General features: G+C 46.3%; 1 protein-coding gene across 4 annotated transcripts; it reads right to left on the bottom strand.

Moving 5' to 3' along the window:
• Positions 1-17,989: 17,989 nt before the first annotated feature.
• On the bottom strand, positions 17,990-59,463 carry LOC119174688 (uncharacterized). Of its 4 annotated transcripts, none has more exons than XM_075895243.1 (20): positions 59,306-59,463; positions 53,701-53,864; positions 52,312-52,505; positions 50,145-50,298; positions 49,222-49,338; positions 48,180-48,308; positions 47,894-47,998; positions 47,487-47,626; positions 46,476-47,035; positions 45,321-45,487; positions 43,944-44,026; positions 42,821-42,890; positions 36,081-36,126; positions 32,295-32,506; positions 30,464-30,540; positions 29,792-29,860; positions 28,993-29,042; positions 26,799-28,315; positions 24,933-25,350; positions 17,990-23,194 (listed from the first exon to the last, which is right to left on the bottom strand). In XM_075895243.1, exons 1-20 carry the CDS (start codon positions 59,361-59,363, stop codon positions 23,166-23,168), a joined length of 4,359 nt encoding a protein of 1,452 aa, XP_075751358.1. In that variant the 5' UTR covers positions 59,364-59,463; the 3' UTR covers positions 17,990-23,165. The 4 variants fall into 4 exon arrangements, with proteins under 4 accessions (XP_075751358.1, XP_075751359.1, XP_075751360.1 ...); XM_075895244.1 differs by having other exon boundaries at positions 42,821-42,887; XM_075895245.1 differs by having other exon boundaries at positions 50,145-50,274.
• Positions 59,464-72,089: the final 12,626 nt, after the last annotated feature.

The following is a 72,089-nucleotide window of genomic DNA, read 5'->3' as shown; positions in this document are numbered from 1 at the left end:
CTACAGTCCGGCGATTCCCAAAGGGGACGCGGACGAAGTGAAACACGTGCTTACCCGGTGCCGACCAACGGAGAAAGAGGCACGCTCCCTCGGCGCGCGCAGTGGCACGCGCCGTGCCCGCGCGTGGCGCCATCTATCGCCACGGGGTGTTAACAGAGCAGGAAAGCAAAAGGGTGTGGCCGTGTGGCGGAATGCCCGCGAAATGGTCGCGGGCGCGCCTCAGATCCCCACATCCTCCTCTCCTTAATTCACCCTATATACCGGTCTGCAAAGGCAGCCGGTCATTGCCCATACATGCAAAGGCGTCATGCGATGGGCAACAGCTAGCCTCAGCCTCGCTCTGCAACTGCTGCTGAAGAAAAAAAATAAACAACACAAGAATCCACTTGACAAATACAATGGCTCCGCGGAAGAGGGGTAACGGGAGTTCATGATGCTCACGAAAGAGCGCGTCCACGGCTCGGAGGGGCAGCGTCACGTAGCGTCACGTAATGTCTGACTTAGGTGATTGCGTGGATGCAAGAGTTCAAGGGGAGGGTTCTGGTTGAGGCCTTCATGCGAGGAACGGGCTCACCTTCGTCTCGTCGATGTTGACGACAGCCCTGCGAGTCCGACGAACGCCGCCTCGGTGGAGGTTCGGATGGACCTCGCTGCGACAGCCGGCCCTTCTGCTGGAATAATGGTCGCCAAAACCATTGGCTGCGAGGCGTCCTGTGGCGTTGGTCGAGTCGTGCACAGCATCTGCGACAGCTGGCCTCGTGCAGGTCTCCGAACACCTCCAGAGTCCAAAGTGGTGTAGGGGTCGGTGACTTCCTAAGTTGTCGCCACACGCACACACACACGCACACACACCTCCGATGGTCGGGTCTCTCCAAACGCGCACCGCAAGGGAAGCGCAGAGTGTCATTTGTCCCTCTCCCCACGCTAAAGCACCAATTCACAATCCCCTCCTCCAGCGAGAAGAAAAAAAAGAAAACACGGAAAAAAAAACATCCAGTAAACAACAACACTCACATGACAATCAGCAGCAGTAACTGGGCGGAACAGACTTCTTTGCAAGCACTGGCTGTAAAGAAGTTAGCTCACTGAGACTAGAAAGTAAAAATGAGGGCCTTCGGTTGCGGAAATAAGCCCGCCGTCCGGCGCGAAATCACTAAAGTGACCGCTTCCTCAGATTATACCGGTGCGTGGTCCGAATGCGGTCCGCCGCGCCGGGTGTGCGCCGTTGCTTGCGCGAAGAGCCACTGGGCGCTGGCGCAGGCTCGTCAGACCTCGACGCAAAGGCTTTCAGGTCTGCGATATGGGCACGGCTGAGTTTTCCCGAAAGCGGGTCTTTCAGCAAGTACGCGAGTGGAGTCCAAGCTTTCTCCACTCGGTACGGACCAAGCCACTTTGGAGCGAGCGAAGTTGAGAAACCCTTGCTCGCGTCGCTAAGAGCATGGTTGCGCTTCAGGACGAGGTCACCCATCTTAAATGAAAGGTGGCGACGTTTTCGGTCGTACTGGGCCTTTTGCTCGGCCCTGGCCGATGCCAAACTTTGCCTCGCTCTACTGAGAGCTCGACAAAGCCTGTCCCGAAGTGTGGAAGCGTAGGCAGAACAGTCTGCCGGTTCTTCCTCGTCTCCGAGCTGGCATTGCATGACACTGGTCACCGGATTTGCCAACTCCCTTCCGAAATTAAGGAAGGCGGGAGAGAAACCAGTAGAGCGACTCTCGGAGGTTCGGATTGCAAACGCGAGTTCACTCAAATGGTCTGCCCAGTCCCTTTGACTTTCGGCAAAGGCCGCCAACATCGGTTTGAGCGTACGATTGGTTCGCTCCGTCAAATTGGACTGGGGATGGTAGGGTGAAGTGGTGCAGTGATCTATTCCTAGGGAACGGCACGTATCACCAAACACCCGAGCGGTGAAATACGACGCATTGTCCGTGATCAATCTTTTCGGAAAGCCGAACCGACAAAACACTTCCTGTAGCCTCTCTAGCACCGCTCGCGCTGTCACTTTCCGCAGCGGAAACAGCTCCACCCATTTGGAAAAATGATCAACAACTACCATCAGATGTATGAACCCCTGCTTACTCCTGGGGAACGGCCCCATTAGATCGCAGGTGGCTACTTGCCACGGACGCTCACTGACAATCGGTTTCATCAAGCCGGGCGGCTTGCCACCCCTTGGTTTCACCGTTTGACAGACGTGGCAGGAACGGCAATAGCGAAAAATGTCACGCTTCATGCCAAGCCAAGTCACAACCTTGCTCAGTTTCGCAAAAACTTTAGAGCCACTCAGGTGACCGGCAATGGGCTCATCGTGAGAGGCTCGCAACAGTGCGCCTCTCAGACTTTTGGGTACAACCACCTTAAACGGGTCCACTGACTCCTCATTGGTGGCTATGTATTTCAGCAGGAGTCCATCATGGTCCAGCAAGTATGTATCCGCGGGGGACCCAGCGACACACGCCGGTTCCCGTCCCCCTGCGCCCGCCGCACTACCAGCAGCGTCTCGGCGCTCCGTCTCCCTGAGACCGTCGCTCAACTCGCGACAAAACGGATCATCTTGCTGGGCCTTCAGTAACTCTTGTCTGCTGAAAGCGATTCCCATTCTCCCAAAGGGGAGCTTGGTATCGTTCCCACTCAGGACTGCAGCCATCGCCTCCGCTCACATTGGCGTTATGGGTTCGCTTCCCTTTCGCTCCCCCTCTCGCCCGCTTCGCGGCACGCTGCTTGCCTGGCCCGTGGAAAGGGTTTGCTTGTCGCCGCACTCACCCTTTTCTCCACTCGGCGGCTCCGCCGCCGTTTCGCCCGCGCCGCTTGCTTGCGCAAAGGCACCGCTAGCGGTTGTCGCACCGGGATCCAGGCTCCTGGTCGACACTGGGGCACGAGATAGCGCGTCAGCTACCACGTTAGTGCTCCCCTTCCGATACTGCACTGAAAAGTCATAATGCTGTATTAGGAGAGCCCAGCGCGCTAGCCTGCCTGCAGGCTCACGGAGCCGCATCAGCCAGCTAAGCGCGCTGTGATCTGTTTGCACCACAAATTTCGTCCCATCAAGGTAGACATCAAACTTCCGCAGTGCAAACACGATGGCGAGACACTCCCTTTCTGTTACGGAATAATTTCTTTCCGCGGGTATCAACGAGCGGCTGGCAAAGGCCAGCGGCTGCAACACACCATTGTATTCCTGTAGGAGAACTGCTCCTAATCCCAGATCGCTTGCGTCAGTCTGGACAATAAACGGTCTGGTCAGGTCGGGGAGCTTGAGCTGCGCTGTCTCCGCAATGGCGCTAGACAGACGGCAAAACGCCTCTTGCTGCTCAGGTCCCCATCGCCACTCAGCTGACTTACCCAAGAGCTTGGTCAAGGGCGCCTGCACTCGGGCACAGGACGGAATGAACGACCGGTAAAAATTGGCCATTCCGAGAAAGCGGCGCAGGCCGCGTACGTCCTTGGGCGCGGGGAAATCGAGGATTGTTCGAAGTTTCTCCCGATCCGGCTCAATGGAGCCTTCGCCCAGCGTGAAGCCAAGTAACTGAACTCGGGTTTGCGCTAGTTGAGCCTTTGCGGGATTTAACGTCATCCCGGCGGCTCTCACCCTCTCGAGCACATCGGCAATGTGGGCCAAATGCTCTTCGAAGGTTCGTGAATAAATCACGATGTCGTCGAGGTAGCACATGCAGTAAGACCACTTTGCTTCCCCGAGGACGCGGTCCATGAGTCTCTGAAAAGTCGCAGGAGCATTGCAAAGACCAAAGGGCATACGAGTGAACTCAAATAACCCTCTGTGGGACGTGAACGCGGTCTTGCACCGGTCACGCTCATCCATCCGGACCTGTAGGTAACCTTTGGAGGCATCTAATGTGGTAAAATACCGCGCAGTGCCGAGGTTTCCTACGATGTAGCTAATCGTGGGGAGCGGATAGGCATCCTTACGAGTCACTCCGTTGAGACGGCGATAGTCTACGCACAGGCGATGACTGCCATCTTTCTTAGGCACTAACACAATTGGAGACGCCCAGGCGCTGGACGAACGGCGAACAATGCCAGATGAGAGCATCTCGTCCAGCAAGCCGTCAATTACCTGCCTTTTGGCCTGGCTGACGGGCCTGGGGTTACACTTCAAAGGAAGCGCGTCGCCAGTTTCGATCGAATGGCTCACCAAATCGGTACAGCCGGGTTGATCGGTGAAGAGCTCATCGTATTCGCGCAACAGTGCCGACAAACGAGCCTTCTGTGTATCATTCAGTTGAGTCGCACAGGCGATCAAAGGATGCGGAGCCTCTTCGTGTCGTGCCGCTCGATCCCGATGGGGATTTTGAGCCGACGAGTGCATAGCGCAGGGGCCTGCCCCCGAAGTTTGCACGTGACACGGCTTCGACGCTTCAACTGCACTGGCAACAGAAAGCGCCGGAGGGCTGATGAACGGCTTTAGCTCGGAAAAAGGTCCGTCGCGATAGCCTCCATTCGCAATGTCCACTACGATACCGGTTTTTAGGAGAAAGTCCCGACCGAGAATCACAGGAACACTGAGCCCGGGAAGATGAACGAAACGCGCGCGTCTCATTCGGCCTCCCCATCTGACAGTCAACCTCGCGGCGCCCGCCGACTGGGCCACGCCTTTCGCGAGGGTGAATGTCGTTCGGCTGTCCCGCAAGCGCACCGAGCGCTTCTGCAAGTGGGACAACACCTGTTCGCCAAACAACGAAGCGCTTGCGCCCGTGTCCAGCAACGCCGAGAATTTGCGACCGACAATGGTGACCGAAATAAACGGCGCGTGCGCACCAGAAAGACTGCTTGCCCGATACGCAGAGGGGAGAAGCAAGGGTTCGGCCGCTCGTGCCTTCACGAACGGCCCGCGCTCCCGTTTCCCTGCCTCACAGGAGGCACAAACGCGGAGCACTCCCTCGCTATGTGCTGTTGCGCCTTTGGGTAGCGTGGTGCGGACTCGGGCCATCCGAGTCCCCGGAGAGGACGAGTAGAGAAGCCGGAGAAGGAGAAAAAATGTTTATATACAGTATTTACATGGTAGCGTGGTACAACATGAAAAGAGAATCACCCACGAGCGCCTCTGCGTTTTTATACATCGTCCGCCTTCCCAAGATCCCTTGCAAAGAAAATTATGCGCAGGATACTCCAATGAGATCGTCGTCTTCCTCTCCGTCCCCGAAGAGGGAAAGCCAAACACCGCCTCCCTCTGAACCTAGGAAAGGGGCAAGGCATGCCCAGTTCGCTGTTTGGTGAGGGAGACCCCACGCGCCAGCGTGGCACCACAGTGAGATGACGTGGAATCCCATGCGCAAAGTCGCTCCTTGATGCCGCCAGGTTGACTCAAGCAATGCAGAATACCCCGTACAGCTGCTGGGTCGACGCTGCTTCGGAGTGTTGCTCTCGGCTGCTGACAAAAGCTTGGCCAACGACTTTTGTGTCAAGAGGAGCCGGCGACGTGGTTTTTCCCGATTGTCCGCGTCCGTCGCCGTCCCGGTGCAGGGTTGACTCATCAACAGCTGCCAGGTGCCAGCAGGCCGCGAAGACCACGTGGAACTTGGGCGAGGCACAACAGCACCCCCGCCGCCAGATGATACATCGGGAGGTCGAGTTGTTCCATGCAGCTCGGCCGGATCGATGTCGGCGACGTTCCGGCAAGGCTCTTGCTTTCTCGAAGGGCCTGGTCAAACTGGAATGCTCCAAGAGCTGGCCTCTGCGCACCGCTTCGGTGAAAAGTGGGTGACAAGCTCCAAGAAACGACCTTTGTCAGCCACACACAATGCGACAAGCACCGCGTGCACGCCACTCTCATCGCCAGGCCTCAGATTTTACAAAGCAAACATCTTATCTTAATAACTTAAGCTCAAGGAAACAATGTGCATACCAATCGGGACAAGTGTCCAGTAACTCTTTCATACGTAATTCCATTTGGAATCGAGATAACATTATAATCAAGCTAAACAAGCAAACTGTAGAGCTCGGGACAACGAGGGAGTCAGTGAAAATTTCTCTACGCCCTCACTGTAACACATTGGAATAAAAAAAAAGTACACATAAACTAGGTAAAGGTAAACAAAAAATCAAACAAACCTTCCGCGTCTTTTGACGAGTCAAAACGCTCGACTTAGGGCGTCTGCATTTGTATGAAGGCCACCTCTCTTGTAGCGCACCTCGAAATTGTGCTGCTGCAGTGCTATGCTCCATCTGAGCAAACGACCATTCTTAGGTGACATTTGGTGTAACCAGGTTAGTGGAGAGTGATCAGTTTCTATAATAAACTTAGAGCCAGCAACATAGCAGCCTAGTTTTTGTACGGCCCAAACAATGCAAGCACATTCTTTTTCCGAAGTGCTATAAGCCTCTTCCCTGCTGCTCAATTTGCGACTCAAATACAAAACCGGCCGCTCCTCTCCACTCTGGTCCGTCTGACATAGCACTGCTCCTAAACCGCGTTCGCTTGCATCACACTGAATAGTGAAAGGTTTTGCAAAATCCGGTGCCCTCAAGACGGGTTTCTCACTCAATGCGTGCTTCAGCTTCTGAAAAGCGTCTTCCTTCTTAGAGTCCCATTGAATGTTCACAGGTTCGGTCTTGCGTAAACTATCTGTCAAAGGGCTGGCAATCTCGGAGTAATTCGGGACGTAATGCTGATAGTAACCTGTGAGGCCGAGGAATGCTCTCATCTCGGTCTTAGTGCTGGGACGACGATAACCGACCACCGCGGCTACCTTGAGTTCGGACGGTCGACGACGCCCATTTCCTACAATGTGCCCTAAATAGCTTACTTCAGCACAGCCCAAATGACATTTCTCTCTCTTTACCGTAAGACCTGCATTTTTGATCCGTTCCAAAACCATCCGAAGGTGTTCAACATGGTCTTCCCATTTGTCCGAAAATATCGCCACATCGTCTAGGTAAGGCAGCGCAAATTTCTCGAGCCCGTGGAGAACCTTATCCATCAGGCGGCTGAAACAATACGGCGCGTTCTTGAGCCCAAAGCTCATCATCAAAGGACGAAAAGTGCCCAGGGGTGAGATAAAAGCAGCGTATCGACTCGCGCGCTCTGTCAAAGGGACCTGCCAATACCCCCTAACAAGGTCTAACGTAGAAATGTATTTCGCCTTAGACACTGTCTCTACCCTCTCTTCAATGTTAGGAATAGGGTAAGTCTGGTCGACTGTTACAGAGTTCAAGCGGCGATAGTCCACGCATGGCCTTGGATCACGGCCCAGAATCTCAACCAAAATCAAAGGCGAGGTGAAATCACTGTCTGCTTCGATGATAACACCTAGGTCGATCATGCGGCGAATTTCGGCCTCTAGTATCTCTCTCTGTCTAGGTGACACCCGATACGGCTTACAGCTGATCGGCTTGTTAACCGTCAGCTCAATGTCGTGCTTAATCACATCCGTTTTGCCTGGCTTCTCGGAGAAAACGGTAGCGAATTCCTGTACTAAAAGCTCTAAATCTTCCTTTTGAGCCTTACTTAGGGTGTTCCCTGTGTCTACCCTATCTGACAATGTGCTGCTGACCGTGCCATCGGAAAGACAAAGGATTTCCGCGCCCTCATCCTCAGGAACATTGAGTGCAAGGTTTACTACTGCTTTTCGTCGCATGTAGGGTTTCATTAGGTTACTGTGATACACTTTGGGGCATTTCCGGCCCCACTTTACCTCGTAGTTGGTGTCTGAAAGCACTGACATCACTGTCGCTGGTCCCTCCCATTGTACGTCCAGCTTGTTTTTTCTTGAAGGGCACAACAGCATCACCTCATCGCCCACTCTAAAGACTCGCTTTCGAGCTGACTTATCGTAACGGGCCTTGGAAAGCGCCTGTGCTGCGCGCATGTTGCTCTCCACCACTTCGCGTGTAGTCCCCAGTCGCCCCAATAAATCCAGTACATAGGAAACCACATTAGGGTCCTCCCCATATCCAGTCCATGACTCTCGTATCAAGTGCAGCGGACCTCTCAAGTTCCTGCCGTAGACAAGTTCAGCCGGGCTAAAACCCGTACTCTCGTGTGGGGCCGACCTCAGAGAAAACATCGCAGCTGGTATACACCCCTCCCAGTCACTTTTATGCTCAAAGCACAAAGCTCGCAAAACGCGTTTCATGACCGAGTGCATGCGTTCCACAGGGTTCGACTGTGGATGGTGAATAGAGCTATGCGCTATTTTTATCCCGCAGCGTTCTAGGAATGTAGTCGTAAGGCAGCTTGTGAACACACTTCCGTTGTCACACTGTATCTCCGAGGGAAAACCCACCCGAGAAAAAATAGACAACAATGCGTCCACCACGCATACTGAACTCAACTCTTTCAGTGCGATTGCCTCCGGGAACTTGGTGGCAACGCACAGCGCGGTCAGGACGTACCGATATCCTGATTTAGATGGAGGCAGAGGCCCCACGATGTCAATCACGAGCCGACGGAAGGGTTCTGTGATTATTGGCACTAGTTTCATTGGTGCCTTCCATTTGTCTGTTGATTTTCCTATCCGCTGACAAGTGTCGCATTCACGGACAAACATCTCTACATCCTTCCAGCACCCGGGCCAGTAGAACTCCTGAGCCAGCTTAGCTTTCGTTTTCTTTATACCTAAGTGGCCCGCCCATGCGTTGCTGTGGGCCAGGTCGAGAATGTTCCGCCGGTATTTTAGTGGAACTACCACTTGGTTGTAGACCCGCCCTTTAGCGTTCTCATACCTGCGATGCCACACCTCGTTTTGGGTGTAGAACGAAACGTTCTTCCTAGAGTTACCTTCCTTATGTATGGCATCTAGCAGCATAGAGAGTGCGAGATCCGCCTTTTGATCGACCACTAGCGTTGCACGGTCGGTTCTGGCTAGCTGACACCAACTAGTGGACGCGGGTGTTAACACCGAGCCTGTCACCAAGTCCTCGTTTTCGGGCGTTAGAGATATTTCCTCGCTGTTGTCGACCATAGCCCCAGTTTCCGTCTCGACAACTCGCATGGCAGACTCATTTTCCGTCGCAACTACCTCAGGTTTTCCTACACTGCCCCCGGACGTCTGCTCCCCAGAGGGTGAGCTGCTCAGCTGTTGCGTCAGCTCGCGCGCCTTCGAACGGGTAAGGGCCATGCAAGCTATTTCGGTGGCAAATGATTTTCCACGTGTTTTTAACATTTCCTCAGACTTATTTGAAAATAGGTAAGGGAAGTGCTCCGGAAGGTTGGCTGAAATTGCTGCTTCCGTACACAATTGGCCGAAAGGGCCCTCGATTACAACCCTCGCTATCGGTAGGCAGACGCTTTGTTTTTCTGCCACTTGCCGAATCCAGGCACACTCTCCTATATAGTCTTCGGAAGATACGCAACTTGGATGCGCTACATCCATTGTGGCCGCCGAGTCCCTCAATACCCTACACATTCGGCCGTTCACTGAGAGTGTCCTCATGTAAGGCTTCAACAGCTTTAAGCTATCCTCTGACTCCTGAATTGTGGCAAATGCCATGTGCTTCTTACAGCTCCTGGCCATGTGGCCCTTTTCTCCGCAGCTGTAGCAAACAACTGGCTTCCGCGCTTCTAACGCATGCGCTATGTCACCAGGCGCCTTTGAACCTGATGAAGGTGCCGCCTTAGTCCCCTCACTGTCCTTTCCCTGCTGACTGTCTAATAACTTGGAATTCTCGGGTTTCCAGTTATTTCTTGCAAACCTCTTGCGTCCCTGGTTTCCCGACCAGCTTTCTACCTTTTCACTTTTTTCCGAAGTTCGTGGTGTACTGCGGAGACTACGGCGTGAGCAGTAATCTTCGGCGAGTTCTGCTGCCCTGTTCATGTCTACGTCTTTCATCCTATCCTGCACCCAAAGCCTTACCTCCTCGGGAATTCCCCGGTAAAACTGCTCAAGTACCATCAACTCAATGACCTTGTCAGGGTTGCCATAGACTTGCGCGCTTTTGAGCCACTCTTCAAAGTTGGCTCTAATTTGGTAGGCATAGTCTGAATGAGATTCGTTGCCCCTCTTAGAGTGCCTGAACCGCAGGCGGAAAGCCTCTGTCGATAGGCGATATTTTCGTAGCAATGCAGCCTTTACCCTGTCATACACCTCGGAGTCCTCTTTATTCATTCTTGCGATAACATCGGATACTTCGCCTGGTAGTACGCATATCAGTTTTTGTGGCCAAGTCTCCCTACTAAACCCTGCATTTTCACATGCTCGCTCAAAATGCACGAGGTATAATGCAATGTCGTCACCCGCCTTGAAGGTGTGGATTAGATCCTTTATCTTTGATTCTCCACCCCCTGAATTTCGATTTCCCACGGACATACGAAGCTCAAGTTCTTTCAGACGGATTTCATGTTCTTTATTCTCGCGATCCCTCCTTATTTCCTCCTCTCTCTGTTCACGGGCTAAGCGCTCACGCTCCTCTTTCTTTGCCAAAATGGTTTCTCTGGCCTCAATGGCCTCTTCTAAACTCACTTCCTCTTTTCCCAAGTGCTCCAAAATTTGTTGTTTTCTTTTAACCGAGCCGACCGAAATATTCAGCTCCTGACAAATTTCGAGGAGTTCTTGGACCTTAAACTTCTCCATCTTAGATATGCACACCGTTTCTCTTCTAAGGTAATTTTGCCCACGAGCCACCCAATTCTTGGTCTGTGAATCAAAATTTACCAAAATCACCCTACCACGTTACCGACCATCTGCGCTAACGAGTCTGGCGAAAAGAAGAGCAAACACGCGGCACTCACCACTTCGATGCAGCCGACGCAGGCGAATCCCATAAGCTGCCAGCCACTGTTGCGCCTTTGGGTAGCGTGGTGCGGACTCGGGCCATCCGAGTCCCCGGAGAGGACGAGTAGAGAAGCCGGAGAAGGAGAAAAAATGTTTATATACAGTATTTACATGGTAGCGTGGTACAACATGAAAAGAGAATCACCCACGAGCGCCTCTGCGTTTTTATACATCGTCCGCCTTCCCAAGATCCCTTGCAAAGAAAATTATGCGCAGGATACTCCAATGAGATCGTCGTCTTCCTCTCCGTCCCCGAAGAGGGAAAGCCAAACACCGCCTCCCTCTGAACCTAGGAAAGGGGCAAGGCATGCCCAGTTCGCTGTTTGGTGAGGGAGACCCCACGCGCCAGCGTGGCACCACAGTGAGATGACGTGGAATCCCATGCGCAAAGTCGCTCCTTGATGCCGCCAGGTTGACTCAAGCAATGCAGAATACCCCGTACAGCTGCTGGGTCGACGCTGCTTCGGAGTGTTGCTCTCGGCTGCTGACAAAAGCTTGGCCAACGACTTTTGTGTCAAGAGGAGCCGGCGACGTGGTTTTTCCCGATTGTCCGCGTCCGTCGCCGTCCCGGTGCAGGGTTGACTCATCAACAGCTGCCAGGTGCCAGCAGGCCGCGAAGACCACGTGGAACTTGGGCGAGGCACAACAGTGCCCTCGTTGACGGCAGCGGAAACAGCGCACTCCATCGCGGTCCCTTTCCCGCGACGGAGCAGCTTCGAACTGCCGGGGTGGGTTCGCCGCGTGATCAAAGGAACCGCTCTGACGACCGTTACCACCGGTAATGCGCTGGGTCGGATTTCGTCCCGGCTCGCGCGCGTCGAGTTGCGATGCAGCACCAGCTGCCCGCCTCCCGTACGTGTATGGGTCTAAAGCTCGATCGCTTATCTCCCACGCGCGCCCAGCTGTAGGGGTAGCCGCAAAGGCGGCTCCGGCGGGCTGTTGCCGCTGAGAAAGGGTCATGGCCCCTCCCCACGCGCAGCGCGGTTCGAGGGCCTCGCTGGCTGGTGGTGGCGGGTGATAGGAACGCGCGGCGAGAATGTCGCCTTGGATGCGCTTTGCTTCGACGGCCAATTGCTCCAAATCACGGAAGCGACTGCCGCGCAGGTACGCCGAAAAAGTCGGGTGTGCCTGCCTAATCACCCGTTCGACGCGCTCCTCGTTCGAGGCTCTGGGCTCAGCGATAGAAAAAAGGTCTTCCATCGCGCGTACGTACTCCTGAAGCGACTCATCAGGAGCTTGTGTGCGGAGCTCGAGCTCGCGCCGCATCCTACTCTCGTAGTCAGCGGGTAAGAATTCGCGCAGGAAGGCCGCGCGGAACTCATCGAGGGTTGCTGCTCGGTGGCCGGAAAGCCGATGCCACCTGGCCGCCGTGTCAGTCAGTGCAGCCGGGACGACGCGTCCGAGCACTTCCTGCTCGTCTAGACCCATGGCTCTCTGATAACGTGCGAGGGAGTCCAGGTAATCTCTTGCACTTTGCAGATCACCATACCCGCTGTAGGTCGGAACGGCCAACAATACAGCGGGATGAGGGCGATTCGGAACGGCCGAAAGCGCTTGGACTGCCCCCGTGAGTGCCTGAATCATTTGGGCGGCATTTTGCAGCAGCGCCTGTGCGCCCGCTTCAAAGGAAGCTGTCGGTGCATTAGCGGCGCGGGCGAGCGATGGGGAACTGTCTCCGAGCTCGATAAGTGGCGCGGTTTCAAAATGGATACCGGCCGTCGCGACTCTGGGGTGCGCCTGTTTTTCACAGCTGACTCTTGGGGCAGCTTCACGTGAAAATGCTAGGCCGCTTGCGGCTAGCGGTGCAGGCGCGTGCTCGAAATGAGCTTGGCTGCTAGGTTGCGTAGCAGCCAGCGGGCAAAATTCGGCAACGGCTGAGGCCGCGGTGCCGATCTGCGCCCCGGAAGCTCCACTGAGAGCCGTTGCGGAGCGCTGTGACATGGAACTACCATGCATTCCAAAGGGAGCAGTAGTAGTCCAATTTGCCCTTGGCATGCACTGTTCGGGTTGGGCTATGGCCCCGGACCCAAAACACGCTACCTCTCCAGTGGGAGCTGATACGTAGCGCCTCGTGTCATCCCGACTGGGACTTGTGACCAGTGAGGGTGCACGACTGTGATGCTCAAGGGGGGCGCTGGCCCTGTTCTCGAGCAATGCGGTATCTGCTAAAAGCGTCAGCGGACAGAACTCACGCGGAGCAGACATAACGCGGGTAAACGCGGCGAGCCTGATTCGCAAAGGCGGCTGACTCGGCTAAGACTAATCAAAGGCTTAATGAGCCTTTGATACCGCGTTGGGCGCCAGTATGGTGACCCGCTCCTAACTGCAGCGGACGATCACCGCGGGTTCACGCTTAGCGAGCCACAGGGCCGCTACTCCGTTCACTCGCGTGTAGCGCACCGCTCCGCGCGCGCTCCACTGATAAGGCGTTTAGCGCGGCGCGGCAAACAGACAGTGTTCTAATGCAAAACACAACACTTTATTGCCTCTGGCGGCACCCCGAACAACAGTACAACGTCCGCTCCCGGGAGGCGGGTAGCAAAGGCACCCGCACGCGGACGTTCACAATAAGGGGAAAACCGCGAGCACGTCGCAGCTGGCAATGGCGAGCTTTGACACGCCGGTCGGGAAAAGGTCCCTCGCGGCTATGCTGCGCACTCTCACGATGGCCACTGGGCCTGGTCGCGAGTGTTAGGGCAAACCTCGTACGCGTAGGCCTACGGCAAGTGCGGCTCGTTGTGGTACGACCACTTCAAGCACTAGGCACCGCTGTGGACTTAGCGTACGCTACCGAAGCTAGCACTCAAGTAAACACGCCTGCCGAGGTGCCCCAAGGCCACCCCAGGCAGGCTACAGTCCGGCGATTCCCAAAGGGGACGCGGACGAAGGGAAACACGTGCTTACCCGGTGCCGACCAACGGTGGGCGCCAGTATGGTGACCCGCTCCTAACTGCAGCGGACGATCACCGCGGGTTCACGCTTAGCGAGCCACAGGGCCGCTACTCCGTTCACTCGCGTGTAGCGCACCGCTCCGCGCGCGCTCCACTGATAAGGCGTTTAGCGCGGCGCGGCAAACAGACAGTGTTCTAATGTAAAAGTACACAACACTTTATTGCCTCTGGCGGCACCCCGAACAAACAGTACAACGTCCGCTCCCGGGACGCGGGTAGCAAAGGCACCCGCACGCGGACGTTCACAATAAGGGGAAAACCGCGAGCACGTCGCAGCTGGCAATGGCGAGCTTTGACACGCCGGTCGGGAAAAGGTCCCTCGCGGCTATGCTGCGCACTCTCACGATGGCCACTGGGCCTGGTCGCGAGTGTTAGGGCAAACCTCGTACGCGTAGGCCTACGGCAAGTGCGGCTCGTTGTGGTACGACCACTTCAAGCACTAGGCACCGCTGTGGACTTAGCGTACGCTACCGAAGCTAGCACTCAAGTAAACACGCCTGCCGAGGTGCCCCAAGGCCACCCCAGGCAGGCTACAGTCCGGCGATTCCCAAAGGGGACGCGGACGAAGGGAAACACGTGCTTACCCGGTGCCGACCAACGGTGGGCGCCAGTATGGTGACCCGCTCCTAACTGCAGCGGACGATCACCGCGGGTTCACGCTTAGCGAGCCACAGGGCCGCTACTCCGTTCACTCGCGTGTAGCGCACCGCTCCGCGCGCGCTCCACTGATAAGGCGTTTAGCGCGGCGCGGCAAACAGACAGTGTTCTAATGTAAAAGTACACAACACTTTATTGCCTCTGGCGGCACCCCGAACAAACAGTACAACGTCCGCTCCCGGGACGCGGGTAGCAAAGGCACCCGCACGCGGACGTTCACAATAAGGGGAAAACCGCGAGCACGTCGCAGCTGGCAATGGCGAGCTTTGACACGCCGGTCGGGAAAAGGTCCCTCGCGGCTATGCTGCGCACTCTCACGATGGCCACTGGGCCTGGTCGCGAGTGTTAGGGCAAACCTCGTACGCGTAGGCCTACGGCAAGTGCGGCTCGTTGTGGTACGACCACTTCAAGCACTAGGCACCGCTGTGGACTTAGCGTACGCTACCGAAGCTAGAACTCAAGTAAACACGCCTGCCGAGGTGCCCCAAGGCCACCCCAGGCAGGCTACAGTCCGGCGATTCCCAAAGGGGACGCGGACGAAGTGAAACACGTGCTTACCCGGTGCCGACCAACGGAGAAAGAGGCACGCTCCCTCGGCGCGCGCAGTGGCACGCGCCGTGCCCGCGCGTGGCGCCATCTATCGCCACGGGGTGTTAACAGAGCAGGAAAGCAAAAGGGTGTGGCCGTGTGGCGGAATGCCCGCGAAATGGTCGCGGGCGCGCCTCAGATCCCCACAAGGTCAAGTGTTATACCTATTTCGGGTATGTGCCACTGGTGGTTACATACGAGGGACGCCCAAGCCACGCAATAAGGAGCTTCGCCCCTAAAAGAATGTGGCCTTTTCTTGGGGAAGAGACCAAGAACATTCCTTCGCGTCGCTAATTACCGCCCTCACATAACCACCTGTGTTGGCTCATTTTGATCCAGCGGCTCGAACAGAGCATCGCACCGATGCAAGCGGCCATGGCATTGGTGCTATACTAGCTCAGATACAGAATGGCACCAACCGTGTGATAGCCTACGCTATAGCCGCCTTTTGTCGCAAGCGGAACAAAATTATTCCATCACTGAGCGGGAATGCTTAGCCCTCGTTTAGGCTATTGCGAAATTGCGTCCGTACTTATACGGACGTCCGTTCGCAGACATCACGGACCATCATGCGCTTTGCTGGCTGTCGACGCTTAAGGACCCTACAGGAAGACTCGGCCGATGGGCACTTCGATTACAGGAGTACACGTTCTCGGTTGTTTACAAATCTGGAAAGCTGCACAGCGATGCTGACTGCTTATCCCGGCACCCCGTTGATCCACCGAGCTCCACTGATTTGGAATCCGATGCCCGCGTTTTAGCCGTCACCGACTTTCTGAACGTGGCTGACGAACAGCGCCGAGATCCATCGCTGCTCACCATCATTGACCACCTTCAATCGCGTTATGCTGACCCTTCTCTTAGCAGATACCTGCTTCAAGACAACGTTTTGTACCGCCGCAACGTGGACATCTAGGAGTCTCCAGAACTTACGACCGCATTCGACGACGAGTATTCTGGAAGGGTCTGTACCGCTCTGTTCGCCGTTGCGTCGCATCTTGTGACCTCTGCCAGCACCGAAAGAAGCCTACGACTCCCCCTGCCGGTCTACTTCAACCTATCGAAGTTCCAGCCGAGCCATTTTATCGAGTGGGGTTGGACTTGCTAGGTCCTTTTCCTACTTCTACAACTGGAACTAAATGGATTGCAGTGGCCACAGACTATGCCACTCGGTATGCAATCACTCGAGCGCTACCAACCAGCTGCGCAACCGACGTTGCCGACTTCCTGCTGTACGATATTATTCTCCAGCATGGCACTCCGACTCACCTGCTCACAGACTGTGGTCGCTACTTTCTATCTCGTGTGGTTGATGATCTACTCCGATCTTGTGCTACCCGTCACAACTTCACCACATCTTACCACTCTCAGACTAACGGCCTTACGGAGCGCCTAAACCGCACATTGACGGACATGCTTTCCATGTACGTATCTACCGACCACACTGATTGGGACATAGCTCTTCCGTTCGTAACCTTTGCCTATAACTCGTCGCGTCATGAAACAGCGGGCTACTCCCCTTTTTATCTACTCTTCGGACGTCATCCCTTACTGCCCTTCGACACACTGCTTTCATCAGACCACCCATCCTCCACCTCGTACGCTCAGGATGCAATCACCCATGCCCTCACGGCACGCGCGTGCTCGGTTATCGTCGTCGCAGACAGCACAGTCTCTTTATGACCGTCGACATAGAGATGCCGTTTTTTCTGCGGGATCTCTTGTTCTCCTATGGCTCCCATCTCGACGAGTTGGCCTCTGCGAGAAACTACTATCGCGATACGCTGGGCCCTACCGAGTCATTCGTCAGGTCACACTTGTGACCTACGAGATTGCCGCTACCACAAACTCATCAGCTGCTGCACCCAGAACGGAAATAGTCCAGGTTTCTCGTCTCAAGCCCTACAACGCCGACTCGCTCATTTAACAGGCACCGAGACGGTGCCTTACGGGCCGGGGTGATGATACGTGTATGGAACTGTCGCCCCGACACAGCTGAATTGGCACCCAAATGAAGAAGACGACAACGTGGTTGTTGTGGGTTGGACTCTCGAGCTTCTCCCGTTGGCCTGCATGACTGTGCGCTCTTTAAGACGTTAGCAAGACCAGCTCTCGGTGAATAAATCTTCTCCGTAACAATATCGCAATCATTTCTTCGCCCTTGTGATGAGCCTGTGATATCTTTCAACACTGCTTGCTACTCGAAAAATAATCGTTCCTCCTAATATGCAGCATTCAATACTGCGGCCGAGTCGAATCAAACGCTTTTCGTTATCAGAAGCTTTCGAAAAACGTTCGTGCACGATACTTTACACAGTGTGACCAGGTTCACCATCGTTCAGTGAGGCAGGCTATGGGGCCACGCAGGTTTTAACGGTAAAAGTGTTGTAGCTAGCCGTAGTTTATGAGGTGTCGCAAGAAACCACAGGTGTATGCGCAACAGGAGTTGGACAAACCTCACTACTCAGTACAGCAGGTGCGCGCGTTAGACCAGAGCCTCGATTTTTTTTCAATGTCAGCCAGATGCGCCCGATCCAGCCATAGTCCTTTCCTGGGGGGGGGGAGTGATTTTAAATGCCAAGACCATCATACAAGACATACATAATTCAACAACGTGGTATGGGAACCAAGCTCAGTCACTTGGATTCAAGACCACTGACAGTAAAAAAGATCCTAGGACCTTGGTATACGGTCTTGTAGATCCACAAGGCCATGAAAGCTCTCTTGTGCTTCTTCCGGATTACTGGACATCACGAGCGTTTGTGAACGAACAGCGCAAAACCGTGTTCTGTAGTTTCAAGCTGACTGTTTATCCCTCTCTTTCTTCTGCTTTGTTCTCTATCCTTTCCTTTCTATTATTCCCCATTTGCCCAACCATAAGTGTAGGGTAGCCAACCGAGCTAAAGCTTGGTTAACCTCCCTGCCTCTCCTCTCTATTTCTCTGTCTCTCTTTTTGCTTAGTGTTTTGAAGACCGAGCACTTATATCTGGCAACAAATTGCACAACTTTCACAAACACGTAAGCCACCAAATTAGATTGTGACAATAATGAGGCAAAACACACTGCTTGTTATGAAGCGTAACACTGAATAAAATATTTTAATATATGCACCTTGTGTATACAATTATATGTACAATATGGAGACAAAAATATACATTTGTACAAGACTGTTGCGTTGAGAAGGAAAACACGAACAGCTCCTTCGTTTAAAAGAAGTAATTCCCTTCAAACCTATGCTAACTCTTCTAGACACTTAGACACTTTCTTTTTCTAAACTTAACAACGTTTTCCATTTCAAGCTACTCCAAAATCATCTGCTCTTAACAGCAAGTTACAGAGCTTACCAACGATGGTGCACCGATGTTAGTGGTGCGCACTAGCACTACCGTACAAAAAGCTTATATAGCTCAGACAATGTGAACAAACAACTGGTGTGAAGGTTTAACCGTTTAGAACATCCTTGAGCAGATCACTAAGAGAAATTCATGTCAGCAAGACAAGTCATGTGAAAAAAGAATGCTTTGGCTACATTTTTCACAGACCTGAAAATGTCAAGACATCAAGGCTGATACTGATTCTCTCTCTCTCTTAGCTAGTACAAGTTTCTGTATCATGAACTCAGGGCTGAACTGGCAGAATTTTGCACAATGCTCGATTAGACCACTTTCCATTAGAAAACTGCTGAATAGATGTGATGTTGGTCAGTGACTATACAGCACAATTATGGTGTTTTGTGTGCCAAAATTATACATGATATGCTTGCCAAACAAGTTATCACTAATGCCTACATACGGTCTAGCTCTGTCAAGATCTTGTACAAGGGTGAATGTACCATTTCAGAAAAAGAATGCATGTTGCCATGTATTACATGTGCCTCCTCTACACTTCATAACACTATATATAGGCAGACACTTAACTGTGAGCTTGAAAATTACTGTGTCTTGCATCCCAGAACAATGCTTTTGCTATAAACAATACTTTAATAGAAAACACCGGAAGAATACCATTCACCGGAATCGCCATAGTCTATAATGCCTCTACGTCTCAACATATCCAGATCTCGCCTCACAGATTATGGCAATCAAAGGAACAAAAAGTTAAGCCATTTGACTGCAACAACCTCATTCAAAAGAGGAGTAATTCAAGTTTTACGTACCCCCCTCCCACTAGTTTCTTACAAAAAACATGCCATCAATCATGTGCTGAACGTTTCTTTCATTCCCTTATCTTCACATCATGAAGTTACCTCGTTATCCCAGTATACAGAAATGCAACTTAACCTCAGGCATTACGTGGCTTAAAACCCGGTGTCATCGTAACGCCTCTTAAAAATGCGCTTACAAAAACGTAATCAGCAACTGTTGCATGTTCATGTCAGGCGTCACCTTATTCAGACTGAACCAGTCTTGTTCTCGATTTAGGTCAAGATATTTCAGAAAACTAGATTATCCTCTCCATCCTCTCCACATATGCCCCAAAAATGACATTTGGCACTGCCACTGATGGCGCATTAAACTGGTGACTTTCAGCAATATAAAGTGATTTCGTTGAGGAATTTGCAATCGACTGTCTGCAAAAAACGCACACAGAAGAAATTTGTACAGTTCGCTCACAGAATCAAACTTGCAAACAATAACATAAAAGTTGATTGATTGATTTATTTATACGTGGGGTTTAACGTCCCGAAACCACCATATGATTATGAGAGATGCCGTAGTGGAGGGCTCCGGAGATTTGGACCATCTGGGGTTCTTTAACGTGCACCCAAATCTGAGCACACGGGCCTACATTTCCGCCTCCATCGGAAATGCAGCCGACGCAGCCAGGATTCGATCCCACGACCTGCGGGTCAGCAGCCAAGTACCTTAGCCACTAGACCACCGCGGCGGGGCATGAACATAAAAGCGTGGTCTCGCTTTCGATCAATAAGTGCAATTTAGATCTGATAAAATTCAACCGGTGTCTCCGTCAACTCTGAGAGCACAGATGAACCCTCAGCTCAGGTGTGACTTCTCTGGCTACTATCTTGAAAATTCTCCAAATCGTTGTAAACAGACCTGATGCATGACATGAACCAGTTCATGTGCCACATTGTCCTCGAATGTGAACTGAATTATGCACCAGGGTACAGAAACCAGAGAAAGTGACAGAACACTTATTCAAAGCAGATCAGCGACATTAGAAGCAACTGCATACATTGCCACCTTACTCATGACCATACTAACATCGACCCTATTGTGTTCAGTGCAATCAATCTATCTGCAAGGCTGTCGAGAAAACACTGTTCTCAATGCAATCAATATAAGGTAGAAGCCAAAAGAGAGTGGATTCAATATGCTCAAGGATGTCCTATAACAGTGGGACCTTGAACATATGTAATCGAGCCTATCTGAGTAGTGATACATATCAATACTTTTTGTTTTCTTCTTTAAGAAGGCCTTTTTAGCATTTCACTCCATAACAGACCTACATACAATGACAGCAGGTAACGTGCAGACATCCGATAATGTTCATCAAGATTTAAGTGATGCCCATGATTTAAAGGCACCCCTCTTTCGTCAACAAGATTCTCTTGCAGTCAATGCCCATAACAAACAGCCGTTCATGACAACTTCCATGCATCACTAGCGAAACACACAAATGAAGCTGGCACTGAAAAAGGCTGCTCGCCTCAATGAGTTGGGGCAAGTTAATACAAGTCAAAGCAAAACATTGTCAAGCTTGATTAGATGCTTCAAGTTGGCCCCTGAGTAAAAAATGATGACGAAACCCTCTCCCAGCTGTACCCCAAAGAACAACACTCTCCCACACAAATCTAGAAATCAAACAATTATCTCAAATAAGATGTAGACTAAACTGATGTGAATCATTCAATCTATTCACAAGATTTCATTCCACCTATGCTGGGCTAACTATTGTAAACGCTAAGTCCAACAGTGAACAACCTTCTCTACAATAGTAGAGCAACTCAAAACAGACGGCGGACAGAGAGTGACAGAGACCAGAGGATGTTTATTTAAACACCGTAAAACCTCGTTAATGCATCCGATTCAATATGGCTTCACGTTTGTACATTCTCAGCAGGAAACTCTGAAACTCATTTCATATTATACAAACATAATCCTGAGTTCTCCTTTACATGCCGTTTTTGTCACCCCCCTTATTCGAATGCATCAACACGGTTGAACAGTAGTTATTATATGCAGCACTGGCCTTTCTCCCTCCATCCCACATATTTGTCACATGTACCTCCGACACACACAACCACATTCGGCGTACCGTTGCCCGTCTATGGGCTTCACAGTGGACTTCCATCACAATGGCCTGGCTGCAATCGCAAAGCTCATCTAAGACGCCTTTACTAACACACAACTGACAAATGACATAGCCTGTGCAGCAAGAGCACAACCCTGGTATTTTTTTTCTTGCGTAGATGATTTGCAGTAAGGGACACCATCAGATGGCAAGTTGCGTGTCAAAAAACAGGAACTTTCTACAAAGAGCAGCAAGAGTGAAAAAGTTTGTTCATGAACACTTCTAAGGGTCCAGTCCCGTGAGAGATACGGCGGCTGGCTCTTCGTTACACACTGTGACAAAGCGCAAGAATACAGCTTAGAATGAAGCCATAAAAGAGCGTAGAAACTGTAGACAGCTCTAAAGACAGCTTGGCTCAAATGCGCTACTCTCTCAAAAAAGCATCAAGCTACAGAATGAACCACCGCAAGACAGCAAAACACACAGTCCCACGCTCGCATGCAGTTACAACAGCAGATTTTAAAAAATGAGTGGCTCAAGTTCAGTAAGAGTTAGTGAATAATACAGTTTTCATACTACTACAGACTTCGAAGGTGGCGTATCGAAGACAGGTTATGCTAAACTAAATAAAAAGTCCTATTGCAGGTCTGTCACTCACAAATACATTATAAGAGAGGAAACACTTTACAGCTCACAATACATGGCAGCTCGCTAGGAGCATATAAAAACCATGCTCACTGCAAACATGGTCAACACCCTTAGGCTTTATAGAATGTTGGAACACAAAAACGTTCCTCACTCTTCCAATGGCAAGGCGCATCAAAAACATTTGAAACAATCACGAAAGTGCCACCCGCATCGTACAAAATGCCTCGAGGACAGTCAGGAACCAAGAAAAAGATGGCACTGAATTACTAGCGCGATGCTTTCCCGTCAAACTGGCCTAAATATTGCGTGGCACACAAGACATCATTGTGTCCAAACACTACAACCTTGCTTTAGTCAGCACCTTTGAATGAGCATTGCGTGTGTACCTTGTGATATCTAGTTTGCTACAGAAAATTTAAAGCTGTCGTCGAAGTCTGTCAGCAGCTGCTGTAAGAGCACGCAGTCTAATCAATGCAAAAAGAAACAGCAGCAATAAAATTTGATGGGAATGTGCCGAAATTTGCACGTTGAAAAAACATGCGGGAAATCATGATGTCATAATGTAGCCGACTGTCTGAACAGCCGCCGCTTTAAACAGACATTCGACAAAGCTCAACCCTCCTTCTCCTGAATGAGTACGAGTCACCAGAGACTACCAGTTGCCTTAATGCCTCGTAGAAATGTACAGGCACAGGGAATTATAGTCAACAGTTTTTTTTCTAGAAGTCAGTGCCTAGAAATCTCAGAAATACCGACGGAAAATCACCATTGGTTTCCTTCGTTGGTTATTCTTTTCATTTTGATCCCAGGGCTGCTGCCAGAAAGTTATGATTAGTACCAGCGATGATTTATCAGACCCTGCAAATGTTGACTAATAAAATTCTATCACTTCAGTGGCGCAACATTGTGCCTGAATCAATGTTATGCATTTATCACCAAAATGGTGATCATCATGTATACGAGGCACTCTTAGTATAGCTGTATCGCGTAGTACCTCATCAAATGAAAACGGCTAATTGGCCCTGAACGATTCGCCAACTTTTTCCTTGAAAGACAACACTAGAACTGGCAGTAATAGTAGGACAGCTAATCTCACTGACGGGTAGGTGAAAGAAGACCTCAGCAGCAGCACAGGTTACTCGTAGGAGAGCCGAGAATTCCAACAGGCGAGAAGCAACAAAACATAACAAGAATAAGGTTCCCGTCTTTCAATATCCCGTATACGTGGGGTGCACCTCAAGCGTGTGGAAATGCCTAACCACACAGAATACTAGTCACTGTTTTGGTTTGATGCAGGCCGCCTTCCATCCTTAATTGCCACTATGATCCCACGGAGTCGTCACTCCCTCTCGGATCCACTCCCTAAAACTGAAACAGAAAAGGCAGGGCCATGCCGAAAAGACATAGTCAGAAAAAGCAGCGTAATCTGGATCGACAGGCTGATCCTAGTCCAGTTCATTCGAGAAACAGGTCATCAGCAAGAGTAGACCAACGTCTAACATCACAGGATTTAAGATTAAATGGAACTATTTATCACATGAATAAGCAAGCACAGTATGCAGTACATTGACGTGGCTGCACTTTTCTAATGAAAGTTATGAAGAATGAGCATATGCCACGTCATTACAGTTATCGTAGTGCAACACCAACACCTCATGGTGATGATATGATACAAGAAATTTCACAATAGCACACTTGCTCAAACTAAAACACGAGTGCGCAATACTGCAGTAACAAGCAAAACTAATACCCTTGCGGACAAGGTTGTCAAATCAGGAATGGCTGCAGGTTTATGACATCCCCCACTCCCCCTGAGTTACCACTGTAACAACATACTGTTCCGCACAACTTACATACGTGTCATGCGAATACGTGAAAATATGTAACCTTTACGCGAGCGATGTGTTTGATTAACGCATAAAATGAGTCAATATTCTATAATGGCCACTGTTACTTTTGCAAGGGCTCTCCTGAAAAATAACTCGCAGGTGAAGCCCGCAAAATCTCTGAGGTAATGTTTTTCTGATGCTTTCCTGATGAGACATATGCAAAGAGAATTACAATAATTAGCTCACAGAACAGTAGTTAGTCAATTTAAAAATAAAACAAGTAAAGAGCTAGATTTAGCACCAAGCTGCAAACCTTACACACCTCACTCGGATCTGAGCAATTGAAGTCAATAACATGAGCTAAATACGGACGCGTAGTGGAATGGCTTATACACGTATACCACTAATGGTGCTACGGAAATGACACAGTTATGCTATGGTTGTATCAACAGCATACCTCAAACACAAAAATAAATTCTTTATGAACAAGCATCTCTGTTATTGTTCCTAGGCATAACATATTTGTATTGCAGTGATGCAAAAATGAGTAAAAAAGGGAACACTACATATATTGCATTGTTGGACAAGTCTAGATGTCAATTTCAGAGCAATGTTTGCAAAGTTTCAGACTGTCAAGCACAAAATGCAGAAGAGCCCAAAGAATGCCGAAAACAGTGGGTATCCACTGGAGATGAGCACCACCAAAAATTTTATGTAGAGGACGAACAATAACACCCAATAACACGACCACTATGCACAAAACAAAGGAAAGATTGATTAAGGGTTCTTTCTTTTATTAGACCCAGCCGAATTAAAGCAACATGCAAACCTCATGGCACTGGCTAACACTACCAGGATTACACAAATACTCCAATGGAAGGGAGAGCCACAGCCACGCCAGCTCAATTGGTAAAGCATTGGATGCATTATCTGAAGGTTGTAGGATTGGTTTCTACCTCCGGCAGGCTGATTTTTCATCCACTTTAATTCCTTTCCATTCATGTCATAATACAGCCGAACCCCTTGATAAGAGGCACTGATGTAACAGACGATTGGGTATAAGAGACGCCAGCATGCCCAAGTTAAAATAGTGTGTTGATAAGAAAATGCACACATGATACCCTGCTTATTGCTGCCAGACGTGTGTGTCTCATAAAGAGGTTTGACACGAACTATACTACAGTCGAGACACAGAAGTAATGTCCTCTACACCTTCCATAGCTTCATAGCCTGTCAGTTTCATTAGACTCGTGCGCTTCATCCATGTTACTACTCACCACTTTCAGGGCTCCCATCCACACCGTGCCCAAACTGGAAGGCATCGCCCCCTCCAGGTGACGTCTCCTCACCGAAGACACTGCCATCATCCCGAGACCACGGTGCTCCACTGCCACTCCCTCCAGCAGACGACGCGAACGAGCAGGGCGAAAAGGAGCGCTCTTCGGATCCCGCGGCACTCGATGAAGTGCGTCGCTTGCCCCGAAGCATGGACACTCCCATCGTTGGCCGCGCACGGGGCGTCTCCGGCGTCTCGGGCCGTGCCAAAGGTGCCGACCCGGGTGGTGCAAACACTTCGGCGTAGCAGTGCGACGATGACGACGACGTGACAAAGCTACCCGCCGAAGTGCTGCTGTTGAGGCTGCTGCTGCTACCACTCTTGTGCGTCAAAGGCGATGGCGATGACTCCTCGGGGACCTGCCAATATTGGCATGTGCAATAACAGAAACATGAAATGGTTATGAAAATGACCAAACAAAAGTTCAGCTTTAAAAAAAAGTGCACACAAAAATTGCAAAATACACATGAGGTGATAACACCAACACCAACTGAAAAGTGACAGTTTTCTTAATGAAACCAGCCAAAATATTTCAGCTACTTCCATGCCATGAAATCCGTTTGACAGCGAAGCTGTAGACATGCCAGTGTATGTAAGGGCAGACTAAGACAACTTATTCTCACTTTGAGTATCATTATTGTTTGTTTCATAACCATGCCATTACTTTCTTAATTCATTAACTCCTCTACAGACAGTGAAAAAAGTAATTCACCTGTGGTGAGACTACTACTACTACTACTACTACTACTACTACTACTACTACTACTACTACTACTACTACTACTACTACTACTGTTACTACTACTTTTACTACTATGCTATTACTACTGCTACTACTACAACTCCTACTACTGCAACGGCACAGAGCAGACAAGGGCAGTTTCCTCTAAATATGCAGTCAAGCTTAATCATATGAGCCATGTTCACTGAGGGTAAAGCATTACTCGACAAGCCTTCCTTTGAGGCAACACACTTTCGATATTTCACATGCTACACAAAAATACCCCAAAATATAGTGGGGGAACGACTGCCACTGCAGTGCAACTGGTACACGCATGAAATACATTGCATGAAGATGATGGGTTTGATCCCCAGAGGCAGAAAGTTGCCTTTTCATCCATGTGCACTATACTTTACACCACAATTGAATTGCATTTCAATCGAAAGCTACAGATGACAGCTCTGATGCTTTTCTTAGTTTGATCTCCTGTTGGCATCGTGGGATTGTGCCGAACGAACAAAAAGAATTTCATTTACAATTAGGATACTGCCTAATGTGAATTATGTGCACAGCTTTGTGGTGCGGCAAGGCCAACTTGAAGTTTTGGCTTTCGACAAGGTACCGACTGCACCATAAACCATAACTTTTGTGTTGTGGGACAGCAACCACTGTGCCATCATTTGTCTTTCTGCAGATAAGCGAAGTATCGCTACCCGTCTGTAAAGCATTATGTGCCTTTTGTTGACACTGCATGTGGCTGATGACCACGAAGAATTATGGCTAAGCACTTCGCAGTGGGTGGGAAGCCTTCTACAACACACTCGTTACGCAATTAGCATTGTGATTACTAACTTTATTTAACTCTTACGCCGCACGCTATCAGTGTCAGACAGCTGGTTAAAATTCCATTTGATCCCGGTCATTTTTTTCTCACATTACATTTTTTATGTCACCACCGATGGCAACAGCAACGACGATGCCACCCAATTCAAGAACAAGCACGTAACAGCTACACTCTAAAATGGCCGCTTCAATCATTTTCTTTGCGAACACACTCAAGGATTTAAAGTGATCAACAGTACTCACCTCTGCAGGTGATGATGACACCGCAGAAGCAGACGCTGACGACTTGAGTAATCGGACGCCAGAAGAGCGACTAAGCTTGGGAGACCCGTACATGTCCCTTTCAGCACTCAGCTTCTTTCTCTCAAGCCGCGGCGAACGCAACATGTTGGACAAGCCCTCCCGTGTCGAGGAAGCAAACTTTTTGAGGAACTTCGGTGAGTGAAAGAAACGGCTTGATGTCTTGGTTGGGGTGGGAGAAGGCGCTGCCTGACAACAAGCCGATGCAGGCGCAGAACCCACCCTAAGGAAAGATGATGACGACAACTTCTCACCTCTGAGTACTCGTTCGACACCTTGAGATGGACTCGAGGTGCCACGAGAAACCCATGGATCGGTGCCTTCCTCCTCTGGATGAGACGGTCTGCACCGACCCTGGTGGTATTGGGATGGAATGACGTCCGGCCTTTGCGACGGGTAATCGGGTGATGAGTAGTCCCGAAAACTGTAGTCCGGTGACTGCACACACCCTTCTAGAGGAGAGCCAAGGTCACTGCTGCCCACCGATGAAAGTGGAATCATCAACTCCTGCTGGGAGCCCCTCCACGAGTTTCGGCGATTCGTGTAGAGGTCCTTAATCTCCTGGCTCGTGGCACAGCGCGGCATCAGAGAATTAGTAAGCACTGGCAGTGGTACCGGGGACGGGGCTGGGCTATCCGAGAGAGCAGCAGGATCTGGGGAGGACGACGCCGATGGCGATTTCTTAAACACCCTGTTGTACTCTCGGTCGAGCAGCGTTTCGCCCTTCGGCGTCTGCATCTGGGGAAAGTTGTCTGCGGTCCTGCTCCGCGACAACTTGGCGGAGTCTGATGGGCGCCGCTGCACTGCGCGAGACGGCACTGGGGACGGAGGTGCCAAGGTCGGTAATCTGGCCGAATTGCCAGTTTTGGCTCCGAGAATCACTTCACTTGGTGGGGGCAAGCTCGCACCCGCTGGAATGGACGGCTCCTTGACGCTACTGTTGTGCTTGAAGGAAACATTCATGTAAAGGCCTGATGGAGGCTTTGACTTGGCACTACTAAAATCTCGCTTTGCTGGCTGTACTACAACACCCAGCGCATCGCTATATTTGTCCCAGGCACCCGACAACCTCTGCTTTGCAGTTAGGCTGCACGAAGAGCCATCACTGCACTCTGAAGACTGCTCCAATGATGAAGGGCACGGTCCTGCTGGCGGGGAGTTGGATGACTCACGATTTCTGGGCAGTGAGGAAACTGAAGCACTCGTCGTAGGTGGCTCCCCGGTGGTCCGTCGAGGCGAAAGAGTGGCTGATCTGTCTGTGAACAGTGGAGGAGCCACAGTCGAGCGGAGAAATATAGTTCTGGGCATTGGCTTTGGAGATGGCTGTCTTGGCCTATCCAAAGGTGACGGCACTATGCTGATCTTGTGACTGGAAAACGATGATGACGACGATGCTGACTTGAACAATGCGCTGTCCAGCACTGCATCTTCATCGCTATCACTTGCCCAGATGCATGGACCTGACATTGAAAGTGGAAAAGAAAGAGAAGGTAAATCATCATGTATCATATCAATAAATAAAATGCAAGACGACAGTTTTCCCTGATCACTTGTGTCCTGTTGTCACTGCTGTGAATAATTATCTAATTCTGAGGTCTCTCTTTCTGAAACCAGGATACTATTATGAGACATGCCATAGTCTGAAGATCCCATTATTTTTACAAACTGGGATGCTTTGACATGCACCTACATGTATAAGCACATGGGTGTTTTTGCGTTCCAACCCCCCTGAAATGCGACCACCACAGCCGAAAATAGAGCCAGCTTCGAAGCATGACACCTCCACTCCTATACCATAGCCAATATCGTAAATCACCAGACCTCGCCACTCTTACAAAATATACTGTGTCATGCTGACTCTGTATCCATTTGCTCAATATCCGTCCTCCTAAAAATCCTCATTCTAAACAATATGCCTTACATTTCATGCTGAATCACTTTTTAGAGTAGTATTTGTCTTTATGATACACGTCTGATAAAAATGACAAAAAAGCATCCTCCCCCACAGCTTTTGCCAAGATTGCTCCGAGAGGACTAAACACTAGTCATCAATTAAAGTCAAGGCAAAATGTTGTTGCAGTCTACTTTTATTGAATATTTCAAAGCAAGCAGAAGCAAAGAAGTATTGTCTATTTACCTGCGGAATTGGGGAAAAGTTTGGCCGCCTGCTGAAGCTTGGTTAACCATCTGAAAGACAAGAGTGGGTAACCAGAAGTGTTAAATAGTGCAATCTTACAAGCTTCACTACTTTTTCTTTCTTTTTTCCCCCTCGCACTCTTATACATATTCTCTCCAGGCAACCTGAGTTAAGCATACACTTATTTGGCAACCATGTCCAAAGTGCTCAAGATGAGAAAAGAGCGCTGCTAGCAGTTCTCAAAAAGAATAAAATGATACTTGCATCACTTCAGCGATGTTAATTACATTTCAAGCTTCCAGGAACGAGAATAAAGAGCAGCTGATGCCGATCCCTGTTATTCCGCACTGCGTACACACATATCTGGGTAAGGCCCTCGATGCCAGCATGACTCGCAGCACGGGCAGCATTTATATTTGTTCTAGTTTTTTAATGTTTCGAACAAATACAACTGAATTTCACCTACAATTCCTTTTTTATGGGATTTTTCATGCCACAGTAAATCACAACTGCCAGTAAATGAAGCAACATTACCTTGCTGAAATGTGGTTTAGGGATGAAAACGATAACAGCAAGGGCTGCACTAAAACCGTAGCTACAGATTTCAAAAAAGGATTCATACCAGAGAACATACCCAGCACATTGGGTTTTAAAACTGCCAGTTCAATAAAAAAATACCTCAAAAATTGTTTAAAGCTATTTACAAGGAAATCTTTCATCAGCCAGAAATATCAAGAACAGATGAACACAGGCATTTCATGAAGCAGATAAAGTGTAGCTGTAAGAATACCCAACTTACCTTGATGTATCTGCCGTGGACTCTGTTGCAAAATAAAAAGTGTTTTTGGAGTTGGAGAGCTTGAAGGCACTACAGGAAAAAGGAAAAAAAGATATTGCTTTTCAGAAGCAGGAAGAATACAAGAAGCAAATAATTGGCATGTTACGAACCCCTGATAGAAAGCTTTAATCTAGGTCTACCTGGCAAAGCTTCCCAAGATGAGTTGTCCTGATGTAATAAATTTAATCAACATTTCACCTTAGAACCTTGCAGTAACTTGTCATCCATCATGAGACAGCATGATGGAGCAGTCACTTTCTCTTCAAAAAAGGTGCCAGCAGTTTTAGCAGCATAGGCTGTAACTGGCACTTCATTTTTGAGAAAAGATGAGGAAGCACTGTCTGACGATGGACGCTGTTGCCGTAATTGCAATGCAAACAGAACACTCACTGGGTGCATAAATCAGACTTTACAGGACGACAGCAGGAATTTCCCAAAATTTTCACGCGAGAGACGCCATTCGGGCCTGTGACACCATACATGGCTCCAACAAACGTTAACGACTAAGACCTTAGGTTAGCCCTTCCCAACTCCTGCAATAAACAAAAAAGCAACAAACAGCCACAGCACAGGATGCCCGATATGTCATTATAATGAAACTATTAATATTATCATTGTTAGCCAGGTTCTTACCAGTTTTTAGATTTACAGTCGGGCGCAAGGGACACCACAAAACCAGGCACATACAGCAGGCATTCTGCTTTCTGGTCCTGAAAGCAAATCGGAAACATTAAAGCGATCGGCACACTGCCAAGAAAGAAGGAGGAAAGTACACAGGTTGCTTCAACAAACGTTCAGCCAAGTTTTCTTGCCACACATGTTTCTTGATGGCATTGTCGTTAGCAAGTAAAGCTGAGCTATGGAGAACACTGTTATGTATACGACATTATATGTTTGCATGTTTGTCCCCACTGGAATGCCATCACAATGGCTCATCGTTAAGCGAACATTCATTGTATACTAGTTCGTTTACTTTTTTAAAGACGATAGTCTTTCTTGGGGACCTTCGACGCAAAAACTTTGGTCTGTCTGTCTGTCTGTCTGTACATTTGTCTGTTTGTCTACCGTTACTACGAACCGGGTACCTTAAACAGCACCAGCCAATACCCCGAACGGCCGACCCCATCCGCAGCGACCACCAATGTTGCTCAAGGAACAGCGTTTATACGTGTGTGATTGTCAATTAAAAAGCAATTATCGTGCATATCTAAGGCACCATAACAATACGTATATACTTTTACTAGAAAAGGCACACATAAGTAATTCTAAGGACCGTAGCGCTTATCACGCTGCGCTGACCATGCAACACTTGCACGGAAAGGCGAGTGTTTCCAACGCTTTGATAAGAAGACACGATGGTGGCCCCTACCCGTCACCTTGCGTTCTACACCTTATCACCACTGAGACCGGCGCACACGCTTTGTTTCCAAAAAAAAAAAACTGACAGATGGCACTCATGTCTCACGTGTGACGTGACTTGATGCGCTTGTTCGCCTCCGCTGCACGCTCGAGGCACTCTAGCGCAGCGCCTCCGGAATACCATTCACCGATTTTCTTGCGCAGAACATCAAAGAAATGCTTTGTGCACTCTCTCCACACGCAAGACTATCGTCTTTCCATGACATTTGCAGATTACATGCACATACAGGGCCAATTTTTTTTTATTCAGCTTTTTGTTGACATTGAAGATGCACCGACTAGCCCAACATTAAATACTGCTGGGTATGAATGTGATGCATGTTTGTATGATAATGGTTGTACTACTTGCTTTGGAGTGCTCATGCATTGTGAACTGTATGACACAAGAACAATATCTGCTCGGTCATTAAGCACCAAACAGTACAACCTGTGAAAGTGGTAAAAGATGGTGACACGGCAATAAAAGAATACAAGTGATAATGAAATTTTTCTTTTTTTTTTTTTGAAGTGTGATACAATGATGTTGGAATATCCATTTTACTAAGATGGCAACACACAGCACACATACCATCAAACCTCTGTAATTATTTAATGAGGTATCAGTCCAGAGTAGTGACCGCATCAACCAGATTTACTGAATATAATTAGTAAAGAGCAGCTTTTTAGCATTCCGGAAACCTTTTCTCAGCATTACGGAGACTTTTCACTACAATATCCTTACCATAAACTTGCCTCTGAAAGAATACTGTCTACTTGATTTTCGTTTCAATTGTTTTTCAAAGGAAGTAATCTTTTTAATAATCCTTTATAATGTCTATGCAAGCATGTTTCTTTCTTGTGAGGAGGAAAGTCATGTGCAATATATTATGTGTGCATTTCATTTTTCTGTTCTCTGTTCGTTACCACCATTTACACTGCAATACGTGCGGCCAGGACATCCTCAAGCTGATTTTTTAGCTTTTTCCCCCTGGTCTCCCACAACAATTTGTTGTAAATAAATCAATTGACGAATAATGAAAAAAACGTAGAGAAATGAAATGCGTACCTGGGGAGTGGCGTAGAGGAAGAGCTGGGGACCCCGGAGGAGGACCCAGCGGCGGCGCCAGGGAGGAAGGGCTGTCATCGCTGGTGCCGCCGTCCTCCCCGCTGCTAGGAGGGGCGCTGCTTGCTGGTGCTGCTGCCCCCCCCACCGGCGCCGGAGGAGCCACCCTTCGCACTCGGCCACCCCCAGCTCCGGGCACGGCACCCCACGATTCCCTGCAGATAACGGCAGCAGCCGCAGCAGCAACGACAGTCCCAGTTAGACGCAAGGCCTCGCTTCAATAACGCACAGTCTCGCTATAAACACAAGTCTCAGGAGTGGGGGGACGCTCAGAGCACGCTTAAAACTAGAGGCAACAACAACTCGTTTTTGGTTCTGGTAGCATAGCACAAACAATCTCAGCAGCATGTTACCCTTTCTGTGCCACTCTGACCGAAAATGGCAGAATTTTTGTCTTTGAGGCTCTCGCCAAAGTGTTTATACCACACAAAAAAACTGCTTCGTGCTTTCACTGCCCATTGCGATAAGCGTTGCCACCAACTAGAGCGCAGCGAAATACTGAGGCAAAGCCAGGTCATCCATGGCTGAGTTGAACGCCATGTGAGAAATAAAGTTAAAATAATGAAGGAAACCCTTTCCACCTAAAAATACAATGGGTTTCAAGCCGATCACCGAAGTTAAAAAGAAGAAGGAAAACACCCAAAAGCAATTCAGAGCAGAAACCAATTGAGAAAACAAAAACATCTAAGGCAGTGCAAGCAACGGGTAAGTACCGCCGATGAGCTGAGCTATTCCTAGGCCATTCTCACTAGAAATGCGCGTGCAGAGCACAGCTTGTCTATGGCATGGAAGGGGTTAAAGAGGGCAAATTCTTATAGCTGAATTACAAAACCCACACAGAAACACGAGGAACAGGAAACTAAGAATATAATGCTTCAATGACTTGAAGCCTGCTCAAATTCAAAGTTGTTTAAAAAAATTGTAGCATAGGATACTGTCAAAATGATGCCCTGCTCCTTATCGTGCTCTTTCGTGTTTGTGTGCCAATTTATTTTTGTGTGTGTGTAACGACGACCTGCAGAGCTTACCTTGAGATGTGCTCTGCTGATAGCATGTGCGATAACTTAAATTGCATTGAGCAAGAACATACAGAAATGATGGAAAGATACAAGAATAATAAAGCATTGAAGCCCTTACTATGCATATTAAGGGCATATTGAAGCTCTTACTATGCATATTAGAGAAGACTCTCTGATATGCATAAGCACATTAGAGTCTTCTCTAACGAAACGTTTTTTTTTTTTTCCCTCGGTTTTTTTTTTTACCACATGCAAATGCCTTTCAAGAAATTAACAAATGCGGCTTCAAAAGCCCTTGCACCATGCTTGCTAACCTCCTAGCCTCGAAGCAAAGTAAAGACAATGAGGCATCATACTACATTAAGCACCAGTGTGGGCAATGTATGTCATTGGCTACTGACTTGAATGAAATCTTATCATATGGACACGGGGACACAGCCAGTTTCCCTACCCTAAGGCCGCATGTGCGTACTATGATAAAAATGCCTGCTCAGATGTTATTCTACAAAAAGAATAAACAAACAGGAACGAATAGAAGAAATAAACACAATGCCACTTTTCCCATCGCAATTATGTTGCTGATGATAAATTTCATAAAGTCATGCCAGACAGAGAAGCACCAAGTTTAGCATGCACTCATTGTAAATAACTCAAGTTTTGATTACAGAATTAAGTGCAGACCTGGCCTCTCATTGTTGACAAAGTTCACTTAAAATAAGTACAACTCAGAATAAGGATAACAAAAACGCACTTCTGCCTATTTTGAAAGGCTCTGATACGACTAAACACTACGTGTTAAATTAGCTGAAAATAGAATGTATGGCAGTGACTTCATGACTCTTCAGTAGGCTTGTGCAAATAGTAAATTTTAGGTTCTAACCAAATTCAAAGAGAATGGCAATTTCGACGAATCATTTTGAATCGTCGAATGTCACATACTATGAAGAAATGAACACATCTGTAATGACTCTACCAACCAGCAAAATATATATATTTAAATTTTAAACAAAGTACTAAGAAAATTATAAACTGATGTGAAGGTAACAACATTGAAGAGGGGCTGCACGGCAGTGTGGATTTTGCCTTGGTATGTGTAATCATGGTATAGCATCCCTCCACTGCAGTGAAACCACCTTTACAGGGGGTTACATAGGAACTAGTATTTATACATTTATTCGTTCATTTCAAATACTTCAAAATTTTCATCAAATTGACTCTAAATTGAAGTAATTCAAGTACCACAATATTCGTTGAAATATTTGAAGGGCCCAAATGTTCGCACAAGCCTACTCTTTAGATGTTGAACTTACAAAAAATACACCATTGTAATTTAACAAGACATTGAAATATGAACATCTCAGCGACATCTACTGCTCTGAGATCTTCCCACTAAACACAAAAGTGGGCTAAACTGAGCTAGTTAGAAATTAGCATTGAAATGAGCACTGCTTAAGATGTGACTGGGAGAGCAAGGCAGACAATGAGCTCATTAGCAATCAGACTGTGAGATTAGCTACTTGGTAAAAAAAATGTGCGAGCCTGCCATGATGATGCATGTGATGCGACAATTTCAATGGCAGTACTCTCTGCTTTGCTAGTAGGTATTATGCCAACGTTAAATTCAAAACCACCTGTTCTGAAGTAAATGTCCAGAGGTTACATAAGTATGTGTACAAGAACTGAGACGATATGGCTGATCCTAATCATTGTGGAGACTAGAAGAAAAGTACTGAGCGAGTCGTTTCTGTCGGTGAAGTGCATACAACTGGTAAATGTGCCCTTTTATGTGCCTTTAATGTGCCTCTTTTACATAATCAGTTATTTTCATGAATCTTCAATCATAGCATAGACTGCATAATTTCATTTATTGGTATATTATATACACAACTTTGGTGCATAATGGCATAAGTGGTTTACTTCCAATATTCTAACAGCATGAAGAGAAATATCAGAGCCATATGAGAAGAAACGACGGAATGCACGAACAAGTAGTAAACACACACATTCATTCTTTTCTTCCACGTTGTACTTTTCTGCAGGCTTTTAATTTTTTTGCAGACATTGTTTGCAACTAAATGCAACAAAGTTTCAGCTAATTTATTTGTCGTCTTAACTTTTGTATACATTCCTTTTTTTACACAACCAAAGACAACTTCGAATTCAGAGCTATGCTTTTGCGAAATGCCCATTGCGTGTTTGCTAGAAAAATGAAGACCCACTGCTCTTGTTAATCATCCAAGTACAAAACGCAACATCGAATGACACACCCTGACCAACTCTCACATGTACTTGTGCATGTTCACACACACCACCACAACATTCACGTGTTTATGAAACATACACTGTCTTTTGCCTCATCAAGGACCAACAGCCTGCACGTCATCATAGAGCTAACTTAAAGAAACAAGACGCACATACATACACACTACCATCACATAAGCGAACACAGGGAAACAAATAACAATTAAACGAAGGGTAGTCCCAGAAGGAAGAAAGACGACACTACACTTTATTCACAGAAACATTACACTATTCCTATCATGTGCCTGTAAACATGTCTTTAGGCAAAACTGCTTTGTAAAATAATTTGTTGTTCAAAAATACTCTGGCAAAAATTGGACTCATGCCGTAGCAGCGGCCAAAATTATTTAAAAAGGGGAAGACAAAAAGGTTGAAAAAGTCAGCGCGTACCAACCATCGACACACTCACCTAGTGTGCTCTCTGAACATTGTGTCTTTGTGTTCATGGCTGGAGGCTGTAATGGCAAGTGTAAAAAAAATGCCAAAAGGAAGGAAAAAATGTATGTGAAACAAAACACAAACACGGCGGCCCCAACAGCCAAGAAAGGAGAGCAAAGAAGCATTCAAAGAAAACGGCAAGCAAAACAAAACAAACACAACAAAACACTGAACACAAGTGAGACGAGACGTGCGAAAAGTGCTAGCACACTTGAGAACACACTGCAAAAGAACAAAGGCAAAAGGCCTCACACAAAGCCAGCTGCTTCATGCACCTATGAGGATCGACCACTGGGGTTCAGTTGGTAACAATCTATCTTTAGTAGTACCATTTGGAAGAGATGAGCAAAACAACACAGGACACATAATGTGCCATCATCCATCCATCCATTTAACATAGAACATTCATTTGTCCAAGAGGAGCACCCTAGGATTGCTATCAATGCCTGTGCACTTTTGAGAGTCCCTGTCATAGGTTTTTCTGTTGAATATGGCATGTACCTAGCCTTTCCTAACACACACAAGCACACGTACACACACAATGAGACTGGCAACTTGACCACAAGAAAGCTGAACACAATGGACACATGTGAACAAACATAACAATGATGTGAGTCGCTAGAATAACTGCAAGCTGTCTTACATAACTTCTTGTCTTATTGCGATGGCAATTATATGAACAGTCTCAACGTTTTTTTGCTGGCACCGTCAGCGTCGTGTCGTGTACAAAATCCAAATTGATAAGATACCCCAATGCATCCTACCTTCCACCTGTTTGTACTAGCGCGCCAACATGGCTGAAGCAGCGATCAAACAAGCCAGCCCATCTTCGTCATTCTGAGGTACATGCGTTAAGATCCCCCGCCCCGCCTGCCAGACCAGCCAACCAATGCTCAATCAGAGAGAAAACACCGCCCCCGTCTTTAACGAGCGTGAAAAAACGCAAGGAGGAAGGGTACCTCGAGCAGCAACTGCGACCTTTTGTAGAGTAACGCGAGATTACATCCAAAAGAGTTAGCTACCAGCCTCACTTCCTATAAAATTACAATTTGTCGCCATAGCATAGATTGGTTCACCCTTGCCGTGAAACTGACTTTTCTTCATGTACATTTGTATGCTGATACTGCTATAAATGCCAAATAAACCAATTTGATTTAATATAAGCCAAGGACATTATTGTCACAAACCATCCTCCCCTTTCATGATACAGGGTAACAGAGGCTTCATGGATGTCAAACAAACATGCCTACTGTGCCTATGTTTCATGCCAATGCAATATCTACAAAGCTGAAACAAAAAAGCAAGAAAACACACTAACAACACGCTCTGTTCTCAATCCTAAAATTCATTTCATGGGTTTTGTCAAAGTGAAGCCAAGGCCATTTGGAGCATGAATCTTGCTGAATCGTGGGAGCACTCACATCTTAAGAGAACTTTTGGCACATAGATTTTAAGTGTGTACGTAAAATTCACCTCCAACATTGAAGTTCCGAGTAGCAGCGATGTAACAGTGCATTCACTAAACATACATGAATCAGCTGCAAACACTGAAGCCGTGGCTTCATTTCTTTACAAAAGCTGCACATATACGTGCGTAGATGCATTTGTGTGTGCCTGCGTACAGTTATATAAAGTTCTCTACGAGTGCGAGTTGCATTTACTGCAGTCAGCGTGAACTCAATGCACAAAACTAGTAAAGTTCGTATGCCACAACTGCAACGATGCTTACATTACATTTCTTTCCATCTGTGTGCAAATCGCCACGTCCAAGAACTGTACAAAAGTAATCACAAACCGAAAAAAATCAACTTTCTTTCGTTCCGTCTCGGTTCGTGCTATGAGAGATAAAACAATGTAGCTTATCTGAGCCACAGCCTTCGGCTATCTGACAAATCAACTTCAGACAAATACTGCTACATTGAGGTTTTTCGCTTTGTTGGCCGGTTATCAGGGTGAAAATCTGCATGGGTTCTGATCACTTAAATACAAGATAGCCATAAAAGATGCAAGACAAAAAAAAAACTATCAAGAAACTCTGGTATCGTTTCTTATCTTTCTTTATCTTTAAACTTTATCTTTTCTATTTCTTTATCTTTAAACACTAACAAGCTCTTTACACTGCTAGTTTATTTATCTTTTCTTTCATGTTTGCTTAACTCCACCGGGAGCTGTATAAATGCGTTCACAGAACACAAAAAGCTTACACGCACAACAAGAAAAAGTATCAGGGATAAACTTCAGTTATCAAAATACCCATGAATTGCTAACGAGTTTATGAAGCCATGCAAAGCTATCTGCCTTACGAATTGCTGTTATGACTGGCATATAATGCAAGGCGCAGTTCAAATATAAGAATCAGGAGGATATTCTGTGCACGTTCATTCGTTCCAACTTTTACCCTCCCCTAGTGTTCACATAAATTAAAGTACCAGATTGGAAACTGTTACTGACTTACATAGTACAAAAAACACTCAATAGCAGAGGCAGTTGAACGTAAAGAGCTGAAGAAATGGCAGCAAGCAATATGCACAAACAAAACCATGCTTGCAAGGCACAGTGTACCCAATAGCTCAGTACTGAGCCAACAAATAAATAAAACATGAATAGAGACAGGATTCTGAGCACCACCAATTCGTCCTACACAACTCGTGCAAAGCTATGGAGCACGAACATTAGCTCAATTTTTTCAGGAGTCTCCTTCTCAAATTATTTACAAATCTATGTGACCACTATTTTTTTATGCAAATAGAATGATAGGCATGGTTCTGACGTATGCTACTACTAGATATGACGAAACGCTCTTGCGCATGAGTTTTGCGCACTACATTACTGCTGTTCGATGGGAATGCTCAGCTAACAATGGGTGAGCAAAACATATTAGATAAAGTTTAAGCATAATTTTGAAGAGGGTGCAGCTCAATGACGAAAATGAAAAATTATTTCTAATGAAAGATCAACTGTGCGACATAAAACCAGTTTTTTTATCATATATCACATCCTTGTCTCAACCTAGATATAGTGTGAGGTGCTGTTTTCTTAAACTCAGATTGAGATCAATTATTCATCATACAAAAGCTGCATAAAGTATGATGGAGAGGCCACGGATATCTGCAGATCTCTAGTATCTTTGCACATCTTAACATACTTAATGCCTTTGCTGAAACATGCCTAATGCAAAGGCACAACTGGCACAAATGACATAGTTCTGAGACACAGGTGGAAGGTTGATAAGATCTGCATTAAATACAGCAAAAGTAAGCATCTGCTGTACAATGCAACACTTTTTGAATGACGAAAATCCAGTCTCTACACATGCATGTCACCCATAATCAAACTAAGCCAAGCGAAACCAAACAACGAAACAAACTCAAAAACGCCACAGAGTGCCCACACCAGGGCACTTAAGAGTAAATATTATCGTCCAATGCGCAATCAAGAAGTATGTAAGTGTTGCCTACAAAGGCCACTCAAGGAGAGGCATGCTACAGCCACTTACGCATGCTAGCCACAGGCCACCGGCACTGCGTCGAAGCAAGGAATATTGCACCAAACAAATCACTCAGCTGAACTCTTGTCTTGTGTTAGTGTTGTCGATGATGAATTTTCATGAAGGGAGGGAAGCGCACTTATTGGCCCAACGGAACGCCAAATGAATGCAATGAAGCTAGTCATTATAATGGAAAATATAATGCAAGAGATGCTCTAACAAAAGAGCCCCAAGTTTAAAATTATGTTGGCACCCAAAGTCATCTTTATATTACACAGTGAAACGATTTTGGTGACGTCAGAAAAAAAAAAATTTGCTTCGCAAGATACTCCGAAATTTTCCTGACAGATGTATTCTCTCACCCAGCGATCCAATAAAAGAAATTCCGCCATATCCACGAAGTGAATGATGATGAGTGGGCGAAGCTCCGGAGGTAAACCTGGTAAACCATGAATCCTCTGTACAAGTTGCCCACTCGATTTTATTACATCGCTCCCCCTAGCGTACGTCGCCGCACTAAATCGAACGATTGCCTTCAACCAATGACACGTGCCATATGTGACATCATTCCTATTTTATAAGATCTCGCGTCTTTCATCAACTACAAGTACCGCTTTCTAGTTTATAACATCTTGCATCTTTTCATCATCAGCTACAAGTACCACCATCTAGTAAACACTACAAGAACTAAACGAGAGGTGGCTACATACAGGAGACGGTACCGCCATCTAGTGAACACTGCAAGAACTAAACTAGAGGTGGCTAGATACATGGGGACGGTACCGTCATCTAGTGAACACTGCAAGAACTAAACTAGAGGTGGCTACATACAGGCTACAGGGGACGCACAGCCCACGCCCTAAGGAGCTTCGCCCCTAAAATGCCATTCTGGTGCTATGGTTCTCCATTCACAACACCAACTGACTTATCTTGACAATGTGGGTTGGAAAATGCAGCTAACAAGTGAAAGGCAAGTATTAACGATGGCAATTCGCATTACATTTAGTTATCTCTTGCTAACATCAGTACATTCGATCTCTTAATTAGTATGAATTTCAAAGGATACACAAAGTGCGATTGAAAGAAAGTACTAGAAATGCACAACTTGAATTAATCAGTTTATGCATAGGATAGCAAACATTTGCTCCCGTAAGCACATTCAAGATTTATTTTACATTATTTACCATATTTCATGCTTATTCAAAGCAACGTTCAGGCAAGACAGCCGTATCCATAAAAATTATCTTTCTATACTCCTCCTTATAGAGGATAAAAATAAAGTTCAACACTATTTCTTCAGTTTGAGCCCTATGTGTTTGCTTCACCATTCCTCACTGACCAATCAATGACAGTCCTATGCATTCAAAAACGATAACATGCCCTTATAAGTAAAAAAGACATGGAGTGACAAGTGATCATTCGTAGTAATGCTGAGAGCTCCTACCAAAGTATCAAAGGCCACTCTGTTTTTTTTAGTAACAAGCTGCAAAAAGGCTTTCAAATCAATTCTGTTTATCGAATACTTAGCTTATATACTGTATTTACTCGCATAATAGGAGCACTACATTTTCAAGAAATCGGGCTCTAAATTCGGGGTGCGCCTATTACGCGGGGTAACATTTCCTAAATATTTATTTGCGACCAGTACAGAATACGGATAATGTACACGCAGCCGAACTCGCGAATATCCGCACTACAGCTGAAACAACCTGCTTCATTGGCTACACTAATGCAAAACGTCTTGAGCATGCAGTATCGCTTGTCCGAGAATTGGGGCATGCAGTGCGGTGCTCATTCAAACTTTCAAAAACTACCATCGATACACCCGCGTTGCCAATGGAAAAAAAAACTACGAAAAGAAGACACAATCGTGGGAATTCACCGATTACATTTCAGGTCACCTAGATTATGCACATAGTCATGATCGAAATTTTGGGCGCTGAACTGTACAGACCGTTTGATTTCACGAGCTCTCAGCTCATATACAAGCCATTGAATTTGAATCATGAACTACCATTTGAGTGTCAGAAGTGCCACCTAAGCCCCCTTTCCTTCAAGTGTAGTATAGCCACCGAAAAGAATTGCATGGATTCGCTACAAAACCGTAACTTTGATAGCCTGCGACCACCACAAGCACCAACAGGGATTACCTAGGCAAAGGCTACGATTCGGCGTGTTGTAGCAGGAAGTTCATACAAGACAACATGAAGATTGGGCGTCGAAAAAAATCGCACTCATGCACTGATCCAAGAGAAGCACGTAATAAAACATTTTGGGCTCGTGGCCAGCAAATCAATGGCAACAAAAGTCCGCCGAGCTCGTGCAAGTCCGCACAGTGGCAGCGAAGGCAAAAGCTCGCGTCATAAAGCCGAAAATCTTTCAAATTTGCGAATGAGGTAACGAACGCGATAACGACGACACTTTCCCAACATGAAACTCAATGCGCACTTGACGAGGACGCGATCGTGCGTTTCATGCGGAGTGCGCGCACACAGCCAAAGACACGCCGGCGTTGGTGCAAAGGTTACTACAACAGCCAGGAAACTTCCCTTCTTCCTCACTCGGCGAGCCCACGGAACTGGCGCAACTATGCTATAGTCTTTTTTTTTTTTTTTTCCTCGCTTCAGTCAACGTAAAATGGTGTCGAATTGCAACTTTGAAAATATGGTACAGAACTACTGATCAAGGCAAAATCCGGGTTCGCCTATTATGTGCTGAAATAAAAAAATGTGATTTCTCGGGACCTAACTGTGGGTGCACCTATTATGTGAGTAAATACCGTATATACGCATACACGTAAAAAAACTAAATCTAAGCTCCTCAACTCAAAGGGTGATATACCTTGGGTATGGTGGGTGACACAAACAGCCCCCAGTTTTAAAACATTTAACCTACTTCATTAACACATCAAACCTACCTCGTGAAAATTTTTTATCTACTCCATTAACACAACTAATCTATTGGGAACATATGTAATCTACTTTGCTATTATTATAATCTGTTCAGCAATCATTTGTTTTATTTGGTTGCTTTCTACTTTACAACATGCAGTTCTGAAAGAAAATTTCTGTGCGTGAAAAAGAGCAAACAGAGTTCATTTTAAATGGCAGTTATTTCTCCCTGAATTCATGCAGGCAATCCCGCCTGGAAAAAGTGCGGCGATACCTCGACATGCAGAAAAGATAAAGGACAAAAGATGAAATGAACCCCGGAATATTACTCACTTGGGTAAGAGGCTTCTTGGGAGATTCTTTGGCACCAAAACCAATCTTTGCACCAGGCGCATCACCGCTACTGCAACGAGGAGCGCAATTCAAGGGTAGTTTATCAATCAAACAAATGTACTGCGAATAGCCCCACTTATAAGAATAAGTTTCCTAATTACAATAATTTAACTATTTCAAAAGCAGCCCTCAAGTAATCAAGTAAATACAGTCTTTACATAATTGATGAAATGCCACACACCACACCCACATCACAGTAACCAGAGCGGTAGATACTATCCACAGTGTGGTTAATGCACACTACTTACACATATACTGAGCATTAACAAACATAATGAGTCAACCAATAAGCAGGCAAGGTAGAGAGTACAAGTATTATATACAAACAAGCTGCTAATGTAGTGCATGCTAAAAGTGCCATTTACCAAGCTGAATCCAAGCAGCAAGGCAAGCAGACAATGTTCAGAGTACTGTGTTACAGCAGCAGAGAGCTAGAACAGCTGCTAATTGGATGTATAAGCATCCAGATGTGCAACCAGATGTAGGATGAACTAAGGCATGAACACCTAGACAGTCTTAGAAATACACAGACAAAGACAAAGTGACAAAAAAAAGAAATAAAGAGAACAAGCCACAACACTGATCAGTGCTGTCTTTTGTTCTTTTTTCACTTGGTCCACATCTGTGCTTGCCGCAGCATTTCTAAGATGCAATATCATCCAACCCAATGAACCATCTTTGTGAACACGGACAGTTGTAATGAAAGCCAAGAACATGTGCGGGATGGCTGCACCAAAAGATGACGGAAGCCAGGGAAATGCTGTCGCGAAACGCATGCACTCGTCAAGTGCAACAGCACTGATCTAAACCATTCTCCAAATACCCGCATCTCCACCTGCGTTTCCGACAACTGTGGCGATGTTCAGAGGACAGCGCCATCCGGTAGCGCTGAAGGGAACGAGTGGCTGACCATGTGTGGCCACATACAGCCGAGAGAATCCAGTCGGAAACGGTGCAAAGCAGGCTCAATAAGCCAGCAAGAGTTGACTCAATAACCAGAACAGACATCGTGGAAGACTCTCAGCAAATGTCAGAAAGTTGCTAATCGCAGCAAAACGCCTACCTAGGGTTAGCCTGGGCACTTGTCAGCGTCTCCTGAGCCTTCGCCTTGCTGGACCTACTGTGCAGGTGATTGTGCTTCAGATCCTGCAAGTATAACAGATGACATGACATGTCAGGCACTGTCACAATGCAGGCACGAATACTGATGACACTTGTGTGGCATCGCAAAGTGAGCATCCTGACTGAACTGAGCCGTTGCAGCACGAGTAACTCCTCCACATTAAACTAACATCATCATCATCATCATCATCATCATTATCATCATCATCATCAGCCGGACTATGTCCACTGCAGGACAAAGGCCTCTCCCATGTTCCGCCAGTCAACTTGGTCTTTTGCTTGCTGCTGCCATTTTATACCCACAAACCTCTTAATCTCATCTGCCCATCTAACTTTCTGTTTCCCCCTAACCCGCTTGCCTTCTCTGGGAGTCCAGTTAGTTACCCTTAATGACCAGCGGTTATCCTGTCTACGTGCTAGATGCCAGGCCTAATATTAGAGACTTAATAAATCCTTCATAAAAGCAAGCTGCCGTGTGCTTTCATTCTCTCGCTTGCTCTTAAAAGTGTGCTTAAAATAACACCAGAACATGTTAAAGAGCGCTGAATAAACAGCTCGGAGGCACCTGCACAACTTGTTTACACGTTCGCAGTGACAATGTACTAAACTAGTTAATCGTCATCAAATCATACATATTGGTTTTTCAATTTACAAGTACTGTCCTGTAGCATTCTGACTATTCTTATACTTCAATATTGCCAAATTGTTTTTACTATATGCTTACGCTGTTTGTACAAACTTTTTGTGAGCATTAACCTTATTCTGACAATTATTGTGTTCTTTATAAACCGAATAATTGGATAACTCAGGAAATTTCTCTTTTTGTCACTGTTCCAGTGGGACCCGACAGTACAGACAAATTATACTATTCTGAATTTTCGTACAGTTCTTCAGCACAGCGCTACTTAAAAGATCTGTCTGGCCCTAGTCTCGGAACATGCTGTGCAACAGATATCCCTCTGCCAACTACAGTTTTAACCCATTGCGGTTCGTTGTCGGGCCCCTCCCAACAACACAACATGGTCGCAGTGGCCCAATGTCATGCACTGAGGGACAAGCTCCCTCACGGCTAATTCATGCATGCGTTTTCTCTCTGCATTACGGTACATCTTTATGAGAGTAAGTAAATTTTTTTTTTACTTGAGCTTTACTTTTTTTAGTTTCAGACTAGAACAAACCGGTGGGTAAAGAATTTAGACCACAAAGGGTTAAATTGCATGGACAGAAATAGTTTGCCTTATATGAGATCTCATCCTTCATCACCAACATCTGGTTCCTTTCACCCTTAACGTTAATTTAAATTCAAGGGTACACCGACCTCTATTTTGGGAACTTTGAGTGTGACCATGGGTGACCGCCGGCCCGTTCCCGGCCCAAACAGCCTTCTCTCCCGTGGCGATTGGCTTCCAACTTCTGACCTCGCATCAGCCACAGCCCGACTTCCACAGGCTGGTGCAGGGGGCCCACTGGACTGCTTTGTGGACTCTGCAGGACAAAAAAAAAAGGTATGTGATGATCAGAGGTCCACATTATTTGTGAGGCATGTTTGATGCCCAGAAAAAGACAAGGAGTTAATGGTATACCAAGTTTATCCTGTATATGATCTCTACTACTAACTAGGTGCCTATAGACTCGGTCACCTTGAAACCGTTCACTTAGATACCAGAAAACCTTAAGCCAGTGCCCTAGCTGGAAGCACCATTTGAAGCTTACAATATTGTACATACAGGATGTATTTACAGAGTAAAATAGCAGAAAGAGTAAACAGGGCTGACCAACACATTCATGCACCGGTAAGCTTCTCCCTTGATTTCATCTTCCCATGGCAATATCTTTCGACTTGATTTCATGAAGAACCCACAGTGGTGCCGATTGTTATTTTCTCAGAAATTTCAATGTAGAAGAGAAGTAAGGAAATGCGACAGAATCTGACACACTTGGAAAGAAATATCTCCAACGATTGTTGCTATTCATTCATCTAACAGTTAAAGCAGCATTTGATTCCCACATAAAACTAGTGGCAAATTCCATTTAAATAGTGATCAGGGAGATCAAGTGGCACTGCAAATAAGGTGGTATAGAAAGTGCAACCAACTGATTTGTACGAGTGTGCGAATTCAGCCTGCATGCCTACCAAATCAGCTCTCTACACACTAAGGTTGAGCGCTGGGCCAGTTGGTGCAGCATTATTCGACATTTCACAGCACATGGAAAGAAAAAGACATCAAGGTGCTCTGCATTACGATATTCCCGTTCGAAATAGCAACACTTTCAGGTTGTCTTTAAATTCTTGACCCTTTTAGTCAACTGATAACAGACCTAAGTCGTGAAAAAAAAATGTCTGAAATTCAGTCCTCTGCACTTGCTGTATAACACGGAAGGTTTAATATCCAGCGAGAACACACAAACAAACTCAGCACCTAGCACAGTCAACTGAACATTGCCCAAAAAGGCCACATAGCAGAAGACTCACCCCCAGTTGTCGAGCCTCTGGCTTCTCTGAGGCGCGAAGAAAGTGTGCCCGCCATTCCAAAGGACCTCCCTACGAGTGGGACAACAGCAGAGTCAGACGCCGTCCTGCCTTTGGATACCATGGGAGCTTCTTTGGCCGCATCTGACGCCAGCTCTTGCTTTTTCTCCTGATGTTGTTCAACCCCAGTTGCTTCGGCCTCCTTCCCGTCTTCTGCGCCAGAGCCATCTGCCACGGACAGCTTCCCACCAGCACCGTGACAGCCGGGATCGTGAGAAACTGAACGAAACACTGCGTCTTTCTTCTTCGAGCTACCACCAAACAGACCAGGGATTCCACCGGCAACCAAGTCCTGTAGACTGACGGGTGCTTTTGTGACCGTAGGGGATGCACCACTGACTGTGGCTCGCCGATGAATGGCAGCCCGCGACCTCGGAGGAAACACTTGGGCTCGAATGGATGACGGTGCTGCGACCGATGCAGTTGTCGTCGACGTGGCACTCTGAACAGCTGCGTCTGGCAAAAACGCCGAGTCGTCGTCTTCCACCTCTCGAAGCACAGCCCTGCGTATGAAGGAGCACAGGCGCATTTCAGCTTAGTACAACCACACCCGATTACCCAGTGCAGAACCGGCTGGAGAAAAGTAACACACAAACCTGTTACCAAAACTAAGCCAACATGTGAACTTAGTTAATACAAAAATCCTCTAAAGGGCACTACAGGTCAGGCATGCAACTAAATTGACAAGTCATTTTTTTTAAGCCTAATATTGCTACCCCTTCAAACTCATTGTTGAAAATAAGTTTGTAGTGATAGAAAACACCGACATTAATTGAAAATACAAACAGACTTTGTAAGTCTGTGCACCTCAATCACTAAAGCTTAAATTGGTATAAGTGAACTGAAGAGAGATGTCTTAGCTGTTAGCTGATAAGAGAATATTGTAAAAAAGTCTCGAAAATTGTCAAAAGCACTTCATGTGTGTCTCAACAGAGAAAGCAAAGGTTTGCTTGCCTTGGGCTCGAAGGCTCTTGCTGAGTCTTTACAGGAAAGACTTCTTCAATGCTTACTGGCTGGACACCATTCTCAGGCCACATCACCTTTCCATAGGTAACCTTTTTCAGTGGTATTCTGTATGGCCTCAACACTATTACCTGCAAATGGGAAGGCATGAAACAAGTGAACAATACTTTTGGGGGGCCACTGTGAAACATGTACTATTAGACCCCAAGATGGAAGATGATATCTGAAAATGGCTTTCATGTGAACATGTAATGCAGAACATTTATAGTAATTTGGTGTTTGCAGAATAAAAATATTCAACTCAAAACTCATCCTTTTTCTAGACCCATATTTGATGCACTAATGAAGAATATAACAACACTAAGTAAAGAAGTTAATTGATGCTTTGCAATGCTTACCTGCCCCAAAATATTTGTGTGTCGTGGCCTTTTCTTCAGGGTAAGCAAAACTTCGGTGGGGTGCTCCTGAAGCATGTAGACGAGGTGCTTCAGCTGCCACCCCACCTGGAATGCAAGACATAAAATGTGATGCAGACACAGCACGTGGCACACAGTCACTAATACAAAAGGGAATGGAGCATTGTGTTAAACCCTGACACGAGATTGAAACAGGAGAGCAGCATAAACTACAGACGCAACATGCTTTCTCCAGTGGGTGACAGGTATAACTGAGGAACGTGCTTACCACCGTCTGGTAGTTGATCTGGACAATCTCGTCGCCAACATCCACTTTGCCGCATCGATGGCTTGGGCTCTGAAACTTGACTCCACCGACAACATGGATGCCCGAGTAAGATGAATTAATCTGCATGCCCTGTGAATGCGAGAGAGAGAACATTAATGTGGTCCATGCTGCCTTCTCAATTCTTTATGTGATATAAAGAGCGCCAGCTCACACAAGTACACATGCTGACCTCTGTATAATATTGAATTCATAAACAAGCTGGCTCTGAAGTAATAAGCACAGTGCCCTAAACAAACTTGTATTGGTGTTACAGAAATTACTGCGCCAAAGTTTGCCGCAAACTGAGTACATCTATTAGGTGCCCGTCGCATACCTCAATGGTACCCCAATCGTCTGTGGCGACCCTAATGCGTGCGAGAAACCTGCCAAATTGTTTCTCAGTGGTTCCATGAAACAAGAATGAAAGCCTAAGCTCCTGGCAGCAAATCAGGAATACAGCAGTTTGAATGAATAGATTCATATGTCTTGCATCATCTTGTACAAAAGCATTGGGCACAGTATTTTAAACAAATCTTGGGCACATCATCACAGCTACGTAGCAGGATGAACATGTCAGTCAGATAACCACAAGGTCCCAGTGAAATATTGGGTGAGGGTAAAAAGCGCTCGTGCTCAATGGCCCAGGCAATCAAAGCTGACCCCAAGTTCCGCACTATACATGCTTCACGATCAGAGTGCAGTCTTAAGACATAAAACATCAAGCGTAGTCATCCTGGTGAAGTTTTTGGTCACACTAAGCAGCAAATCATCGTCATAACTAAGTTGCTTTTAAAGCTATCCTACCTTTGTTATATATTCATTATTTATTATAAAAAAATTCTCAATTCATGAGGAGAAGGTGCAACAACAAATGCATACAGTAATATTCTGTGCCCATTGGATAAATTCCATGAAGAGAAGTGTATACAGTTTACAAATGACACTGCAGCAAGGAACGAAATTCTGCAGGTTAGCTTAACATATCCAGAAATGGCAAACATACCCATTCTTCATCTGTCTTCTTCTTTACAGTGGCTACGTCAAGAGAAGCAGGCTGGATGATGAGAGAATCGTGGCACTCTTGAATGATGATATCACAGATGTCAGCAAGGTTGTAGCACTGCAGCAAGATGCAAGGCAGATAGATAACCAGTGAGCACAAGCAATGTAGACTCCTGCCAACATCAGGCAAGCTCAAAATGTCATGGCAACGAACATGGTTTCAATATACCCCAAGAGAAGCAGATAGTCATCTCGCGATGCCACTGCGTACCTTAATTTCTCCAATCACAGTAGGACATCAGTTGAGATTAAACTTCATGACATTGCTTATAGGTGCTGTTTACACTAAGTAATGTAACATTGAGAGAATCAGGCATAATGGCTATGGTATTGCCATACCCATATACAATAAATGCAATACAGCATGGCCAAGACCTGTGCAGTGTACGTAAAAATGCCTATGTAATATCCCAAACTGTTACCAAACAAGAGAATAAAGACAAGTAAATGATTACATTATCAAGAGTATTTTGCATAAAAAAAGCCAAAAATCCTTTAGCAATACGATGCACACAGAATGCCAGTGAACAAAGACATTAAAGAAAAGGAACTGGCACCAAGATCTCAACAACACGATTTCGAAACAAGATTTCTTTTTCCCAGTACATATGCCAAGCATGATAAATAAATGATCAAAAGTCCACAGAATTCACTACTGAGAAGAGGTGAGACTCGCTCTATCTGCTGTCTTTTACCACAAGCTCATTTACCCTTACAGCCAAGAAAACATTTTTTTCTTCTTGTATTAACCAGAGACGAGAAAACAAAATTATATCAGGCTGCAGGGCTACTAAACACCACGAACATAAATAAATGACGAAAGACTAAATACAAGCTAGGCATCACAATGAAGACAGCACTCACACTGCTCTGTATAACGGCATAGGGCTTGGCTGCGAAATGGTCTCGCTGAGCCGTGGACGCCAGCTCGATGCCCAGCTTGAGCACTGTCTGTCGAATGTTGGTGTAACGCTCCTGGCCTTCGAAGGGTGCCCTGCAAGCAGCCAGAAGCCAGAGCCTGTGCAGACTAGCCCACTTGATGAAAGCTCAAGCACTACGGTCATTACAACCTAAGTAAAGAAAAATATAGGCTCCACCCACAGAACCAGCGGTACGTCTGCCCTTCACCTGTGAAAGACAGGTCGTGCTGGACGGTTTCCACTTGAGCTGTATGTACGTCTTCTCAGCTAATGAGAACACTATGCATAATAAAAGTTAAAGGTTTGTCGTTGCTACCAAAACGTCAAGTTTGGCTGAGCCGCAATGTCATAATCCCTGACGGAATCTACCAGGATGCTCAAGTTTCCTAGCTAAAGGTAACGACACAAATGTGTGTCTGTATGGGCAAAATCAACTCTCTGAAACACTTGAAATTTTCTTCACATCATCAAAATAAGGAGGTGCTATTGGTCGGAATACATATGCAATTTCCTGTGGGAGGGACCGCGATGCTTTGGGTGGAGCCGACACTTTTCCTTAGGTTATAACCGAGTATAGAACATGCATCACAGAACAGCCCATTGCCTAATGTACACTTTGGTCTCTTGTTAAAGAGAACACTTGAGCACGCGAATTCAGCAAACACCTTGTTGAAGCGTGACTACGAGCGTCTAGGTTCACAGTAAAAGACTCGCAGCGTTTGGCACTGGTTTCTCAATAAATGGCTCTATACTGCCCTGAAACTGCTTCTTCTCACAGCCTGTAGCGTGCCATACATGCTCAGGTTTTCTTTAACCCTGGACTGCACTCTACAGTGCTTTGTAAGTGTCTCAGCACGAACATACACAAAGGAAATTAGGACCTAGTTAGTATGCAAGACATGATTAAAGGGCATCTTTAGGTTTTCATTAAACAACCTTGCAATATTACAGGAAACATCTAATTATGCTACAGGTACCGGTTAAGGTAACCTTCCATTAGCTACTATGATGCTCAGACAGTACTAAAATGTGCCAGACAAGTCTTGAGCACTGAAATTTCAACACAGCATTGACGTCATAGCACACGCAATCATGAAGCCAGAATTGTAGTAGAAAGTGCAAGAAAGTTGCTACTAAAACTCATAAAAAGGTCTAAACTAGTTTTACAATCTAGCTTGTATAGTGCTCACAGTTACTAAATGTTATTTATATACCTCAAAGCAATTGACAATAAAAAACTAATTAATTTATTAAAAAGTGGCTGAAGCATCAACTAACAATCTTCAGTTTACTAAAGGTGATTAAATTACTACCAGTGCAATAACTATTGTGAGCAAATGCATGTATTACAATAGCTCATTTTACTGATAAATGCACATGAAATTCATCATAAGTTACAGAATACGTATTAACAAACTGTCCAACTTCTTTTGTATATCCTCCGGTCATTCCACAAGTTTCAAAGGAGAAACATTTTTCAGCTAAAATCTTTTGGGTTGCACTTTGAAATTTTCAGCAAGATTCAACAAGACACAAGTTAGCACCAAAAGACATCCACCCTAAATTTAGTGACAGAATGATGCTTCACTTTTATATATGGCTTTCAGAGGCTTACATTTACTACAGTTGAACTCAGATATATTGAATCTGAAGGAGATCACAAAAAGGCTTCATACAAAGGAAATTCGATACATTTAAACCTCTTTATAAGAGATAGGTTGCGGGAAGAAATTCTTGTCCCTTTATGAGGAGTCTCTTATAAGCAGGGTACCATATTTACATTTTCTTATCGATTCATACTTCAACAAAGTCACATTGGTGCCTCTCATACTCCACTGTCTTATACTCCAGTGTCTCTCATACTATATCAGTGTCCTTTATAAAGGTGTTCAACTGCATAAAAGACTTCATATATCAAAAATATTTCAAGGCAATGTTTTGAATGTTCGATACATACAATAATATTTTATACACGAGCTTGATATACGAGGGTCTGACTGTAGCTGTTTGCATAATTATCTGGACTGTGCATGCTTTATACAGAGGCTTTGCTATTAGGCAAGAACAGGATGCACCAACAACAACAAAGGAAAGACGAGCGCTGTAATCACCTGTCCAGCCATGAGACGAAAGACTTGACGGCAAGCAGGACCTCTGACACATCGGCCAGGATGCTGGTGGCTATGTTCACGACGTTATCCTGGTCCGTGGTTGTCATGCGCTTGATTTCATTGTAAACACTGCGCGCTCTGCAGCCAAGCTTCAGGGCCAGTGACTGCAGATTCTCTGTGATCAGCTTGTAGTGCTGCGCATTTCGGCGGGAAAACGTGCAAGTAAGTAATTCGACCGACAATATCAATGAGTAAATTAGCAGCAAGGATAACTGCCGTTAGTCTTGTATATTTTCATGCACAACTGATAAAAGTAACAACTCCTCAAGGTTTACTTGCAACAATATTGCTTTTTCGGAGTTCAAGTAATGGTAATTGTCAGGAGACTCATCGAAAGTTGGCTGTCTTAAACAGCACTCTTTCTTTGTGTATGCAACACATAGTTCTACAATACCTTATTAGCACTACTTCAATAAGGAGGTCCATGTAGAAGTCTCTACACTTCAACAGCAAATAACATGAAATTACGGGGCATGCTGCACATAACTAAAGTCCAGTAGCTGGACTACTGCACCACTATTGGAAACAATGTTTCATCTCCCCGCTTCGCATCATCCAGCTGGGTTATCGATTCCTATAGATCCAAACGCCAATAACATTTAGGATAACAGCACGAGGCGAATAAGGGACAGAAACTCTGACAGCACGAGCACTGCACTGTAGCTATAAATGTTGGAGGGGGGACTGACATGAAAACTTTCAGTGGTTTTATTGTGTCAAATGAGAGGTCAAGCCCCCAAGAGCCTAGAAAATGTATTGGTAAGCCCCTGAAAGACCCTGAAAAAAAATCATCGTATGTTTGTTGTAAGTTTGTAAAAGCTACTTCTGTTCCTACTGTACCCTGATGTCACAATTTGGCATGAGCCTCTCATCACACAAGATATCGTGACGTTTTATTGGCTGCCCCATGGCTCCATTGGCCATACACAAGCAGCCATTCTGAAATTTTTGGTACACGACATCATCGCAACTAGCCATACTGGTGCGTGAAGTCACCAGATTCGACACTGTAGCCTGATGTCATAATGGTTCAATGTCAGTAGGTGCACCAGGTAAATATCCAATTGAATGTCAGTATAACGTCTCATCCACATATTTCAGGGCTTCACACTTGCCCAGAGTCTTGTCTGTATGCAGGAGATTAGTACGGCTGAGTGATATCGCCTTTTATGGTTGGTTACAGTACCCCTTTATCATATTAACTCGCCCAGCTTGTCGTTTTGAACCAATAATTAAATCAGAACTCTGCATTTGTAAACAGTAGCTGGTTGGAGCATATTTGCACAGACATAGCTGTCTTTTAGCCTTCAGCAACCTCAAAGGACTCACCAGTTGACGTAAGTGGTCAACAGCCTCGAGGATGAGTTCCTGGTGGCCGACCTTGGAAATGTTGAGGCTAGTGAGATCATCTGGACCAAGGGTGAGGAGGTGGTGGCCATCGATGTTGTTGTTGAGGAAGAAGTGCACATATGGAATAATAATATCGTCCAGGCCTGCACATGTAAAACAAGAATGGAGTTGTGAAAAAAAGGCCTGGCCTGTACGGAACAGGCAGCACGGTCACACTTTCCAGAGACCGCTCTCAAGTCTCTTGGACCGGCCACTACAAGCACAATTGCAAGGCAGTCACTATGCCATAAATCATCGTAATTTCGCAAAGTAAGAATGTACCAACTACGCCATTATTCATTTCACGGAGAAGCGAGGTAGCTACTACGTATCTGTAAGGCATTATGTGTATTTTGTTGACGCTGTGCCGCATGACAATGAAGAATTACGGCTGAGCCCTTTGTAATGAGTTCGCAGCTTTAAACCACCCACTTGTTACGAAATTTGCAAAATGTAATGCCTGGTTGTCATTTTACTCTTTTACCATGCCATTTTACATACGTGATTTCTATCTCAACATGAGACCTCTGCAGGGTCTTTTTGCACAGACATGGCTCTGTTGTGGAATACTAAACTTCAATCTAAAGCACCTAGGTTCAAATCCTGCTAGATCCTGGATTTCTTTTTTTTTCCCTCTCACTACGCGTGATAGTGTTTACGATCACCACCGCCAGCGAACAATAACGCCACCAAAATCACCTGTTGTTGTCATCTCATAACAGCTTTCGCTGTAAAAAGCACCTTGCCTTGAAGATAACTGTCACAGACTTAGGACTTCTACCAAACCATGACAGTTGAGCAAGTTTTTGAGCTTACCAGTGGGAAGTTCTATACCCCCCTTCCCATTTTCTTTTCTTTCTTCACTCTGTAACAGCTATAGTAGTGTCAATTGTACCCCATTGTCAAATAACAGGAAAGCTAAAGAAATTTTTAATTGCCCCCAGGCATAACAGGAAAACACCCATAACTTCTAAATTTTAACATTTTCCTAATTAGCCTTCATGATGTACTAAATGGAAGTACTGGAAGCAACACTTATCTGTTTCACCAGATATTTCATTATGAATGTCTCAAAATTATAGTCTAAGGATGCAATGTCACGACCTAGAGGCAGTAAACCAAAAACCAAATGTCTGTAAAAGCGTATAATAAGAATCCATCTCCTTATTCGGCACACTCTCCTTAAAAATGAGAAACACTCAAGTGACAACTATGCCTACTCATTATTTATCAAATGTGATTTTACTTGCTGATTTCATGTTATTCGTAAACATGTAGGTCGCGGGATCAAACCCTGGCCGTGTCGGGCGCTTTTTTGATGGAGGCGAAAATGCCAGATTTATGTGCACGATTGAGAACCTCAGGTCATCGAAATTTCCTATGTCTTTCGTGGGTTTGGGATGTTAAACCATAACAATTACTATTACTGCATGTTAATTGTATGTCAGGCGGCTTTTTTTTTTTTTTTCAGAAAGAGCCAAATGCAGAAACCGAAACTAGGCTAAATTTCAATGTAACGTAAACCACGCCTAAGTATCTTCAACTTCTAGAACAGTTCTGATCAAAATGGGGCAATTTCTTATTGCAACAAGAACTCAAGAAGATAGTTTCTAATCAAAAATGAGCCAAACACTACAACTGCTTCAATCAAACAGAGCCACATTCATTAAACCAGCACTGTTCCAACAATCGTGATCTAAACAACCAACATGATGTCACCCAAAATGTTTCATTTGTGTCCTAGTTGCTTTGTTATCATGTTTAGGTTCTACAATTAGGTTTTTGTAGGGCGCGGTGGCACTTACTGAAGCACCTAAGTTTCAATAACAAAACTCGATTATGGAGAGTAGGAGGCTGACTTTCGTACTTTTAGCCTTTTATTGATTCTTTTAGAGTTTAGCGCTAAAGTAATATGCCCCCCATTGGCTCCACCATGGTATATTTGAAAAGAAAATACAAATGAAATGAAGATACTAGGAATCCATCTATTCCATAAACAAAAAGAAGTGCTCCGAAACGGCATGGCATAAAATGAGCTGGAAGACTTTCGTGGCCTTAAATAGATGCCTAGAGCAATAAAACACTGATGGCAGTCCAGAATAGTGCGCCTTTTGCCAGGAAGGAGAACTCACTCTTCCGAGCCTACTAATTGCCGATACATCCATGCGACGAAGCACAGCACCGACAGAAGCACAAGGATTATGTTAATTATATCGCAAAATATTGCTATACCGTACAGTCGATTCATTTTACACTTATTTTATGAGATAATTCAAGCCCAAACAAAATGTTTTAATCTATAAAAGCCAAATAAATACTTTACTCCTCAATATTGATGACATTGGGCTATATATTTGTGGTATTCAGGGGAGAAGAACATGCTGGCAAAAAGTTGTTTGAGCAGACCCGACCATATTGTCAGTGGGAAAAAAAAAATGCGTTTTTCTCAGTTTCAGTTGAAGTGCACTTGGCTTTTTTTTTTAATTAGGCAGATCCCACGTACTTTTGAAATCGATGTTATGTGAAGCATGCGGATGGAAAGTGAATGTGTTTTAATTTTTTTTTTTTATCGACCGAGATGATGTGAAGTGGCACTAAATATGTGTACAAATCCATGCACACACATACGCTAAGAAGCTGCATATGTTTCATATTAGCAGTTGTTTATCATTTTGTAATGATGCCAACAGCAACACGGATAATTAGCAACATCAGAAGCGGTAAGCTAATATGAAGCACTGGCATTTGCGGTGATGCATGCTAGGATGGCAGCCCTAAACACTGCTACACAAATCAAGTACAGCGAATTGTCCCGAACTACAACTTACCTTAACCCGACAAGACGGCTGTATTATAAAAGTACAAATGTAATATTTATAAAATTGGATAGCCAGTACTGCAACCACAATTGACGTTTCACAAATATTACGCTCTCCTTGAAAGTCTGCCCTCATGTAAAACTCTGTGTACAGGGTCCTTAAGGTATTTACAATAAATAAATAAATAAAAGCATATCAGACGCCTGGCATGGCTCTGTGGTAGAATACCCGAGTACCACGCAGAATTCTAGGGTTCGATTCCTGCTGGAACACTGACACTTATTCTTACTGACATTGATTCTTAACGCTCAAGTGTTGAAAGTACCCATGTGCGTTCTTGCAGTTCCTTGGTAGATGTAAAATATTACCTATAGCACATACCCACATACCAGTGGCATATACCCACCCCCGGTATGTGTCACTGTTTTCTGGAAAGTGTTTGACGACGTACCCGACAAGATTGTGACATAATGTCATGACCAGCGAGTCCTTTCGTCAAACCATCTTACCCTCCCGTGCTAGCTTTAGTGTACCCAAAGTTAAGGTGATGATCACGAGAGCACCCAGACATAGGCGGCTAGATAGATGTGAAGATAGACGCCAAAAGTGCTAACACTACGCGAAGAAATTATTCGCATTGAAAAATACCTCACATGTCTGACTGCACTGCACAGACTCATTATTACTCGTTCCTCCAAACATTGGAGAACTAGCAATGAATTTAGGAATACATATGCTATTATGCTAGACACACCCCTTGGGTGTAAAATTTTCAACATTGTTCAACAAATTTCGAATATCATCATACCACATTGCTAAGAGCAACAGTTTCATAATAAGTATAGTCAAGTAAAAACTGGGAAAGAGCTTAACACCATCAATATTCCCTTGACTTCCACTATAACACATCTCAAATTTCTTTCATTGTTAGACTGTCAATATAACACATCTCAAATTTCTTTCATTGTTAGACAGTCAAGCGAACCACGGAGTTATTAGTGGGAAACCCACAATCAGTAATCATTGCTACATATGACAACTTTGTCAGAAAGACTGGTTCTTTACCTCTACTAGTATGATGCCTTTGAAAATACCTGCCAGCTAACACATTTGCCGGGCATAAATAGATTAGAATCCACCTATTTTAAAGCACATAAAACCAGTAGACAGCAAGTGCCACATGCAGTTTTCATGCGATGCCTGCCTGTGTGCAAGAAGTCATGAACTAATTACATGCACTAGCATAAATTGGCAGAGATCCATCGGTTGACTAACAGGACTAGCTTTTACAACTTGGGCAGCTGATTGCCCTCGCGTCCATGAAAACGGTGAACAATCACGCAAGTAATTGCAGAGCACAAATTAGGGCACGGCTTAATCCAGTCGGGGGCAGTATTGTCTCGAATCCTTTAATGACACCTTTTCTTGACGACCACTTAGCTCGCGTCCGAGCAAAACAAGAACGACAATGAAGGGCACCCGCAGGGCTTCTCTGGTCACACAGTCTTTACTTTCACCCGAACGTCGCAGGAAATGCTCTTGGCGCGTAGCAAGCAATGCGAAGCAGGAATCCAACCGCAAAAGAAAGAAAATAAAGGATAGAAAGGAGCCGCCTTTCGCCGCCGGTGTCTGGAACATATGATGTTTAAAAGGAAAAAAAAAAAGACAGCGCGCACTCAGTCAGCTACCGAAACGGCGCTCTTATAATGAGCGCACAGTATGACTCGGGGGGTAGACCTTGAGTCATCGCGGCGTGAAACAACCGCCACCGCGTAATCATCTGAGTCAGACAAAAAAAAGAGAGAAACACTGCATAGACGACCCGCATACGAAAGCCGAGAAGAAAAACACCCAACGGTACAGCACCTCACGCGGGAATCCGAAGACGCGCCCTAAACTTAGCGCGACGATCGAATAGTCACCTGGAGCGAGAAGCAAAACAGAATCTGAGAGATTGAAGCTTACATAACGAGTTCGCTTAAGAAATCGAACGCACGCAATCAACCTCCTTTATTCGGTGATGAATTGCGAAGCTCATTGGTTTCGCTCCGGCGGATCAAAAAAAGAGAGGCAAAGGCGTGCACTGCGACGACACCGACCACCACGTGCGAACAAAAAATCGATTTCTCCCCGGTCCGCACGCGCACTATTCATTCTAAGCTTTAAATGCACCGGTTCCGGAACGACCAGAGCGAAGTACTCCATTGCGGACGGTCGGGAGAACGAACAGAACTCTTTTAATCAGCTGTCGATACAGGGAATCCGATAACAGCGAAGTTTTCGAAGGCAATTACGCAATCTTTTCATAACCTTTCACGCGGCGACGCAACTGACAAAGTGCGTTAATCCCGAGAACGTCACCGTCGCTGCAGCGTACCGCCGTCCCTTTAAACGGTCGATTTCACGCTCACACTCGATCAGCTTAGAAGAAACGCGCGTGGCTTTACGCGGCAACTCCCGCACAAAGCACTCGTAAAATTTGAACATTTCAGGACGCAGTGACCTGAGGCAGCGATAGGGCACAGAAATTGGCCGCATCGAGAATTCCTCCGCAGGGGAGCATCGCATCACAGCTTGCGTCGGTCAACTCCCTTCGACGTCGTCGAGCAAGCGGCGAAATGTCACGGCAGGGTGCGTGCGATTGAACGTTTACGCATGTATAACGATCCGGCATGCCTTAAGACACGTTGCACACTTATTTTCAAAAATAATTAACGAGCAATTACCTCTTAACCAGTCCGCGACGTGCTCCGGTGTCCATTCCGCAATGTTGATATACGCCATCTTCTCCCTACTACCGTCGCTCGCCGTAAGGTGGCGCCCACTGACTCATGTGCAATCGCTGCAGGTCCTCTTTCAGTTTCGGAGCGACTGTGCGCTCCGCGCAGGTGCGTCTTCCGGTGTCGAACTTGTTATTTACGCAACCATGCATTTAGATTAGTCTCGGCCGGCGATCCTTCTATTGTGGTCACACATGAGATAACGATTTCCGCTGAAACGGATGATCGTGCGCAGCGTTGGAATTCCGGACATGCCTGGCGCGTTTCTTTCTGGGTAACTTTCGCTGTGACGTTTTGTCTGTGGACAACAATAAAACAAAAATAATGAAATTTGAACGAAGCAATTATTGCGGTATTTCTTCTCCCTACTAGTTCATTGCCGACGCCAACTAAGGGTGTATACTCCCAAAGCCACTCTTTCATTATATTGGTAATGTGCGTTTACAACGAAGTATCGCAATAACGTATTTCTAAGACACCACAAGTTCGGAAATGTGGTGATTGTTAAAATGCACTGTGTGAATTGAAATATGTTTTTCGATTGTACGTTTCACCGCTAAAGGTTTTTCACTGTAATGCAAAAATGAACAGCACGTTACTGATCGAATTTCGCTCATATACGAAGTTACAATACTGTACCATGAGTGATGTTTAGAGTTGAAGGATTATGCCACCGTCGAATCTGCGTCAATGTGAAGCCAATAAAATTGTATTAGTTGTTAATTATGCAGAAAAAAATATTAATGGGATTCACTACTCAGTTGAGATTGCTAATGAATGAATGGCGCATATACTGCATCTCCACGCAGAGATTTTGGAACTTATGCAAGGGCTTTTCCTCGCCTACGTGATTCGGTGGACGTGCCCCCTACAAGCAGGTCTTGTGCTGCCACACAGGGATACGGCCACTCCGACGAGTTCTTAGCCCCTTAGCGACGGTTCGGCCCTTGTGAGTGCGTGCCCAGGCAGGGTTGCCGGCACGGCGGCAGAGTTGCATGGACAACCTGCTGCTCCCCGTAGAGTATCCTCCCCTCCAAGCCACCGCTGCAGCAGCAGCCCGTCACGATTTTCTCCTCCGCGACCGGAAAAAGCTTTCGTTTTTCGCTTCATTTTATTCGGCGGGAGATGATGGAGAGGAGAAGGAGCAACAGAGGGCAGCAGAGAAAAGCAGAGCGGGAACGAGGCACACCTCCTGTTCTTTTGCGCTTTCGTTTGCGTTTGCACTTGCGTTGTGTTGTGCTGGCATTGTGTTGCGCCTCCTCCGAGAAAGAGGGGGGCTTGATCCGCTTTTTTTCGCGCATTATAATGATCGCTCGTCGACGCGAGACGAACACCGGAGCAGCGGAGAGTAGTACGGAAAAGCAGCGGCACTAAGCCGCTGAGAGGAAACAAAAAGAAGCGGCAATGAAACACCATCACGTCCGAAGTTGCGTGAGCACGCGGCGATTCGACGGTGACGATGGTCGCTTGTGTTCGAGCGTGTGTGTGCGGCGGCAGCAGCTATAGGGCGCTCAACTCCTCAACATTTTGAGTTTGGGAAGCAACGGCAGTGGCGGAGGAGAAACGAGTCGTTTCCGCCGTGCGCGGCTTCTTTTTTTGGTGGCTCGGTAGCGATGTTCTCGGCCCCGGCTTCCTTTTTGTCTTTCGCGTTTCGAGGGGGCACTGCTCGCCCTTTTGGTGGGGGGTATTCTGTTTCTGGCCGCCACTAGAGCTGCTCCCCGACTGCCTCTAGAAAGGATCGTTACACCGATGTCACCCCGCGTGGGGGCCTCCGCCGCGCCGTTGTCTCTTCTTCTCCCCCGACTTGAGAGTCTTTATCGTCTATGTGTGCGGAGGGCTCGAGCTGGGGCGCGCACTTTAGCTAGAGAGGCTAGAACTTTGTACTTTTGCTCTCGGCCGAGTCGTTTTGTCGCCCAAAACGCGTCTGGAGAAGGCGGAACTGTAGCGTGGGAAAATGGGAAACGCGTCATTCGTCGAGTCCGGACGTGCCCGCTGCCTGCTTCGCGCTGCACGTGTTGAGCACGCATCGCGTGCCGCTGCGCTGGATGTTCGCAGAACGCACGTCATGCCCGCGCGCGCTCGTCACGTTTTCGCGGTAATAAGGATCGGCGCACTCAGCGCTGGTTGTGTCGTCGCTTTTCTTCGCTTCATATTCCTATCAATGTACGCCGTCATGGATCACTGTCTTTCTTGCCCCAAAGTTTTCCTAATCTGTAGATATTTACTGACGTAAATGAAAAAAAAATGCACAACCTCACTGCGACTTGTGTATTTCTATGCAGCATCTGTCATAAGAAATGAAGAAAAAAAAAGCCACACCTCGTATGACTAGCCGACGACGGAACACTTACGTGTAATGAGAATGAAACAATACGCGCACGACTAGCCGACACGTACAAAAGCACCCACATAGAATCCCTTCGCTGTAGCCGTAGACTGGTGCAATGTTCGGGTAAAGAAAGGTGAATTCTCGCAAGCCTTTTGAAAAGTGTCCTTTAATTAATGCGTTTTGTAAAGTAAACCATTAGAAAGGCCAGGAATAGTTCGGGTACTTTGCAATACCGTTACGTACCTATAAAGCCCCCGTTATTTTTGTTCATCCAACTGGCACTATAGTTGTTTTTACGCTTATATTTCTGTCGGACATCTCGGGTTAGAAATTACTGAACAGGCTTGCAGTGTACTAAGATCGTCTCACAAAAAGAATGAATACAACTATGTTTACCCTCGTAAAGTTCTACTCAGAAATGATGTTTTATGCACCCACATCAGAAAGGGGAGTTAACTGCTTTTAAACTCCATTTTAACTCTATTACAAGGAGGATCAAGCAAAGTGGAGTAAACATACTCCACGGTCGATACGAGCACAAAGACTCCCAAAAATGAGTGTATATGGACAAGCAGTTGCACCATCATGAGGAGTACTTCATTGCTTCCAACGTCATCATCAGTTGCGCTCGTTATACGGAGAAATGAGCTATGTTTTATTCCCAGTTTGCAAATCACAGTAGTTAATAATGCTATTAGAAGTGCAGTTGTATCAGCGTTCTACTGAGGAGTGAAAGTTAAGGCTCGAAAAAGGGTGTACCTGCCAGGGGAGTAGCCAAAAATGTTTTTTTTTTTTGGAGAGGGGGGGGCATCACTTTGATTTCGGGGTTTGCACCCCCTTAAAGTAATCATTCCTGCTCTCTATGCCACGGCAAAAAAATATTTCCGGGCGGGGGGTGGGGGCGGGGAGGGAGAGGGCTTCGGGTTTGGTGTGCTACTCCCCGAATACACCCATGTTACCTATACACGGAACGACGTGCACATGCATAGTACTGCAATTTTATGTGCGGAATGATCACGATACAGTGCTAAGACGAAATGTTATTATCATAGGTGCCTTCGTTATTGTAGGACACGTTCGAGCCTATTCGCAAGTTGTACGAATCGTACAATGCCTTAATAAAACTTGTTCGAGAGCTCAAGGAAGAATCGAGTATTTGGGGAGTATTTCTGCCAAGGAGCAATAGACGCCATCTGGCTTGCTCGCGTTTTTTTTTTTCTTGAAGAATCAGCTTCAGCCACTAATATGTCAAGAATGTTATGTCACGCTGATAGCGTGCGCGCCGTTCATGACTGGGAAGTGCTGGGACTGCGGTGATAACGCGCAAGAAAACCACTCGAGGTAATCGACGACGTCGCAGAAATACTCCTCAAATATACATTTTTGTTTCTTTAGAATGTTTCACAATGTCGCTCGATAGTGTAAGGACGCCTTGCGTGAATAGACGCTAAAGAGCCGGCTCGACAACTAGAAATCGTGCTCGGCTTATTTATTATATAAGCGAGAGAAAGTCTATGACACGCATGGACAGATGCGCATCAGTATGCGAGCGCGCCTTTTCGCCCAAGCAGCGCCGTGCGGGTAAATATGCAGATTCATTCTACGCTCATCTCCCCGTGCATCTTTCAATCTTTTTTTTTTTTCGTTGGCTGCCGCCCTTCGACGCGTGGCAGCGAGGCCACGAACGGAGAGTTCTTTCCCCGCCAGCCAGCCAACCAGTGAAAGTCCAAACTACGAAGGAAAGAAAATAACTCTTCGATTGAGGCTGATAAGGAGGCCTCGACTTCGCAAAACAAGATTTGCCCAGTTAGCCGTCCATACACCTCTCGCAGCTGCGAACGCAAGCAACGTTTATAGAAGTCAAGCTATAGTATAAGAAAGAAAACAGAAAGGCAATTAACAGAAAACAAAGCGTATAATTTCGGGTTATCCCACACTTCGCTTTCTACGCGGCCGTCACAGGAAACTAGCAGCAGACAAACGGCTCTTGCATGCATGCAAGTGTACGGTGTATACGTGACCGTCACAATGGACGTACGTTTATATTTCACGCTGGGCAACGTGTACTTCGCCTTGCGTGCTCCTGCGCAAGTAGTATTTGCGGCGTTCCGGCAGCAGTGCTCGGAATAATAATAATGGCAGGAGCCATACATTCGCAAGGGGACACCGCCGTGCGCTGGACTGGCCCCAAGAAAGGCGGGAATCGGTGTATGTGTATGGGGCGACGCTATTCATAGCGCGCAGCAGCCGTGCTGTTGTTATACATCTAGCCGGCCGTATAAGCAGTTAGAGCACTTAAAGTGGTTCCTTTTTATGTATTCCGACCGCAAGAGAAAATTGGCCCGTCGCTGCACGTGCAAGGACTAGACAGGCGGTGTACGTTCTCTAGATCTGTGCCAAGCAGCGCGTTCCTGCATGCTGTCTTACCTTACAACACCCTTTTAACGCGCGCGCTTTTGTGAGTATGAGAGGGGAGAGTAGTTGGGAAGAGAATGGCGGCGCCATCTTTTTAAAAGAAGCACGGCTCAGTGCTCCAATTGCGAGGGAGTAATGAAAGATGTGAAGACGAATGAGTTAAGAAAATTGAAATAACGACATCACCACGGCTGCAACCTACCAAACAATGAAGGAGGAGAATACAACTTTATTTGAAAAAAAAATAAGCAAAGTAAATGTGGTTGGGCCCATAGACGTCTGGGAGCCCCCTGGCCGACATCTCTAGGCAGGCCCAGTGCACCAGCCACAACTGGTCGTCCGAGCAAGGGACACCTACAGGGCGAAACCTGCTCCGAACCCTGGGGCTCGAATTAAGCGACACCAAACAATGAAGCAGCATTTCGGCGAAGTCGCCTGATCGCCTCATCACCCTCCTCTGGGTCCCTGCGCACTGTGGACACCCAGGCAACACGGCCGCTCACACCCAAGCCCGAGCACTCGCCAACCGGGCTCACAGCGACCTGCCTTCGCTTCGAAGTGCCAGGGATCGACTCCTCAGCTATCACGATATCACGCTATTTTACCGAAATTCCCGCCTAACGTATCCCCCGCCACATAAATCTCTCTCCAGAAGTGACCAGGCTTTGTGGCGCAGACTTCAAACGGCCACAGTAACGACTCCTTTTCTTCTCTCTCTTTTTACACATGGTGAAACCTCGCCTCATTGCAACTTATGTCCTAACAGCAGAGCCGACTTCCAGCACATATTTATGAACTGTCCAAACAAACCCAAGCCTCCCTGGCAAGGGTCAGAACACCAGGAGCGATGGGAGGCTGCTCTGCGCAGCTCGCAACCGGGTTTACAGCTCCGGACAGTGAGCTGGGCCAGAAGGGTCGCCGAAGCACAGCAGTGTCCGGCCACCTAGAGCGGCCCGAGGGCTCGTCGTCATCCTGATTCCACTTCCCCAACCACACCCCCCCTCAAATGATTCCTTCGTGAATCAATAAAGTTGATTACCTACCTACCTACCTCGGCGAAGTGTTACATGATGAGGTGTACCTCTATGCGTCTGCCTCTCTGCGCGTCCGTCTGTCTTGAAAGACGAATATAAGATGAACAAGGGCTCAACATATGGGTCAGTTTGTCCTTTCGTCTCTATACACACTGGACGTTTGTCCGCCGTAGTGGTTCAAGAAATGCCGACCGTAGCGGTCGGCATCGAACAGACGAATATCGGGTCAGCATGCAGCCGAGAACCGCATAGGTGGTCGTATTTCGGAAGGAAGGAAAAAGAAATAGGAAAGTTAGGCATGTTAACCAGTTTGGCATCGTAGGTGGAAGCGATATATGGTACAATGGCGCACGTAGTGTGCGACGTCTGTACACCTCAAATGGTCAAACTTTCCGCAGCTCTCTACTACGCCGTGCCTTATAATTATAAGATAGTTTCGGCACGTGAAACCACAGATATTATCTATAGAAGTTTGAATACACGCTGATGAGCCGTATGTGCACCCGTTCGTAATCGATGCTGTGTATACTGTTGTCATCAGTGGAGTAACGACGAGGGGGTGAGAGCGGTTCAACTTTAACACACGCCGATCTTTTTTTTTCTCAATTTTGCAATTGTTTGTGCATGCATACACACAAAAACGCTCGAAAACGCGTAAGATGTAATTGAATCCCCCTGACCTCTCGCGTCCTTGGTTGCCAGTGCACCACGGTAACGCACGCAGCGTTCTGCATAAACAATTTTACGCAGAGCACATGAGCGCCACCGCAATGGGTTGTTAAGCGAATGTTTGCTCATTTTAAACGTGATGACATAAATTAATAATGTCACGAAATGTCTAAATCACACACACAACCGGGTGTATGCGTCTATGTATACCGCAGCACTGTTCGCTTGGTTGTCGAAGACACAAATCGGCACCGAAAGCTACGTTTCTCCACTCTCGCTGTGTATACTTCACTGCACAGCCTCCGCGTTCTATAGAGGACAGTCATATCGTGTTATAAATCATCAAATTTTTAATATAAGTTCGTCCCCGTCGAGCCTAACAGCACCTGTGCTGCTTGGTTCTTCTCGTCACATGTAGTAAAAATAGCATGGCACTGCTGAATATGCATTATAGTTGTATGTCTCGTATAATTTTTCCTTTCGTTTTCTTTGCATTCTTTCAAACGCGTTTCTCTGGTTTCAACGGCGATAGCCCAAGCACTCCGTTAAGTGGGTTCGTTCACAGCTTGGCGCAACGCGGACTGAATGCGCGCATTCCCGCCTTGCGGTCATCGGCTTGCACATCGCACGGCCACGCTCATCCGTCATCACTCTGCGCGGCGGCGTCGAGGGGCGCTGTTAACGGTACCCTCCTAACTCCCCCTCCGTGAACATTTGCAAATCTCTCGTCGGCGCTGCGTACTAGTACACATGCTGTGGCATTTCGCCTCGTGTATACGTGCGCGCGCACGCACTTACCATCAAGCGTCCGAATATTCCTTTGCAGTCTTTACGTGCATGCGTCTGGCCTTCTGACAGGCCGGTTACATTACAAACACGCAGGCGCGCCGCAACTTGCCCAACGAGCCGGCGAAACGGTCCGGCGCTCAACACCCGTCCACTCGTTGTGTAGTTCCGTTCAGTGACTCTGCTGTAACCCAGACGAGGCACGCGAGTTAGCGCGAGAAAATTCGCTGAATTGATCGATTGATTCGTGGGGCTTGACGTACCGAAGTAACACTCGAACTATACACGGGAACTATTCATCTTACTTAGATGGCGTTTAACGCGAACCTAAATCTAAGCGTGTGCGATTATTTATTTATTTATTTATTTATTTATTTATTTATTTATTTATTTTTAACGTGTGACGTCAAATATACGTACCCGAGCAGTGGATTTCACATAAAATTGAAAGAGGCTTTTCGGCAGCTGGGAGGAAATAGGGGGGGGGGGGGTGCAAGCAAAGGAGTGCATGGTCAGTTTTGTCATGAGTATTTCCGCACTTTATATAGTTATATCTGTAAAATGATTTAATAGTAATTGACGGGATTTCCCGTCCCGAAAACACGGTATGATTACGAGAGACACCGTATAGTGGGAGGGTTTCGAAAACCTAGTCCATCAGGTGTTTAACGTGCAATGCGACCGCGGCAGCAGGGCTCGAACCCACAACCTTCGGGTCGGCAGCCGAGCACCATAATAATCACTGCTCCACATCCGGGGACACTCTATACAGTTTGACAGTGAAATGAACACTCCAGTCGGTGTTGCATTGTGTATGTTCTTTGTACTTATCTCATTACGTGGCAAGGGCATCACAACTACGTGCTGTATAATGAGGAGGGAAAATAGCAAATCGAGGAGAGGGAATGAGTGAGAAGCAGGGAGGTGGCTATCGCAATCTGTCCAGTTTGTTATCTCATACGTGCTTGTAGGTGATCGAGGGAGTTAAAGAGGGAGTGAAAGCCTATACGAGTGCTCATGTTGTATTCACAATCCAGAGGCATCGAAAGTTAGCCAGCGTAAACGTCGGGCTGCTATGCGCTGGAGAAAGGAGTAAAACGCGTCCTATTCATCAACATAGTAAACGCGCTACATATATTATGTTCTACAGTGTTGTATAGACATAACTTATTTTTGAACTCTCTTCGTTGACTTCGTGCAAAGGAACCGTTGCTTTACAGGCTCATATTCTGTCCACTTGTACCCAAGCCAATGTTCTGCGACACTTTTGCAGGCCAACTTTTAATGGTTGCTATATATCTGAGCACGCAATTTAACTACGTGCAATGTATGAGACTGGTACATCGAAAGTTTTTCAAATATTAAGTGCTGTGTAGTATATGCGTTAGAACACCCAAAATGAAATCTTTGGCACAGGTTTCGTCAGGTTACAAAGAAAAGAACGTGGTCGGCATACCCCGCCCCGTGTGTCTAATGAAAGATTTTATTATTTACAAAAGTGCATAAGTATACAATTTTCAGGTGCACAGGCAAGAAGAACAAAACAGGGCTTACAATGTCTGCATCTCCTGAAAAATATTACATTGAGAGATAGTATTTTAGATGACTATATCGCTTTACTAAGGCAACGTCAAAATCTGCGCTTTGAAGCGCATATATATACAGTACAAATCTAGAGAAATGGAACTGCACGCCAACAAACTCTTTCGATCCCCGCGCTCTGAATTTCCACAGCACTGCACCGAACTATCAGGCGGGTGCCGTATAGACTCCACACCGCGGGGAATACACGCTCGCCCACGACAAATTGCGCAAGGGGCGACTTCCATTATGTATGTCAGTGCTGCACAGTGCATCTTGTTGCTAATCGCCGGGTCGTGCCCAAGGGGTCGACCACGGTCAGCTAGGACATCGCGAGGTTTCACAAATGAAAGACCGGAGATGCTTGTACGATGCAGCCTGCGTGCAGCAAAAGACAAATGAAAAAAAGTATAGCTCACCCCCGCACGCGATTTTTGCGCCACAGCCGCATGTATCCTAATGTTTTAGCGCTGAAAAACTGCACAGACTTGTTCTTTCCATCGCAAACACCCGTCCGAGACAGCGAGCACGCAAAAAAAAAAACTGCAAGAAACCCGGTAAAGCGAAGGAAAATTGACCTTTGGGCGATGCGAACTGGAGCGCGGAGAGAAATGAGGGAGGATGGAACGGTCGATTAAAGCGAAGCGGCTGCTGTTTTGGCTCCGTGATGCAGGCAGAGCCGCGTGCGCGGTATAGGGAACGTTTCGCAATATACCGAATCGAAATGACGCTCGCCAGAGGTGACTGAACGGCGCGTTCTCGCTAATACACGTGACGGCCTTGGACTGGCCGCACTCGACTGCCATAGAGAGGCGTCTCATCAAGAAGAGAGGAACGCGTCTGGGTCAGCGACGGGTCAGCGCGAGAGAACGAAGCAAGCAAACAGATATCTCTTACGACTAGCTTTGATTTCTGGTATTGCGAGGAATTTGACGTCGCAAAATTTGGTCTGAGCGGGGATTGGCGTATTGTCAGGCATTTAGTTGCCTTTTCGCCCCTCCCTTCCCATTAAACCATTGGATAAAGATGTATACTTCAATGATGAATAAACTCCAATGATGAATATAAACTTTAAACTTAAAATCTTATCAGGCAAATTGCCCACTTTTTTTTAAGACGTCGGCGGATGCGTTAAAGTGGGAGGATGCATCAAAGAGAGTACGTTGCTGCTTTTGCGTATTTACGCTCTTCGGTGTGCAAGCAAGCCAACCGAGCACCCTTGTTCATGTTTCGGTAATGTTATTTCGTTTGCATTATCCCTAGCCCCGCCGCGGTTGTCTAGTGTCTAAGGTACTCGGCTGCTGACCTGCAGGTCGCGGGATCGAATCCCGGCTGCGGCGGCTGCATTTTTCGATGGAGGTGAAAATGCTGTAGGCACGCGTGCTCAGATTTGTGTGCACGTTTTTAAAAAACCCCAGGTGGTCAAAATTTCCGGAGTACTCCACTATGGCGTCTCCCACAATCATATATGGCGGTTTTGGGACGTTAAACCCCACATATCAATCAATCGGATTATCCCTAAAGCGCTTCACCTGAACGCGTTATACAAAAACAATAAGGGAAGTTGCTCGATCACATCCAAGATGCGTGGTTCTTTACTAGTTCAAAATGAATAATACTAACGAAATTAAAAAAAACGTTACATGGGTGTATTAAGAGCGAGAATAACAATTTGATTAATTTGGCTGCTTAGAAATCTTCACCGAGCAGTGAAACAAGAACACGAACAATTTTGCACGCATTTCATATTTGCAGAAATGTGGTCGTAGTCGAAAATCGAAATCGCAGACTAGACAGTAGCAGCACAATATTAACTTTCCGGTAATATAGCTGCTGTAAGTACGCATATTAATGAAAAAGTGAGACGACCACCGGATTAAGTAATACAATATAACAATGGTGTGTGTCAGACAATATTAGCTAAGAACTTACCAACGAAAAAAAAACATTTTTGAGAAAACATTTATTAAGCGATATAGGACAGGTAGATACAGGACAGGTGGTAACCGCGGATCCGAACCATGAGAGTGAAATAACTAGAAGAATAAGGATGGGGTGGATCGCATTCGGCAAGCATTCTCAAATCATGAATGGTAATGTGCCACTAACCCTAACAGCTGCATCCTGCCAGTAGTTATACGCACGGAGAAGAAACCTGGAGGTTTACAAAAAAGGTTAAATTGAGGACGACACAGCGAGCGATGGAAACGAAAAAGATATGTGTAACCTTATAAGAGACAAGAGAGCAGAGTGGATTAAGGAACAAACGGGGGTTAAGGATATCATAGTTGAAATAAAGAAGAGGAAATGGACATGGGCCGGGCATGTAGCGCGTAGACAGGATAACCGCTGGTCATTAAGGGTAACTAACTGGATTCCCAGAGAAGGCAAGCGGGTTAGGGGGAGACAGAAAGCTAAGTGGGCCGATGAGAATAAAAAAAAAAGTTCGCAGCTATGACATGGCAGCAGCAAGCAGGGTACTGGGTTGATTGGCGGAACAAGGGAGAAAGTTTTTCCCTGCAGTGGATGTGGTCAGGATGATGACGATGATGATAATGATGATGAACACACCACGAGGTAATTGCAGAAGCAGGCGTAGATAACATTTGCTAAACTTGAATGCTGATTACTTGAATGACTGCGCAATAGGTGTTAAAATTTGGTACACCTAGTTGCTACCTAAAATGATACGTTATTCCATCCGATCGCATGCCTCCAACTATGAGATTTCTTTACACAATAGATCTGATTTAAAGTGATATTTCGCAATACAATAGATCGTACCTAGAAATAAGAAAAAAAAAGTGGCTTCTTCGCCAAGCCTAAAAGGAGAGGAGAGAGGAGCTGGAAGGGCTTTCACGTTTATCTTCATTTTTTTTCTTTTTTTTTCGTTTCTTGTATATTTTTGTACGTGTTGCTTTTTAGCTATTCCTTTCTATCTCTCTATACCTATGTATCTCTCTTTTTCTTTATTTCTTTTGCTTTGCTGTCTTTTTTCCTTTCTCTGCTCATTTTTATCTCTTTCTTTGATTATCTTCTTTCTCTTTCTGTCTACTCTCTGTTTTTTTTATTTTTGTGTCTCCTTCTATAGCTGTCTCTTTCTTTGTCGTTCTGTCCTTCCTACTATCTCTTTATTTCTCTCTTCGTTTCTCTTTCAGTCTCGCTTCCTGTTTCTTCTGTCTCGTTTTCGGGTATCTTTCTATCTCTGTGTCTCTCTTTCTATCTTAGCGTGTCTTTATTTCCTTCAGTTTTCTCTATTTTTCTCTTTCTCTTCATTTCTATCACTTTCTTTCTCTCTCTCTCATATATATATATATATATATATATATATATATATATATATATATATATATATATATATATATATATATATATATATATATATATATATATATATATATATATATACCTTTCGCGTGTTTCACGTGCTCCACTTCGCCGAGCGGAGTTTTCGTTTAACACTCGCACCTCCTGTGCTCGACGGATGGGGCTTGCCCAGCTGCTGTGGCACATGCCCACATTTGCATGGTCTTCTGCGAACACCAAAGCTATTAGGCCAGCCTTAAATAGCTCTGCCGTTAAAAGTTAAATGACGAATCACCCCTGCGAACAGTATCAACAACCAACAACAACAACAAAGGATCAAGCAACAGATCTAAAGCGTGCGTGCTTATAGCGTCGAGGCTTCATGTGCGTGCGGTACAAGCTGTGCTTGCGCCATATAAGCACTGTAAGCAGTGTGAAAGAGAGAGAGAGAGTGGTATATAGTTTCTAGAATATCGTCCTCGAAACTGCACACGCGCCAAACCGACGGTGGGCATGCTAACTTTGGGACCACTATTTCCAACTCGGCCTCCCAGTACTCGATCGATCGGCTCCCCGGTGCCTCAGTGGTGCGTGTATACCTGCACACAAG

The sequence above is a fragment of the Rhipicephalus microplus genome, chromosome 5 (assembly GCF_043290135.1).
Source record: "Rhipicephalus microplus isolate Deutch F79 chromosome 5, USDA_Rmic, whole genome shotgun sequence".
In the NCBI taxonomy this organism is placed as follows: Eukaryota; Metazoa; Arthropoda; class Arachnida; order Ixodida; family Ixodidae; genus Rhipicephalus; species Rhipicephalus microplus.
Note: the sequence above shows the minus strand (reverse complement) of the source record. Positions and strands in the feature narration are given on the sequence as shown.

Excerpts from the sequence above, each read along its gene's own strand:
- LOC119174688 (XM_075895243.1), bottom strand. The coding sequence starts at position 59,363 with ATGGCGTATATCAACATTGCGGAATGGACACCGGAGCACGTCGCGGAC. Across the intron at positions 50,299-52,311 it reads TTCGTCTCATGGCTGGACAG|GCTCTGGCTTCTGGCTGCTT; the intron begins GTGATTACAGCG and ends TAGTCTGCACAG. Across the intron at positions 47,627-47,893 it reads ACACAAATATTTTGGGGCAG|GTAATAGTGTTGAGGCCATA; the intron begins GTAAGCATTGCA and ends TCCCATTTGCAG.